At 40.5% G+C, this 72089-nt stretch overlaps 1 protein-coding gene across 1 annotated transcript; it reads right to left on the bottom strand.

Moving 5' to 3' along the window:
• Nucleotides 1-31855: 31855 nt before the first annotated feature.
• Nucleotides 31856-42946, bottom strand: LOC307124238 (polymeric immunoglobulin receptor-like; the record flags this gene model as incomplete). The annotated part of the gene is made up of 8 exons (XM_079813286.1): nt 31856-32502; nt 33391-33477; nt 40878-41153; nt 41231-41548; nt 41635-41937; nt 42016-42330; nt 42436-42750; nt 42847-42946. The coding sequence occupies 7 exons, from the start codon at nt 42944-42946 to the stop codon at nt 33392-33394; spliced, it is 1713 nt and encodes a 570-aa protein (XP_079669412.1). The 3' UTR covers nt 31856-32502; nt 33391.
• Nucleotides 42947-72089: the final 29143 nt, after the last annotated feature.

The raw sequence follows: 72089 nt of genomic DNA, 5'->3' as shown, positions 1-72089 counted from the left end.
AGCCCCTTTTCCCAGTTTCCCCTAGCCATTTTTTTTATTTTTGGTTAATGCATTTTTCCAAAAGAGCCACAGAAAAAATAATATTAAATTATTATTAAAAAACAAGCTTTTTTTCCCCAATAAAATTTCAACAATAGTAATTATTAGGTCCATAACTAAAAACAAACACATATGCAGCAAACAATAAATAAGTTGCAATATGCACAGTAAAATCCCCAGAGTTAAATTAACACTGCTCAGAGAACATTTGGTCCCACTCTACAGAGTGTTAAAGTAACACTGAATCAGTGTTAAAGTTAATGAGATAATTAAGAGATTAATTAAGGGATAATTGACCATTAGTGGTGAACACCTGATGATAATGAGTAGAATCACTGAAGGAAAGAGAAAAAGAAAAACACAAGAACTACGACTGACTATTAAAAAGACATTCAATCTCTGAAGATCTCAGCAGAGGAGGATTAAACAACTCCACAAACAGCATTACCAGCTTCACACATTACTAACCAGACAGACTTTATTTCTATCAGACGACTACAGAAGCTCTTATTGAGGTTTAGATGTTGATGTTTTATTGAAAATTAAAGTTGTTTGAAGTTACCATTATTGTGATTAGTGTTTGCTTTAATTGGGCTCTTGACCCTTGACTTGCTAACATAAGATTTTCTCTGGCTGCTGTAACTGTTCGTTACGGTGAAAATGGCAAGAAAATCTTGACGCTTGTTGTTTATGATACAGTTGTTATCATCATATAGTGCCTTATTTGCTGATCCCCTGAAAGTCATTGATTATAGGAGACTTGTGATTCGTCGTAAGAAATTCGCAGAAGATCCAGCAATGTTATCATCAGAGAAACTAAACAATTATCAAAACATTTTTACATAAGATTTGTACTGCGGTTTACTAACACATCACACAATAAGCACTTCTAACTCCTGCGAGTTTTACTCACACATAGACATCAAGAATCAGCCTATGAATCTTAACAATGGTGACATGCCACAATGCATTCTGGGTGCATCACGCAAAACTCATCTATGGCTCCCAGAATGCATTGTGGCATGAAGCATGTCACCATTGTTGAGATTCATAGGCAGATTCTTGATGTCTGTGTGTGAGTTCATCTCGCAGGAGGTAGAAGTGATTAGTGTACAATCGATTTCAAATCTTATTCAGCATTTCTGAGTAAAACAGTGTTGGATCTTCTCTAAAATCACAATAAAAAAAGTTAATAGGATATTGCTCATACTCAGTCGTAAAATCAATGAATTAAATCATTATACAATGATCATTCTCGACATCGAGCAGCCGACAGCATCTGATTGTGTTTACTCTTGCTTTTCTTGCCATAACAAACTCAGTTACAGCAGCCAGAGAAACACTAACGTTAAAACGTCATCAAACTGCCCAACTAAAGAAAACACTGATCACCATGATGGTCACATTAAAAACTAACAATTTTCACAACAGAATCAAACAAAAAATCTGTTAATTCTCAATAAGAGACGTCTGACAGAAATAAAGTCAGTCTGGTTAGTAATGTGTGAAGCTGGTAATGCTGTTTGTGGAGTTGTTTAATCCTCCTCTGCTGAGATCTTCAGAGATTGAATGTCTTTTTTATAGTCAGTCGTAGTTCTTGTGTTTTTCTTTTTCTCTTTCCTTCAGTGATTCTACTCATTATCATCAGGTGTTCACCACTAATGGTCAATTATCCCTTAATTAATCTCTTAATTATCTCATTAACTTTAACACTGATTCAGTGTTACTTTAACACTCTGTAGAGTGGGACCAAATGTTCTCTGAGCAGTGTTAATTTAACTCTGGGGATTTTACTGTGTGGAATTAATTGTGCAGGGCTTTGTGAGGTTGAGTTATAAATCCTCTTCGTGTTTGTGAACGCACACAGTGCTTACATCTACTGTGTTAACGTGAATACTCGACATATCATTTTGATATATTTCTGTAGCCTATTAATTTGACATGCAGCCGAGGACAAAGCTGTGCTTGTCCGTGTTGCGCTCGGAGCGCGTGCACAGCATCCTGTCAGTAATTCAGTAGTCTTTCGTGACTTATCACGCTTTTATCATTTGTTTTCGTCAACTGAAATCTGCGTGGATTATCATAAATACACATTTATTTATCACAAGGGTCTCTGCGGCAAAAGCGAAAGTACCCGCGGGTGATGTTTCGAAATGTCTCTTCCACAGCAGAGCCAGGGCCGGATTAACCATTAGGGCAACTGGTCACTTGCCCCCGGGGCACAGGACATCTACACTCTAAAAAGAGATGTGTTAAAAATGACACATGTTGTGTTATTTTTAACACATGTAGTGAGTGTGCTCAGGGACAACACATGTTGTGTCAAATTTAACACGATAAATGTGTAAGTCATTTTAACACACTAATTGTGTCAGGTAATCACATACTCAGATGTAATTTTAAAAATAAAGTGAAACTAAATTATTAAGCATTTAATCAATAGTCGAGTACAGAATGCATGTGCACACAAAGTACAATGTTTCAAACTCTATGACTCTATAAACTCAATTATTCACACTTCAACACCACATCGATGCCGCTTTTGAGAAAAGATCATGAAGAGATAACAGTTGACAGAGTTTGCGCTTTGAATTAAATTAAAATGTAGCAACTGATAAAACATTCTATATAAATAACTTTTATTTACTCAGGCCTGTTAGTTTGAGAACATAAACACTGCATACAATGCACAATGATGGTGTGTGTCGGTGCTTTATAATATGATGTGTTGAGAACAACACAACCAGATGTGTTAAAAATTGACACATGTTGTGTCAGTTTTAACACATGTAGTGTGTGTGCTCAGGGACAACACATTTCGTGTAGATTTTAACACATGTAGTGTGTGTGCTCAGGGACAACACAAGTTGTGTAGATTTTAACACATATTGTGTGTGTGTGTTCTCAGGGACAACACATGTTGAGTAGATTTTAACACATGTAGTGTGTGTGCTCAGGGACAACACATGTTGTGTAGATGTTAACACATGTAGTGTGTGTGCTCAGGGACAACACATGTTGCGTAAAATTTAACACACAACCTGTGTCGTTTTCTTTAACACATCTCTGTGTTAGCTGTAACTCAACTAATGTGTTATTCCTCTTACACAGAAGTGTGTTGAAACCTTTTACACAATAATGTGTTATAGTTACACAACGTGTGTCAGATGTGTGTTACATGTTACTTCGTGTTTGGATGAACACTGACACGTATTGTTAACTTGTGTTTAGTCCATTGACGTTTAATAAAGAGTGTTTGACTGTTTATTGTATTACCTGGATGTTTTAGACATCATGAATCTACACACACCAGCTCTTATTGAGATGAACAGAGGTTTAGATGTTGATGGTTCATTGAATGTTTCATCTGAAGTCACCAGAATCGTGATCAGTGGCTCCTTTATTTGAGCTCTTGACACTTTACTTGTCTTTTAATTCTCCTCTTTCTGCTGTAACTGCCTTTTAATCAAATATGTTTGTTATGGCATGAAAGAAAACACGATCAGAAGTTTCTTGATCAAGTCATAATCTCAAGATCTGATCCAGTTTATGATTAAATGGATTGTATACATTTACTTTATTTATGTGCTGTTAGCTATAACAGTTTTGTGAAGTTAGTCCATGATGTCCGGCAGTGCAGAATGAATTCTTAAAAAAATACAAATTCAATGTTTTCAGAGAGTTTAGAGCTGCAGCAGATACTCGTTAAACACACACATCAAGAATCAGATCATGAATCGCAACAATGGTGACAAACGCTTCATCCTGCAGTGCATGCTGGGAGTCATGGATGAGTTTTGGACTATGGTGACTCCCAGAATGCATTGCGGGATGAAGCTTTTGGTTTGTTACCATTATTGAGATTCATGAGCTGATTCTTGATATGTGTGTGTGCCTGTGTGACACCATTGACTAGAACATCCTATGTGCACTGTGTATCTAAAAAAATGTGCAGATAATGACAACAATATTATAAAATAATTATTAACAGCGCAAAATATTTTTTACCGTAAAGTTTCAGATATCAAACACTTGCCTGAGCTCAGCAAATGTATGCAATGAAAACATTATCATCTGATCATCGTTTTCTCATGGTTAGTTCCGCTGCTTCAAGTGTGCATAATAAACACACAGTCACAGCAAACAGAGAAAAACTGATGTGAAAGAGTCAAGGGTCAAGAGCTCAAATAAAGGAGCCACTAATCACGATTCTGGTGACTTCAGATGAAACATTCACTGAATCATCAACACAAATCCTGTTCATCTCAATAAGAGCTTCTGTCTGACAGAAATAAAGTCAGTCTGGTCAGTGATAACAAGTGAAAAGCGGAGAAAGCATTTGAAAAAGACATTGAAAAAGGGCATGATGTGATTGGCTGCCAAAACACCCGCTGCTGTTCATCCAGAGTAACATTTAACACACATTGTGTGTTATATCTACACAACATGTGTCAAAATACCATCAACACACTCAGTGTGTTGTTTTTTAACACATCTCTTTTTAGAGTGTAAGGGGCCCTGGGCAGTGGGCACTGTCAAATATTATGTTAGATCACGTTAAAAACGCAATCCTTACTTTCCTAATTATATTTTTGCAACCCGTTCGATCAACATATGTTAAATCACGTAAAAAACAGTGTCTGTAGCTTCTTGCGCTGCTGTGCAGCGAGCGAGGACGAGCTGTCAAGTCGAATCACGTGACTTGACGCTCTGAAATCAGTGTTGCCAGATTGGGCGGTTTTGAATTTGATTGTGCGGTTAAAAACGGGTTTGGGCAGGTGGACAAAATTTGGGTTGGTTTGGGGTCAGTTTGGTGGTTTTCAAACATCTAAATTGTACAGTCTAATTGGTTAATAACAAACTCAAGTGTGCATGACACACACCGGCCCAGCGTTCAGCGTAGAGTCAGCTGGCGTTGGTGTTGACGTCGCTGACGAGCACGCACTTTCAGCCAATCAGCGATCAGCAGGGAGTCGCGACTCGCGTTCATTCATGACAGGTTTTCAGCGCGAAATTGTATCTGGATATCAAATGATCGCTATGCCAAAGTGGCATAAATATACAGTAAGTTATCTACAGTAATGAGTGGGAGAGGGATCCAACTCTCAAAACGTGGATTACACCTGTGACTCAAAGACTCTTTATACATATAACTAACTCCAAGAGGTTGAATGACTTGAATTGAAATCGAATAGGCTAGTAACTTATATGACTCCTGAGCATCATCGTGTGCACACTAGCCTGATCAGGACATCTGCACCTTTTAAAGCGTCTAGACTGCACAGCAAAATCCCCAGTGTTAAATTAACACTCCTCAGTGTACATATGTGTCCACACTACAGGGTGTTAAAAGTAACACTTAAGAAGTGTTAAAGTTAATGAGATAATTAAGTGATTAATTAAGTCATGATTGACCATTAGTGATGAGAAACACAAGAACTACAACTGACTTCAGCCACAGCTTTAGATGAAATCAACTGAAGATAAAAGAAGACATTAAATCTCTGAAGATCTCAGCAGAGGAGGATTAAACAACTCCACAAACAGCATTACCAGCTTCACACATTACTAACCAGACTGACTTTATTTCTGTCAGACGTCTACAGAAGCTCTTACTGAAGTTTAGATGTTGATGATTTATTGAAAATAATAGTTTTGTTTGACGCCACCATTATGGTGATCAGTGTTGCTTTAGTTGGGCTCTTGACCCTTGACTTGTCAGTATTTTTTCTCTTTGGTTGCTGTAACTGTTTGTTACAGTGAAAACAGCAAGAGAAAATTGATGATGACAAGTTGATGACAGATGATGTTGGCTTGTTGTTGGTGATGCAGTTGTTATCATCATATGGTGCCTTATTTGCTGATCTCCTGAGAGTCATGGACTATAGTAGCCTTGTGACTCTACAGCAGGAGATCCAGCAGCGTTTTCATCAGATAAACTGATCAATGTTTAAAACATGTACATAAGTCTTGTTTTCCGGTTTAATAACACATCACACAATAAGCACTTCTAACTCCTGCGAGTTTATCTCACACACAGACATCAAGAATCAGCCTATGAATCTCAACAATGGTGACATGCTTCATGCCGCAATGCATTCTGGGTGCATCATGCAAAACTCATCCATGGCTCCCAGAATGCATTGCGGCATAAAGCATGTCACCATTGTTGAGATTCATAGGCTGATTCTTGATGTCTGTGTGTGAGTTACTCTCGCAGGAGTTAGAAGTGATTAGTGTACAATCTGCTTTTAAACCTATTCAGGTTTATTGATTAAAACCGATCTGGATCTTTCCTGGAATCACAGTAAAAACAAAGTTAATCAGTGATTTAAATCACTATATAATGATCATATTCTTATCACTGAGCAGCCAACGCATCTGATTGTGTTTACTCTTGCTTTTCTTGCCATTGCAAACTCAGTTACAGCAGCCAGAGAAACACTAACATTAAAATGTCATCAAACTGCCCAACTAAAGAAAACACTGATCACCATGATGGTGACATTAAAACAGTTTCAACACAAAATAAACAAGAAAGTAATTCTCAATAAGAGCTTCTGTAGTCGTCTGACAGAAATAAAGTCAGTCTGGTTAATAATGTGTGAAGCTGGTAATGCTGTTTGTGGAGTTGTTTAATCCTCCTCTGCTGAGATCTTCAGAGATTTAATGTCTTCTTTTATCTTCAGTGGATTGCATCTAAAGCTGTGGCTGAAGTCAGTTGTAGTTCTTGTGTTTCTCATCACTAATGGTCAATCATGACTTAATTAATCACTTAACTATCTCATTAACTTTAACACTTCTTAAGTGTTACTTTTAACACCCTGTAGTGTGGACACATATGTACACTGAGTAGTGTTAATTTAACACTGGGGATTTTGCTGTGTGCGCTCTACTCGTCCCAACAGCTGCTGAAAGAGGTTTGAATCAACGATTAATTAAGTTCTGCGTTATGTTCTATAAATATGTACTTCACGAAAGACATAACGTTACTAGTTCTATCTGAAGTTAAAGCACAGCACAAAAGTAAACGCATTCTTGTTGTTAATTTTTTGTTGTAGGACTATTGTACAGCATCAGTGAATGACACATTTTGGCTGTGGTGTGTGCAGTAATGTGTGCGTAATGCCTGCTAATTACATTGTTTATTCTGATTATATTGGGCACTTTTTGCACTTAAATTAGTTTATTCTTACTGTTGACATTTGAAAATGATGCATGTGTTTTTCCATGTCATGCATGACTGTTTTTGAATGCCCTGTTTGATCCATTTTCCTGGGAATTTTTTTTTATTTTTACATCATTATTTTGTTTTAAGGAGATAAAATGGTGCTAATCAGCCTTGATTGACATGGCAATAAAATTATATCAAATTATTTTGGCAGTTCAAATTTTGGGTGTTTTTTTCTTGAATTGGGTGGGTTTTAGTGAGCTTTTGGGCTTGGAATCGTCGACCCAATCAGTCAACACTGTCTGAAATTTAAGCAGGAGCGCTAAAAGAAAATGTTAAAGAGAAAAGGAATTGAAATTAGTCGACATTATGAAACATATTCCAAAAATAGCCACAATTTCACATTGTAGCATTTTAGGAATAAAAAATCTCTGGTTTTAGGTTAAGGCTTCCCTAGCTGTCTGCTTTATTTCACTGTTGCAGTCAAAATATAGGTTGATTGGCTATATTGAAACATTTAATAATTACTCTGTAGCAGCCACTAAGTTCTGTGAAAGATTCATTGTAAAAAGTTATGTTAAACATTAGTGCATCATTAGTGTTCTGTCTCTTGAATGCACTTTATGCTGAGGCTATTACATCTCCACTGAGCATTGCAGAAGCCTGATTTGTTAGTATAGAAGTATAGGCTCTATGCTCTTGGTGATAGCGACTTTGCGATTGTTGCTTTGGGGCAGGGGCAGGGGGGCCCTTTAGTCTTGTTGCCCAGGGCACAGGAAATTGTTAATCCGGCCCTGAGCAGAGCACCAGTTTCAATAAAAGGATATATTAACGTTTATATAGCCTACTTTTACATTTTCGCTTCTGTTCTAAAAATGGTTTTCAGTTACCTTTAACAAGCAACAGCTGCTTGAATCCCAGTGCAGAAGCTGTTACCACAGAAACGCAAGTGGTTATTGATTGCTGTCGCGACTCGTGACACTCGTGAACAGCACTGAACGCGCACGGCCGGTACAACTTGAATATTAGCTATTATCATATGTTTCATTAACTTCGGTAGGCTGTACAAGGGAATTGTAACTGGCTGTTTTTTCTGCAGAGAGCGGATCTCAGTTTGATGCGTCTAATTTTTTTTATCGATAATTTGTTGGTAAAGGGTGAGAGACCTGAGCCACATTATTTTTGTCAAAGAGCCAGGTGTGGCTCGCGAGCCATAGGTTCCCGACCACTGCCATAGACTGTGGTTGTCACACACCTACAGCCCATTCAACGACGCTCGGTTCAGTGTTGCCAAGTCTGGAATTGGGAGGCATTACTGTTGATGTGGTTTGTTTTGTTTGTAGCCTATAGTCCACAGGTGTAAGTTGTCTTTACTTTAGAAAGACAAAAACGTTTTGGCGTATGCTGGCCCATTTTGGCCGTGATTCCGCTACTTTTGATTAGCAATTGGAGGGGTTTTGTTGTGCAGACCTGGCAACCCTGTCCCTCGGTTCGCCCTTCATGCACTTCATGCACTTCTAAGGCGTGGCCTGGTCTGGCCTTCGAAGTGCACGGCCTTCGAAGTGCGCACCCTTCACTTTGGGACACAGCTCACAAGTCTCCTCTGATGCATCCTCGATAAAAGGGGCGGATCGAGGACACATCCGGGGATTTGAACTGGACTTGGCTAGATGTGAACTTTGAATTGGAACAGTACTTGGACAGCAACTGATGACGTTCACAATTGACGATTGATGACGATTCCTGCCGTCCTCTGGAGTTCGTTCTCCCCAGTCGAACTTGCAAGTCTGAACTACCAAGGACGCAAGTCAGAAGTTCACGTACTTGGTATTGAGAAAAAAGTCTTCCTCTCTGATCTTCCTGATCACATGATAATTCACCTGCAAAGTCAGCGCCAAATAAGGAGAAAAGGGAGGAGTCAAAACTGTGCTTAAACCTCATTGGCTCTCGTGTGTAGAGAAGGTTTGATGTCACCATGGATGAAATACAGTCAAACATGCAAAAAAGACTGTTTATTCACATTCTCTTTATTTCTGTGTTTTACTGTCTACACTCACAGAAATATTTCACCCAAAATTTAAGATTTATGTAATTTTATTAAATGACAAATTCCCATTTATATTTTTTTCATAATTTTAACACAAATCTACCAAATAAACTTTACACAATTTATTTTCATTAGGATAATAAAACCTATTTATTTAAAATACATAAAGTTTATTGTATAAATTGCATAATGATTAAGAGAACTAAATCAGGATAATTAAAAAAGTTAAATAACATTTATTTGAATCATGTTAAATGTATATTCATGGCAGAGTTAGTTTTTATGCATTTACATCTATTTGATTTTATTTAAAAACTCATATTTTTAAAATCTATATATTAAAAGTAAATAAACTCTAAAAGATTTAATCAATTTTACAATTTATTTAATGCAATTAGTTAATAAATACTAACATTGTTTGAATAATAAGAGTTAGAAAACAAACAAGATTCTGTTATTTAAAGTTTATGTGATTGGTTTTCATCAAAGTTATGAAAAAAATCCATTTGGGAAACAGGAAACAACGTCACTTTCGCTGGACACAAGCCCTCGAGATATTGTGGGAATCCGTCACACACATCCCACTGAGCAAATGCGTACGTTGAAAAGACGTCCACTGAGGAGCCAGAATGAAAGTTTTTATGACGTCTGTTTTTGACGTGTTCTGCACGTCCGATATAGACGTTCATGGAACCTCAAGGTTAAAAACTAGTTCAAATTATGGACATATTTTCCATTTGTAATTGCAAAGCAACTCACAGACAGTGTGTGTTTGTCCAGAAATCATGAAAATAAAAGAAACTTAGCTCAAACCTTTAGACACTTTAGACAACTTAGCATCTGTAATTCACACATCTTTGGATCGTGAGAGAATCGTGGGATTCAATCCAGGATCTTCTTGCTGTGAGGAGACAGTGTTTCCCACTGAGACACTGGTGCTGCCCTTAATCACAGACATAAGACACACTTTGACTATTTCTGTCAGACGTCTACAGAAGCTCTTACTGAGAATAAACAGAGCTTTAGATGTTGATGTTTATGTTTCATTTGAAGTCACCATTGTGGTGGGAAGCGTTTGCTTTAGTTGGGCTCTTGGTCCCCATATTTGTGTGAGCTTTTCTTTGGCTGCTGTAACTGTGTGTGTGAAACACAATAGTTATGGCTGAGAAAGCAAAGATAAAGTGACTTCAGGTGTTGTCAGCTCCTTGTTGATGACTAAATCATCAGAAGTCTAGAATCTGATGTTGTGCTTTTGAGTTTTATGTTCTTGTTTGGCAAATAATAATTTGTTTATATACTATAACCTTGTGAATCTGCTGTATTGACACCAATAGCAATAAACAAATCACTCATATTGAAAGATGATAAAACAGCAGGTGCACATTGTTTTGAGAAAATATTTCTCATAGTCACACACAGACATCAAGATTTTGCATATGATTCACAACAACGGTGACAATCAAGCATGAGTTTTGAGTTTTGTACTTTGAAGCTACCCATCATATATTGCAGCATGAAGTTTTTTTTTATGATTGTCACCGTTGTTGTGAATCATATGCAAAATCTTGATGTCTGTGTGTGACTATGAGAAATATTTTCTCAAAACAATGTGCACATTTTGTTTTATCATCTTTCAGGATAAGTGATTATTTTATTGCTATTAGTCCCGAAACAGTGGATTCACAAGGTTATAGTATATAAACAAATGATTTGCCAAACAAGAACATAAAACTCGAAAGCACAACATCAGATTCTAGACTTCTGATGATTTAGTCATCAACAAGGAGCTGACAACACCTGAAGTCACTTTATCTTTGCTTTCTCAGCCATAACTATTGTGTTTCACACACACAGTTACAGCAGCCAAAGAAAAGCTCAGACAAATACGGGGACCAAGAGCCCAACTAAAGCAAACGCTTCCCACCACAATGGTGACTTCAAATGAAACATAAACATCAACATCTAAAGCTCTGTTAATTCTCAGTAAGAGCTTCTGTAGACGTCTGACAGAAATAGTCAAAGTGTGTCTTATGTCTGTGATTAAGGGCAGCTCCAGTGTCTCAGTGGGAAACACTGTCTCCTCACAGCAAGAAGATCCTGGATTGAATCCCACGATTCTCTCACGATCCAAAGATGTGTGAATTACAGATGCTAAATTGTCTAAAGTGTCCAAAGGTGTGAGCTAAGTTTCTTTTATTTTCATGATTTCTGGACAAACACACACTGTCTGTGAGTTGCTTTGCAATTACAAATGGAAAATATGTCCATAATTTGAACTAGTGTTTAACCTTGAGGTTCCATGAGCGTTTATATCAGACGTGCAGAACACGTCAAAAACAGACGTCATAAAAACTTTCATTCTGGCTCCTCAGTGGACGTCTTTTCAACGTACGCCTTTGCTCAGTGGGATGTGTGTGACGGATTCCCACAATATCTCGAGGGCTTGTGTCCAGCGAAAGTGACGTCGTTTCCTGTTTCCCAAATGGATTTTTTTTCATAACTTTGATGAAAACCAATCACATAAACTTTAAATAACAGAATCTTGTTTGTTTTATAACTCTTATTATTCAAACAATGTTAGTATTTATTAACTAATTGCATTAAATAAATTGTAAAATTGATTAAATCTTTTAGAGTTTATTTACTTTTAATGTATAGATTTTAAAAATATGAGTTTTTAAATAAAATCAAATAGATGTAAATGCATAAAAACTAACTCTGCCATGAATATACATTTAACATGATTCAAATAAATGTTATTTAACTTTTTTAATTATCCTGATTTAGTTCTCTTAATTATTATGCAATTTATACAATAAACTTTATGTATTTTAAATAAATAGGTTTTATTATCCTAATGAAAATAAATTGTGTAAAGTTTATTTGGTAGATTTGTGTTAAAATTATGAAAAAAATATAAATGGGAATTTGTCATTTAATAAAATTACATAAATCTTAAATTTTGGGTGAAATATTTCTGTGAGTGTAATCACAGAATAAAGTTGCCAATATGAAACTATGTAAAACGCATCAGGGCTACATAAATAAAAGGGGGCTGAACAGTTGGATTTTTAATATTTAATAAGCAAGCAGATCTTTTATAATGCACACTTATTTATGACTGCAATTAGTTATATAATTTTGAGATTGCACTTCCCTCTAGCGAATATTCTACCAAAACCATTTAGAGCAGAATATCTGGGATACCTTATAAATAACATTATTTTTCATAAACTAAACAAATTCACAGCATTATTTATGTCCATCGTTACCAAGATAAACATTTCCATTTTTCAGTCACACCTGCAGGCGGCTGAACGGAATATACAGCAAATATAGAAAACCACAAGCTGAAGAGCATCTTTATCATCACACTGACCACAGTCTCAAACAACCCTGCAAACACAAAGAGACTTCACAAAGAAAGTGTCTTTAACTTAGCCAAGAAAAAAATACTGTGTTAAAAAGCATTTTGGCTGAATTCAGAAAGGCAAACTAGCACACGACTCTCACTACTGCCATACAGAGATTTGCAATGATTTTCTGAATTTAACCATTATCATGAAAAATCTTAAATAAAACAGTTCAATTTAACTATAGTATATCTTGGATATGTTGCTTAAAGTGTATTGAAATAAATGTACTAAACCTTTATAGGATTATTTCAGACATGCTCTGTCATCGTCAAAGCACACATGGGTAATTATTTTTTAATAAGAAAAGTTCATCACTTTTAGTAAATGTTAATAATAAAATATAATAATAATAAAATAATAAAAAAGTGAGTTATTATTACTGTTCAGACTTTAAATGAAAGTTAGTTTACATGTGAATATTTTAATCAGTTCTGACGGTGATACAAAATACAATTCATAAAATGATTCAGATTTCAGACTACAAAGTACAAAGTGTTCTCACTGTCTTTTATAATAATAGTCAGATCATTATAATTTTGTGCTGTGTTTCTGCTCATGTTGATTTCATCAGTATAAAAACTACATTTAGTTAATGCTGTGCCATGACAATGTTTGTCTGTCATTTAAATAATAATCTCTCTGATTGTACAACTTTGAATAACGGCTTTGGGCAATAAAAAAGAAATAACCTAATAGCAAAAAAATATACATTTTCAATGAATAAAATGTATGATTATAAAATAAACCTCTTACATCAGATAAAATGACCTCGGTACCAACAGAGCAAGAATGAACTAAAAAAAAATAACAATAGCAAATGTGCATGTGCATGTACAAATCGAAAACAGGTCAAAGAGAATCAATATTCAGAGAGTGTCACATGCCTGTCCTGTCTCGTGTGCACTTGTGGTGTTTTGTTATTTTTGGGCATGTGCTCGGTCTTTGTCTTGATCCCACCCCCTTGTTATCTCGTTATTGGTTTCATTTGTCCCACCTGTGTTCCCTCGTTCCCTGCTTGATTTGTCCCCTTTAAATAGTTCCTTTGTGTGTTCAGTCTTTGTCGTATCGTTGTCATGTCTACGTCTCCCGTCTCCGGTATGTTTTGAGTTTGTTTCTGTTTTATGAGTTTGATTATGTTTCGCCCATTTGTGGGTTTTTGTTTTGTGTTTTATTTCTTTGTAAATAAACATCACTTTCTCCTGCTAATGAGTCCTCACCTCAGTTTTCATTTATTATACGTGACATAACGATACGACCTACTATGAGGACTCAGCGGAGAAGGAGGTCACTGCAATCACCTCCCTCTATTGTCTCCTGTCCCCTCTGGGACTGCATAGTCCAGTTTAGGTCTCTGAGCTCCATGCGGCAAGAGGGGACTGATATGAGGGAGTTTTCGCTGGAGTTTAAAAGGGTGGAAGAGGGACTTGGATACAGAGATGAGGCTCTTAAGGAACTCTTCAATTATGCCCTCGATGAACTGTTCGATTGGGTCGTAATGAGTGCACTGGAGGGAAGAACATTCGAGGCGGCGGTGGATTATTTCACTGGCCAGAGGAAGAGTCCGGTGACTCCACTTCCGGTGGTCCCGAGTCCGGTGGACCCAAGTTCGGTGGTGTCTAAGCGGAGGAAGAGGAGAAAGACTCCCTCTGCGACCGTTCCAGTGGTCCCAGTTCTGGTGGTCCCTGCTCCGGTGGACCCAGTTCCGGTGGTCCGTGTTCGGGTGGTCCGTGTTCCGGTGGACCCAGTTCCGGTGGTCCCAGTTCCAGGGGATCATGTTCTGGTGGTCCCAGTTCTGGTGGTCCCTGGTCCGGTGATCCCTGTTCTGGTGGATCGTGTTCCGATGGACCCAGTTCCAGTGGATCGTGTTCCGGTGGTCCCAGTTCCGATGGATCGTGTTCCGGTGGACCCAGTTCTGGTGGGCCCTGCTCTGACTGCGCCACCCAGACGCCCTGCTCTGACTGCGCCACCCAGACGCCCTGCTCTGACTCCGCCGCCCAGACGCCCTGCTCTGACTCCGCCGCCCAGACGCCCTGCACTGACTCCGCCGCCCAGATGCCCTGCTCTGACTGCGCCACCCAGACGCCCTGCACTGACTCCGCCGCCCAGACGCCCTGCTCTGACTGCGCCACCCAGACGCCCTGCTCTGACTGCGCCGCCCAGACGCCCTGCTCTGACTGCGCCACCCAGACGCCCTGCTCTGACTGCGCCGCCCAGACGCCCTGCTCTGACTCCGCCGCCCAGACGCCCTGCTCTGACTGCGCCACCCAGACGCCCTGCTCTGACTGCGCCACCCAGACGCCCTGCTCTGACTGCGCCGCCCAGACCCCCTGCTCTGACTGCGCCGCCCAGACCCCTGCTCTGACTGCGCCGCCCAGACCCCATGCTCTGACTGCGCCGCCCAGACGCCCTGCTCTGACTGCGCCGCCCAGACGCCCTGCTCTGACTGCGCCGCCCAGACGCCCTGCTCTGACTGCGCCACCCAGACGCCCTGCTCTGACTGCGCCGCCCAGACGCCCTGCTCTGACTGCGCCGCCCAGACGCCCTGCTCTGATTGCGCCGCCCAGACGCCCTGCTCTGACTGCGCCGCCCAGACCCCCTGCTCTGACTGCGCCGCCCAGACGCCCTGCTCTGACTGCGCCGCCCAGACGCCCTGCTCTGACTGCGCCGCCCAGACGCCCTGCTCTGACTGCGCCGCCCTGGCGTCCTGCTCTGACTGCGCCACCCAGACGCCCTGCTCTGACTGCGCCACCCAGACGCCCTGCTCTGACTCCGCCGCCCAGACGCCCTGCTCTGACTCCGCCGCCCAGACGCCCTGCTCTGACTCCGCCGCCCAGACGCCCTGCTCTGACTGCGCCGCCCAGACGCCCTGCTCTGACTCCGCCGCCCAGACGCCCTGCTCTGACTCCGCCGCCCAGACGCCCTGCTCTGACTGCGCCACCCAGACGCCCTGCTCTGACTGCGCCACCCAGACGCCCTGCTCTGAATGCGCCGCCCAGACGCCCTGCTCTGACTGCGCCGCCCAGACGCCCTGCTCTGACTGCGCCGCCCAGACCCCCTGCTCTGCTCTGACTGCGCCGCCCAGACCCCCTGCTCTGACTGCGCCGCCCAGACGCCCTGCTCTGACTGCACCACCCAGACGCCCTGCTCTGACTGCACCACCCAGACGCCCTGCTCTGACAGCGCCGCCCTGGCGTCTTGCTCTTCCCACGCCACCCTGGTCTGTCCCTCCCGCCCCACCCTGGTCTGTCCTTCCTGTATCGTCCTGGTCTGTCCCTCCTGTCCCACCCTGGTCTGTCCTTCCTGTATCGTCCTGGTTTGTCCCTCCCGTCCTGCCCTGGTCTGTCCCTCCTGTCCCTAGTGGAGCATCTGGAAGCGGCTCCTTAACGAGAGGGTAATGTCACATGCCTGTCCTGTTTCGTGTGCACTTGTGGTGTTTTGTTATTATGGGCATGTGCTCTGTCTTTATCTTGATCCCACCCCCCTTGCTATCTCGTTATTGGTTTCATTTGTCCCACCTGTGTTCCCTCGTTCCCTGCTTGATTTGTCCCCTTTAAATAGTTTCATTGTGCTTTCAGTCTTTGTCGTATCGTTGTCATGTCTACGTCTCCCGTTTCCCTGTGTTCGGTATGTTTTGAGTTTGTTTCTGTTTTATGAGTTTGATTATGTTTCGCCCCATTGTGGGTTTGTTTTGTGTTTTATTTCTTTGTAAATAACATCACTTTCTCCTGCTAATGAGTCCTCACCTCAGTTTTCATTTATTATATGTGACAGAGAGATGAGAACGAGATTTAAGCAGCTGCTTTTAAAGTGCTTTTATTAAAGGGTTAGTTCACCCAAAAATGAAAATTCTGTCATTAATTGCTCTCCCTCATGTCGTTCGACACCCATAAGACCTCCGTTCATCTTTGGAACACAAATTAAGATATTTTTTGGAAAGCTGATGGCTGAGAAAAGCTTCAGATAGGCCTCCATTGGCATTCAGTACATTTACAGTCCCAAGACCCATAAAAGGCACTTAAAACGTCGTTACAAAGTCCATCTCACCACAGTGGCTCTACAATAATTTTACGAAGCGACGACAATAATAATAATATTTTGTGCGCAAAAAAAAATCAAAATAACGACTTTATTCAACCTCTTCTTGTCTTCAGCGTGTGCCTCCACGACGCATGTGCGAGAATATGACGTAGCGCCGGGGTTCGGGAATCCATGAAATGCACACTTAAGCCCCATTTTGAGCACTACGAGGAGACCTAAAGCACGATCAATGTAGAATTCAACAGCTTAGATACGCGCGTTTTCCTCTGCTTGTAAACAAATCGCTTCTGGGTCATGTGTCCGAACGCCGGATCTGCATAATATTCTCGCGCATGCGTCATGGAGGCACACACGGAAGACAAGAACAAGTTGGATAAAGGTGTTATTTTGATTTTTTTTTTTGCGCACAAAAACTATTGTCGTCGCATCGTAAAATTATTGTAGAGTCACTGTGGTGAGATGGACTTTGTAACGACGTTTTAAGTGCCTTTTATGGGTCTTGGGAGTGTAAATTTACTGAATGCCAATGGAGGCCTATCTGAAGCCTTTCTCAGCCATCAGCTTTACACAAAAATATCTTCATTTGTGTTCCGAAGATGAACGGAGGTCTTACGGGTGTAGAACAACATGAGGGTGAGTAATTAATGACATAATTTTCATTTTTGGGTGAACTAACCCTTTAACTATAACTGTCTCTGCATCTGGAGTGGAAACTTTACAGTTTATTCTAGAAGTGTCACTCAGGGGTTTTATTTCCTGTTTTTATCACACCTTCAGATAAACTGAGATGACAAACTCTTTACACACACCAACAAACCACTGACACAACTGCTATTTTAAACATGTGAAAGAAGCAACATGAGCTGCAGCGGAAACTTTAACTAGTCTCATGATTAAACACACTGACCTGAATGACCCTGATCAATAAAACATCTCTAAACACTCATTTATGGATTAAAGGGATTTTTATCAACTATCTGTAATCTCAAGCAAACTCTGGTGTAATGTGTGCTGATCTGTGATCAGTGAGTTAGTTGAGTCTCATGCGTTGACTGACCGTGGTGTAATCAGAGTGAATCTGGTCTTGACTGAAGGAGACCGTAGCATCACTGAGAGACTCTTCATGCTTCTGGAAACTGACAGACGTGTACAGGAGCCCATCAGAGGGGTTTGTGGGTAACTCTGAAGACCGGACTGACCTGTGTGTGTGGGCGTCACCTCGTCTCTTGTGTCTTAATTTGCACACAGTCAGAGTGAATCCACCGATCAGCAGCAGAATCACACACACACCAATAATGATGATCAAGGAGAAATCTGAAACTAAAACACAAACATGTGTTAATTAACCTCCATACATTAGGAAATAAAAAACATGACGAGTTGGGGATCTCGATTATGAGGTGGTTAGAACGGACAGGTATGGGGCAAGTCAAATTTATCGCCTCAATCTCCTAAAAAAAATGGTGGGAGGTTGAGTCAGTGATGTTGGCCACGGCGGTGAGCGGGGAGGAGGATCTCGGGCCAGAAGTGAATACCAAAGTGCCCGGTCGAACAAACCTCATCCAGCACCATATTGAGACCATATCATTGCCTGAACATAAAAAGAAAATAGTTCCGAAAGAATTAGAGGCAATGCTGGACATGGGGGTAATAGAAGAATCCCACAGCGATTGTGCGAGCCCGATAGTTTTAGTTTCTAAAACGGACGGCTCTATTCGATTCTGTGTGGATAACCGCAAGGTGAATGCTGTGTCAAAATTTGACGCATATCCAATGCCTCGAGTTGACGAGCTTCTTGATCAACTAGGCACGGTTTGCTTTTATTCGACATTGGATTTAATGAAAAGTTATTGGCAAATCCCCTTGACGCCATTAACCAAAGAAAAACAGCCTTCACAATGCCGTTTGGATTACACTTATTCGTTACACTTCCTTTCGGGTTGTTCAGGGCACCGGCCACCTTTCAGCATCTCATGGACAGAATTCTGAGACCGCATGCTGCATCTATAGCTTGCTTGGATGACATTGACATCTATAGTAATGACTGGCAGCGGCATATGCAGCATTTGCGAGCTGCCCTGGGATCGCTGAGACCCCTTTTCCACCAAGGCAGTGCTAGAGCTAGTTCAGAGCCAGAGCTAGTCTCAGTTCATAGTTGGTTCGACTGAGGAGCCTTCTAAGAACCGTTTGCTTTTCCACATGCTGAGAGCCACAACAGAGCCATGTCTTACGTCACTGTATACGTCTCATCTTTCTCAGCAACGCTAGCGAGGCAGCGGCAGTGTTGGGTCTACTTCATCACTGTTGCTGCGGGCTGTTTTTCATGTCTGCGGGTTGAAGCGACCCCAATCATGTGATATTTAGCCCTGGGAATGCACATTTTAGTAGGCAACCATGCCAAAAAAACATATTTTACCCCCAAATGTGATTTTTACCGGGGAAGCCCCCCTGAAACGCGATTGGGCTTGTTTTGAGTAGCAATTTGGCAGGGTTTTGTTGTGAAAACCTGGCAACCCTGGGCAGCGGGAAACACAAACACACCAGGCTTGTTCGAGATGCATCGGCGCTGCGCAGACGATCAGCATATGATATAAAAAACCGCATGAGTGAATCAAAAGCATAAGGAGTCATATCTCGCTGGACTCGTTTTCATACGGTGATCTGTCTCTGCACAGCACCGCTGCGAACAAGCCTTCCATCAACATTGCAAACGCTTTACGAGCTGCAACCTGTCCGAGACCCAAGACCAAAAAGGAGGCGAGGCAGTTCCTGGGCCTAGCGGGATACTATAGAAGGTTTGTACCTAATTATTCGGACCTCACTAGCCCGCTGACTGACCTCACTAAAAAAGAAGCACCAGCTACCATCCAGTGGACAGAGCCGTGCCAGCAGGCTTTTATCCAGGTGAAGGCTGCTTTATGTGGTGGACCGTTATTGCGTTATTGTCGGACAGGGGGCTGGGGGCGGTCCTGTCCCAGGAGGTGGGGGGTGAGGAGCGGCCGGTGCTGTAAGTTAGTCGTAAGCTCTCTAAGAGAGAGACTAAGTACAGCACCATGGAAAAAGAGTGTTTGGCTATCAGATGGGCCGTCCTTACCCTCAGATATTATCTCTTGGGGTGGGAGTTCACTCTCTGTTCGGACCACGCACCCCTGCAGTGGCTCCACCGCATGAAGGATGCCAACACGCGGATCACCCGCTTTACAGCCTTTTAAGTTCAAGGTGGTCTACAGGATGAGGGCGCAGATGGTTGTAGCTGACTTCCTTTCCAGAAATGGGGGGGTATGTGGCAGAGGGGGGCGTGGTTTAGCGAGGTCTGCACGAAGAGAGAGAGTTGTGGGAATGGCGGTGAGTAAGTAGGTCAAGTGCAAATGATAAACACCTGTGTCTGATTGCAGTGATTGGCGCGGAGAGATGGTATAAAGCCAGAGGAAACCAAGCACAAGGGAGAAAGAGAGACTGTCTGGGCACTCGGGCGGACTGTGAGAGCTGGAAAGCTGGAGAAAGATTGCTGTGAACAAGTTATATTGAACTTGAGTTATTGAGAGCACTGTGAGCGCAACTCTATTTTGTTTGTACCACAAGAGATCTAAATAAAGCTCGAGTCCCAGTTACGGCGACCCTTGTCTTCTTCCTCTTTGTCATACGAGCATTGTTACAGTCACCAAGAATGACTTTAGAACAACCCTCTCAATGGCCCTCATTTATCAAAAGTGCGTACACCAAATTTCCAGCGTACACCTGGCGTACACCCAAAACCACGGTGACTTTGAGATTTATCAATATGGACGTTGGCGTACGGCACGCTCAAATCCTACGCCAGCTCAGGAGGTGGTGTACGCACGTTTTGAGTTCGTGAGAAAATGCGCAGAAAAAAAATTCCTAACACCACAAAACGCACTGACAAATATATGCTATATTATGACCCACTGTAAAAAAAAACAACAACAACAACAACTAAAGCCCTATTCGCACGGGATAAGTACGCTATTATCTGGGGACCTCGTGTGATTTAGAAATTACTCCCCCAACATCTGAATTTTGTGTGGCGCATTAGATAAGCTGTGATTTTACTCGAATTTACTGACTTATCTCCCGGATATGATGTAAAGACTTGAAAATGTTTTTTCGTTATAGATCTAGCTGTATGTTATTTATCATGTTGCTTAAAATCATTAACACTGATATGTAGTGTTTTATTCAGTGTGAAACCACAGGCTTCAGTTCTGGGAACTCAAACTAACAGCTCGCGATTCTGTTTACTAAGTGTGTGTGTGTGTGTGTCAGCAAACATGAATTCTGGGTAGTGAATTTGTGAAAGACATCAGTAACAAGCATCTATACCATGAGAAAAGTGATGTCAGGTTCTGTGTGTGAAAAAAGTATAATTTAACAATTTTATTTTTAAAACATTTTTTTTATATACAAAATTCACAGAAACTACATCACCACCATCCTCATCATTAACATCACCACCATCGTCATCCTCCTCATCAGTTGAATCTCCACATCAGAGAATGTGTATAGAATGATTGATTAAAGGGACAGACAGATGTGCAGTAAACAGAGCACAAGATGAACATTGAGCACCAAATGAGACCCATACCGTCTAAACAGATGTTCTTTATACATTTACATTTCATTTTTATTTTTATTTTAGTTTTTTCTGCTTGTTGCTCACTTGTGGTTTGAAGGCTTAACACATTAGCACATGATTTTCTGTAAAGCTGCTTTGAAACAATATTTAATGTGGAACAAGATATAAAAAATAAAATGATCTAACTCTTAACAATTCTTATATTGTTTTCTCTGTGTTCAGACTCTAGATTCAATCTGAGGTAAAACTTCCATTTTCTGAATTAACGGTGAAGTGTTTATTTTATGGGTCACTGGCGTAATGAAACACGATCACAAAATACTGTTTTCTTTTTTTTTTTTACTTTCTCTTTATTCACTTATAGGGTTCAATTATTGATGTCTTATTAAAATAATTATTAAAGGGTTTCCATACTGCCTACAAATTGTCAGTCTTCTTTTTTAAAGAAAATTTAATCTTTTCGAGTTGAAGGTGGTGCATAACAGCTCTACAAAATACTGTTTCAAGTATCAAACACTGACTATCATTTTATTGGTCAGACAAAACGATAGTCCCGTCCCAAAATCACGCCATTGGTTATGTGGAGGACAGTCAGACTGAACAAAAAATCAATTTATACTCTCAAGTTCCTGTTTTAATTTATTTATATTTTTTACTGATTTTTTTTTACCTTCATTCATTCAATGAAAATGAACACAAATGTATCTCCAGCCCAAATTAAACACACCTGAAGCAGCGACCTGAAGCAGGGTCAATGAAAGCTTCCAGACAGGTGTGTTGAGCTAAACTCTGCATGAAGAGGAATGAACACCTCTGAGCAATGACCATTACTATACAATATCTCTCAGTTCACTTTCCATGAAACTTCATAGCATTCAACTGACAAGTTTATCTTGTAGATTAATCGGTAACACTTTAGAATAATGGTCCATCATTAGTAGATAACTATGCAGTAAGTAATGCAGGACTAATGAGTAGTAGTACATTAACACTTCAGCTACTTCTACTAACTAATATAGAAACAAGCTTAACCCTTGTATGGTGTTCGGGTCTGTGGGACCTGTTTTCGTTTTTTATCATAAGAAAAATTATACGATTCATTATTTTTTCAAACTCAGACTCATTGGCCTTGGCTCATTTTATGTGAAGTACGCATATATCAGAACACATTTTCAATGACCACACACTGTACACACCCCCCTACACATTTATATTACACACAGGATGTTCGGGTCCACTGGACCCTGGACTAATACAAGTGTGGAAATTGTAGGTCCTGTGTACTTTCACTCTGTCCTGTACCTTCACATAATATGGGCCTGCTGTTAGTGTGTGTGTGTGTGTGTGTGTGTGTGTGTGTGTGTGTGTGTGTGTCTTCATGTTTTTCTATCCCGGTGGGAACTTCAACCTGAATGCACATTTACATTTACATTTAGTCATTTAGCAGACGCTTTTATCCAAAGCGACTTACAAATGAGAGCAATAGAAGCAACTAGAACAGTCAAGGGCAACAATATACAAGTGCTGTAACAAGTCTCAATTAATCTAGCACAGAACCGATTATTATTATTATTATTACATTTTTTTTTTTTTTAATAAATTAGACAGACAGAAAATGAATAGAATGATAAGTGCTATTCTTGATTGGTCAGGTGCTGCTGAAAGAGATGTGTCTTTATATGTTTTTTGAAAATGGCTACAGACTCGGCCACTCGAATTGAGTCAGGCAGGTCATTCCACCAGGTGGGAACGGTCTAGGAAAAGGTCCGTGAGAGCAATTTCATGCCTCTCTGGTATGGCACCACAAGGCGTCGTTCACTGGCAGAACTTAAGTAAATGCACACTGACTCATGGGGATTCGTGTCAATATGGGGACATAAATTGAGGTCCCCATGAGGAAACAAGCTTATAAATCATACAGAATTAGTTAGAATTAGGCAAATCTTAATAATTTAATAAAATGGTTTATTCTTTTGCAAAAGAAGAGTCAACAGTCGTACAGCCATCTGAATTTCTGCAGAGCATTGCCTGCAAGTCATAACAAAGGTGCAGCTCTTATAGTTGTTTTCAAACAAGGTCACACACAGCCCTCCCGCTGTAAATTAACACACGCACTCATATGTCTTTCATCCCACATTTAGGTGGACAGTAACCCCTAAGGTCACTTTGCTGGTCCCACCGACCCGCAATAGCAAAAAAATATCTTATGTATATAATATTCTTTGATTTATGAATATAATTATTAATATCCTTTGTTGATTACATTTTCCATAACAGCTTACTCAAGATATTTGAAATTGACTCAACCCCCGCCCCCCATAAAAAATGGGGGGCGGGACACAATAAATATAGCTTTGCCAGTGTGGTTCCTTATCTCAACTGATCAAGATGGCCAAAAGATTTGCTGCTCAGAGGGCCTTGCAATTGATTTTGGAAGAGAGTGAAGCTTTTTATGATGTAGAGCAGGGGTGGCGGACATTGGACATTGATTTCTGAAAATTCAGAGTCTGACAGTGACTTTGAAGAAGAGGATGAGACTGAGCATCAGCTACAGGGCCTGAAATTAACACCCGACCACGCACCAAAAGCGGGTGGATTTTGCAATTGGCGGGTAACACTATCAATCTGGCCACACTGGCAGGTAGCCAATGAGAATCGAGTGATTCAGTGGGCAGTTTGAGAGGATGCGACTACGTTCATGCGATCGGAAAGAAGACGAGGCCCTTCTCTGACTACGTTTGGATGTGCGAGTACAACCCCAAATCAGAAAAAGTTGGGACAGTATGGAAAACGAAAAAAAAAAGAAAGAAGTGATTTCTAAATTTACTTTGACTTGTATTTCATTGCAGACAATATGAACACAAAATATGTCATGTTTTGTCTAGTCAACTTCATGTCATTTGTAAATATGCATCCTTTCCTGTCAATCAGACCTGCAACACATTTAAAAAAAAGTTGGGACAGTAAAGCATTTACCACTTTGTAATGTTGCCATTCCTTTTCACAACACTTAAAAGACGTTAAGGGACTGAAGACACCAAGTGATGAAGTGTTTCAGGTGTAATTTTGTCCCATTCTTCCTGCAAACAAGTCTTAAGGTGGGCAACAGTACGGGGTCTTCATTGTCGCATTTTGCGCTTCAAAATGCGCCACACATTCTCTATTGGAGACAGGTCGGGACTGCAGGCAGGCCAGTCAAGTACCCGGACCCTCTTCCTCCGCAGCCAGGACTTTGTAATGTGTGCAGAATGTGGTTTTGCATTGTCTTGTTGAAATATGCATGGACGTCCCTGGAAAAGATGTCTTCTTGAAGGCAGCATATTATGCTCCAAAATCTCTATGTACTTTTCAGCATTAATGGTGCCTTCACAGAAGTGCAAGTTACCTTTGCCAAGGGCACTGACACAACCCCATACCATGACATACCCTGGCTTTTGGACTTGTTGCTGGTAACAGTCTGGATGATCCTTTTCTTCTTTGGACCGGAGCACACGGCGTCCATTCCTCCCAAAAAATACCTCAAATACTGATTCATCTGACCACAGTACACGTTTCCACTGTGTGATGGTCCATCCCAGATGCCTCCGAGCCCAGAGAAGTCGACGGCGCTTCTGGACACTGTTAACATAGGGCTTCCTTTTGGCACAGTACAGTTTTAACTGGCATTTGTGGATGTAACTACGTATTGTGGTACTTGACAAAGGTTTGCCAAAGTAGTCCTGAGCCCATGTGGTGATATCGCTTATAGATGAATGACGATTCTTGATGCAGTGCCGCCTGAGGGATAGGAGATCACGGTTGTTCAGCTTAGGCTTGCGCCCTTGTCCTTTACGCACTGAAATTCCTCCAGATTCCTTGAATCTTTTAATTATGTTATGCACTGTTGAATGTGAAATATCCAAATCTCTTCCTATCTTTCTTTGAGGAACATTGTTTTTAAACATTTCAATAATTTTCTCACGTATTTGTTGGCAAACTGGCGATCCTCGGCCCATCTTTGCTCCTAAAGGATTAGACCTTTCTTGGATGCTGCTTTTGTATCAAATCATAATCACAATCACCTGTTGACATCACCTGTTTCAAATCACATCATTATTTAACCATTTTACCTCATTACTAGCCCTAAATTGCTCCTGTCCCAACTTTTTTTTAAATGTGTTGCAGGTCTGAATAACAGAAAAGGATGCATATTTACAAATGACATGAAGTTGACCAGACAAAACATGAAATATTTTGTGTTCATATTGTCTGCAATGAAATACAAGTCAAAGTAAATTTAGAAATCCCTTTTTTTTTTTTTTTTGCGTTTTCCATACTGTCCCAACTTTTTCTGATTTGGGGTTGTATTAAACTGTTGTTGAGATGGGACTAGATAATAATGCAACACTGACGTAGGCTACAGTACAATGACAGTTGCACAGATGTGTGTGCGTCGCGTGCGTGTGCATGTTGGGAGTTGGGAAGCGGTGAGAAAATGTCCGGCACGCGGTAACTTTACCAGTAATAATAATATTAATTTAGTTCTGTTTAACCGTCCCTGAACTAAATCAGCCATCAACACAGCCACGTGTGATGTGTTCACATATGAGCTGCGGTAGGACTATATCTCTGGACTCAGATTAGCGGTCTGTGACACAGGACATCAATGAATAAAAATATATATTTTTTGATTATATTTTAAGAGTTATTATTTCTTATATTGATTTCGTTAATAACTTGACAGCACTTAAATATGGATTCTTACAAGTTAAAGAACAATGTTTGTGGGACAAGTGGATTTTTGAAGGGGCAAGTGAAAGAGAATTTTACTAGACAGATTAAAACATCAATAACAAAAAACTAGGGAATCAACAAAATGCAAGAATGATTCTGCATTAATTTAGTGTAAGTAGTGAACGATAGTGGATAATAATATATACCCTAATGTATAATGAACTGACGGTAAAAATGTTGCGCTGTTGACGCTCGCGCAGTCTCTCGAGGAGAAATCAATGTTAATGAATGATTCAGCGCTTTGAATGAATCATTTGTATCAAAGATTCAATGACCTATTCATAAATGACTGCCTCATTCTTGAATGAATTAGCCATCAGAACAAATCGACTCAATGACTCACTCATCAGGAAATCAACCATCTTTCACCAGAGAGAAGTAGGCTAAATTCTGCCCGGAGCTACTACTTTTATATAATAATTACTTGATTGCCTAAGAACTTCTACCAAAACTTAGAGAAAGAGAACAAAAGACTCGGTGTGATCACAAGACAAAGAAACAAACCAGATCTCTGTCTTCTCAAAGACCGGTAAATTAACTCCGGGTGACACAGCTAAAACCCTACTAGAAACTCACAGAAACTGTGTTGCATATGAACTGCATCATATCATTGATTATTGGACTTGCATTCAAATAGCCTTCGACATAGCTTGTTAGTGTGTCTACAACTGATACACGTGACTATTTTGCATGTATATCACTCCCAATTCATGCAATTATGTAACTATTGAATGAGTGGATGAAAAGGCACCGTGTTTGATATCGTTTTGTTCGTATGAGTATAATCCAACATATGAGCTGAATGAAATCATTGTAGAATGGATCATGTCCTTATAGTAAGAAATTAGGTCTAAAATTACTCTCTGCTTAAGAGCAGAAAACTAAATTAGCATAGATAACCTAATTTTATAGGAGGGGTGGAAACACAGTCACCCCTGAACCCTGATTGGCCAGAAATCATCCAGGGGATGGGCAAATATTTGAGTTTTAATCTCAGAACACGAACAAAGAGTTCCAGCAGCTGAGTAGAGAACGAAGAGTTCTGAACAGTAGAGAGCTGTTTGCAGTGCAGTTCCAGGAGCCGCCAAAGGAGACGATCAGACGATCGTGGCAGACCAAGATCAGAGAAAATGGGTTGAACAAGGATTTCATTCGGGCCATCTGAATACTCTCCTCTCACTTTCCTTTCTCTTACTCAAAGTTTATTTTATTTCCGCTAAGTCTCGTGTTCTGTTAAGTTTCGCCGCAAAGTTTCTCAACGAAGCTCCAACAGCGCGCTTCAACTTCAAACAACGCCCAGGAGGCTTCCATCCAGCCGCCAACATGCCACGTGATTGGCTTCCCAAGACATCGATCAAAAGACACGACCAGTCCTTCAGCGAATCAAAGACCCGGGAAAACCCCTCTCTAGCCAGGAAAAGGGAATCCCCACTCAAAGACGACACGAGACACAAATGCAAATAATATCTCCAGATTCTAACTGAACTGGTGCATTGCAATCAAATTTAATAACCCCGCCTAAGAAACGATAGGAGGTTAAATTAATGATCGATGGTCATGTGTCATAAATGCATATATTGCTTGGGATTTCATCATTTCTCTCTCTTAAAACTCATTATTTCCTCACTTTCTTCCTTTCTGCAACGCGTGTGAATTTGCGAGTGTGTGTGTTTATGTTAGATATTAGTTTTATGTGTTAAGAGTAATCAATAAAGTTCTGTATGTATTCAAAGATAACTGTTCTTGTGTTATGTGCTTACGAATTTAATGTCTTGAACTGCCGATCTATGTTACCTGGCTGTTAAATAGTGTTTAACTATTGTTTGGATATTAATATCCGCTGCAGAGTTGATAGTTACGGCCTGTTCAAATGAAAGCTGGATGAGTCATTTGCTCGGCCGTAAAATAGACTCTCTCAAAATTCCCTATGAATTCATTAATTCATTAATTTGAGCTAAATAGACCTGTTTCCCTTTAACAGAGACCCTTTTAAGTTCTTACATATCGGTATACGAATACATTAAGGTGGTAAACATTAACTCTGAATTATTTATATGTAATAAGTCTCTTTCATTGTAATTCAATTCCCCGTTGAGTTATTATTTGATCTGATTCAAACCTTTACAAAGTAAATTGATCAGCATTACTCAAATCTTCCACTAGAGGGTGAAGGTACAATTTAAATGTAAGGAGTTTAGGGAAAACATTAGGGCTGTAACGATTTGACCAAAAATAAAAACCTTGATTTATTGAACATTTGACCTCGATTATGATTAAAGAACGATTATTTTGCTTTTTTTTTTTTGCCCTCATAAGGTCGAGTAAGTTCACTGATAAGGTTTGTACTGTAAATATTTTCTACTATTAAAGGTGGATTTTTTTTTCTAATGAAAAAGTGCATTTCTTTGTGATTTTAAAGGTCCCCTTCTTCGTGATCCCATTGTTCAAACTTTAGTTAGTGTGTAATGTTGCTGTTAGAGCATAAATAATACCTGTAAAATTATAAAGCTCAAAGTTCAATGCCAAGCTAGATATTTTATTTAACAGAAGTTCCCTTTCAAAGCCTACAGCGAACGGCCGGCTTGGACTACATCCTGGTACTTCCTTCTTTAATTACGTCAGTAGAGCAGTAGAACAGACTAACCTCCGCCCACAAGACTACGCGCAAAAAGGGGGCGTGGTCTTGTTGCTGTCCCACGTGGAGAAGAGGACGTGTCGCGTGGAGAAAAGGAAGTGTTGCGTTTGACTGTGTTTGTCGCCATGTCGTCGAGACGCTGTTATTTTCATCCCGGAGTCAAATCACCTTTGTTTGGCTTCCCCAGGGACGCTGTAGAGATCATTAAGCGCGCATATATCTCCCGTTAAGAGGCGTGACCTTTCCACGTTCGCTAAGCTGCTGTCAAATCACAACACGGGAAGCGCTGGCACAATCAGAACTCGTTACGTATTTCTGAAGGAGGGACTTCATAGAATAAAGGAAGTCATCAGCCGTTTTTAGGACAGTGAAAACAGCGGTATACAGATAAGTAAATTGTGTTAAAAATACTGTTTTTTTTTACACACGAAACATGAACACATGTTATATTGCACACTGTAAACACAATCAAAGCTTCAAAAAGACACGAAGAACGGGACCTTTAAAGTACTTGAAGGAAACGGTTCACTTTCAGCAGTTATTGTCTATGGGGCAGATTTCTGCTTGTTGTACATCAGATACAGATACATTAGCACATAGGCCTACATTACATTTATCTGAATGCATTAATGAGAGAGTGATTGTGTGTGTGAATTACTCTTACTGTCTCTATTCATTATGAAGCTGTGGTTTGTACTTACTGCAAAGGTATTAAAATGTATGCCTATAACGGTTGAGTTCCTAAGCTCCTTTACTTTAGTCACAGGACAGCGTTGACACTGCGTTTCTGCGCTGCTCTCTGCGCGAGCTTCTGTCTGAGTGTTCGTTTGTCACAATATATCAGGCATTAGTTCAACATAATACACATCTGATGGTCGAAACTCGCTTTAATGTTCAAACTGGCAGGGCTTAAACCACCGACAAATGACAAACTTTGTGAGGACGCACTTGATAGAGGTCTGCCTTCAGGGCGTGCGCGTTTTCAGAGACGCGACACAGCTCGGCTCTGTGTCACAGAAAAATGCTGAGCACTGAACGGAGAAGTTTTCCGTATTGTTGTTTTTGAATAGTGCACAATCGTGTTAAATGTTGAAACTAGCAAGCCTTTAAACGCATTTACTTGACAAACTTTATGAGCACGAAAGTCAAAGCGATCTGGCTTCGGGGCTTGCGCCAGGGTCTGTGCCGTCTCTCTCTCTCTGTGTGTGTGTGTGTGTGTGTGTGTGTGTGTGTCAGCGCATAGGCTATAAGAACAGAAATTAACTGATCTGTATAAACGGTGTAAAACATGCAGTTACTATAGTGAGTCTGGGCATCTATAAACACAGATAACTGCTCCTGCATCTCTGTGTGCCTGCAAACTGCACTTGATGTGACTGACGGGGCGGAGTCACGTGAAAACCGAAATAACCGACATGGGAAAAAATACGTCGGTTAGAGGTTCTGATTGTCGGTTTCGGTTATTTTTCGATTAATCGTACAGCCTTAGTAAACATACAAGACAGCTAAATATAAAACGAAAGGTTGAATTAATGCAACATAATGAAAAGGCTTAAATAGAATAAAGTGTGAAAACAGATCATCAGAGGCTCTTCGGCTGAAGTCTGATTGGTGCTTCTGTCTCTTTAACAGGCCGTCGTGGATTCAGTACCATGGACAGCAGCTGTCAATCAAACTTCAGCATCACTGATGACAGTTTAACAACACTTTGAGGACTTTGAGGCCTGAGATGGAGCTGGGGGCTTGGAAGACCAAGGTGGAGCCGGTGGGAGTGAGGACACAGGTGGAGCCACTGGGCTGGAGAATCAGGGTGACGCCACTGGACCAGAGGCCCAAGGTTGAGCCGGGGGATTTGAGGACCGAGGTATAGCAGGTGGGAGTGAGGACACAGGTGGAGCCAGCTGGCTGGAGAGTCAGGGTGATGCCAATGGAGCAGAGGGCCATGGTTAATCCGGATGATTTGAGGACAGAGGTGGAGCTGGTGGGATTGAGGGCACAGGTGGAGCCAGTGGGCTGGAGAGTCAGGGTGATGCCACTGGACCAGAGGGCCAAGGTTGAGCCGGAGGATTTGAGGACCGAGGTGGAGCCGGTTGGAGTGAGGACACAGGTGGAGACAGAGGGCTGTAGAGTCAGGGTGATGCCACTGAACCAGAGGGCCAAGGTTGAACCGGAGGATTTGAGGACTGAGGTGGAGCCGGTGGGAGTGAGGACATGGGTGAAGCTGAAGAGTCAGGGTGATGCCACTGGACCAGAGGGCCAAGGTTGAGCCGGAGGATTTGAGGACCGAGGTGGAGCCGGTTGGAGTGAGGACACAGGTGGAGACAGAGGGCTGTAGAGTCAGGGTGATGCCACTGAACCAGAGGGCCAAGGTTGAGCCGGAGGATTTGAGGACCGAGGTGGAGCCGGTGGGAGTGAGGACACAGGTGGAGCCAGAGGGCTGGAGAGTCAGGGTGATGCCACTGAACCAGAGGGCCAAGGTTGAGCCGGAGGATTTGAGGACCGAGGTGGTGCCAACCTACACTTTCAACTAGCATACAACTACACAAAGCTCATTGCAATAAAATCAAGAAATCAGACATTAACTCAGATTTGCCACTAGATGGAGCCAAATGTTTCATGGCGGTGTCTGCCAGTGTTTACTGACTCATAACCAGAGAAAAGTGTCCAAACATTCGTGATGACAGAACTTCATCAGCAAGCAGACATTTACAAACGGATTTATGACTGGAGCTAGAAGTAAAAAAATTTTTTTTACTTTTAAACATTGGAAAGAAAAATTGCATTATACTATAAATAACATTTTTATAATATTATAAATAATATTATCTCTTTATGAATATAAATATAATATTATCTCTTCACGAAGTGTGTGAACATTGTTGCTGAAGAAACCATTTTCTGTTTTTATCAGACCTGCAGGTGGTTGAAAAGCTTCTTGGTTTGACCAACACAATACGAAGAAGAGCAAGAACAAAAGAAAACCACAAGTGCAATAGTTTCTCATTAACTCACTGACCACTTAGTAAAAACCTGGAAAACACCCAAGCACTGTGGGCACGAGTTCTGCACAAACATGTACTACTCGCATCACCTTAAGATCATGAAAATCTTATTTGATAAACTGTTTGACAAGAGTCATTTTGGTATTTCAGTAAGGTTTAATGTTTAATGTTCAGCATGAAGGATAAACATCAACTATTTACAGTAAACTTCCCTTCTGCTCTGACTATAAAAATTACCATTCAACCGTGAACTTTGTTTCCATTTAATCAGTCCATACATTATACCATTCATTTACAAACCATTGGAGTGAATCCACCAATCGAGAGCAGAAGTGCACAAACAATATAAGATACATTTACAGAATAATTACAAAATATGAAATATATTTCCAGTGATAAACCTGCAGTTGCATAAAATAATTTTTTTATAAAATTTTTGTAAAATAAAATGAACAGAAATACACAAGGTTCAACAATGCAAACATGATGATATTTATAGTATTTTTACAGACATTGAAAATTATTTGCTTTTCATCTAATTTCTTGATTTTATTTTATTTGAAGTAAAAAAAAAAAGTCCAATCAGCCTTTTCTTATTCAGTACTTAAAATTAATTACTGAATTTGTATTTTTGAAACTTCTTCAGTAATAATAAGCGGATCTTAGTCTTTGTCTTCTGCTCACAATGGATGTTGATCTTCTGTGTCTCTCTGTGGGTTTCCTGAGGACGTGTTTCATTAAACTGAACTGAGACCCTGAACCTTCACCAGTTTTCTGTGGCTTTGAGCTGGACGGAAAAAACAGCCTGTTCATCAGAAAACCACAAAACACCTCCAGCGCTCATGAGAAACTTTGAGACAAAAAAAATATTCTCAAAAACTTAAAAATATGTTTGTTTCAAATGAATGATGACTAAAGAAAATATGTGATTTGAAGAAAACTGAGAAGGGTCAAGCTCAACTGACGGTAATGTAGGGCGGGGCGATATATCGCATGACATTGTTAGGCGCATCTCGTCAGTAAAGCCGGTTCCTTGATTAGTAATAAATCGCCATCACCTGCTTTCAGATGGAGCGGCATTTACTACACAGAGCCGTAGTTCACTGACAAGCTGAGCCATATTGCATTAATTATCGCAGGCGATACGTCCGTGATAATTAATGCGATATGGCTCAGCTTGTCAGTGAACTACGGCTCTGTGTAGTAAATGCCGCTCTATCTGAAAGATTTACTGGCGATTTACTACTAATCAAGGAACCGGCTTTACTGACGAGATGCGCCTAACAATGTCATGCGATATATCGCCCAGCCCTACGGTAATGTTTGACTATCAGAGGGGATTATGGGTAAGTGTGCAGTAGATTTATGTGGGTGGTGTACATCTGAATGGTTTGTGGGAAGTTGAATCGAAGAGTAAAGTTAAATCTGCTTCACATGCAAGATCTCAACACAGCATCATAAATGAACACAAGTGACAAAACATCCAAGACATCATAGATATTTGATTTTTGGTTAGTTTTTATAATCAGCTTCATAATAAATGTCTATGTTCTGATTTAGGTTTGTTTGTGTGTGTGTGTGTGTGTGTGTGTGTGTGTGTGTGTGTGTGCGTGTGTGTGTGTGTGTGTGTGTGTGTGTGTGTGTGTGTGTGTGTGTGTGTGAAGGACAGCATCACCTCATCGTAATAAACACTCAGTCACAGTGAATCCTCCAATCAGCAGCAGAGTCGAACATATTGAAATAATGTTGAACAAAGAGAAATCTGAAAATACAAAACAACACATACAGTGATGATTATACTTTTTTTATAAAACCATCACTTCTAATGTTATTTTAGGAATTTATAATTTGACAATAGACAACACATTTTTTTTGAGGAAATAAACCCTTCAAATCTGCCTATTCAGTTTGTGTTGTGTAAATGCCCATTTTCTCCATATTAGAATTTTTCTGCCTAAAGTTTTCAGCTCTGTGATTGGTGGTCCAGAGGTCCAAATTACAGAGGGCCAAATCATGGAACCCAGCAGGCAAAGTACGTCAGTGCGACGTCAGGAAGACGTTGGACTCCAACTAATCCAACATCAGTCAGACGTCATATTTTGGTTGAAAATTAAAGTGGAGTTGACGTCTAAACAGGACCGTCTGAGTCAGTTCAGCTTAGGACGTCTAGTCCACGTTGGTTTATTTCGCAGACTGATGGGTCGTATGGCAGCAGCATCCCCTGTGGTTAAACTGGGCCTGCCCCACATGAGACCATTCCAATGATGGATCTAAAGCCAAGGGATCTCGCCAAGCAATCAGGCCCAGGGTATGATTTGGCACCCCCGTCTGGACCTATGGAAGTTGTGGGTGTGGCCCTTGAGCGGGGCACGTTAATGTATTCTGGTCTCTCTGCTGAGATTACAGCTACTATTGTTAACTCTAGGGCCCCTTCCACGAGGCACCTGTATACTTTTAAGTGGAAGCTGTTTGCCTCTTGGTGCAGGCAGCGTGGCTTGCACTGCATAAAAAGTGGGATTTTCGTCAGTATGTGGCACTGTAGATTGCCGTGAAACTTCAGGTTTACGACTGTGCACGGCAATTTGCAGGCAACACCGAAAACTGCCGTAAATTGTCGGAAATTGACGTGGGCCTTGCTTGGCAGTTGTCCCCCCATGACCCCCCCTCCCCTTAATTCTAGGGGAGGCTTTATCATGTAAATGAACATGCTGTGAGCTACACAAATGCAAACCAGAGTAGCAGCAGGGGGAGTTTTATCTAGGTTCTGAATTTTTTTAACTAAAACATTTTAAGTTAAATGTACTCGTTTTAGTTCACATTACTAAATTTTCAGGGCAACCAGTTTGCTCCAATTTTTTAAGCAGATTCAACTTGTCCGGGCAAACAGAGTAGATTAATTACTCTGTATGTCATTAGCAATAACCATGTAAAAAAAAAAATACACACAAAATAAAAAGTTACGGTGTTATGCCTATATGTAATTGAAGCACTTTTGCCACACCCATTAACTTAAATAAAGTGAAAATAAATATAATAGGTTTTTCTGGAGCTGGTGGTCTGAAACCTCAATGAGGCTGAAGAATATAGGGATAAATTAAGCCCCTCTGTGGACTGATTTCCGGACTCTTGTGATTCTCTATCTCTCTCTCTCTCTCACACACACACACACACACACACAATCACACGCACTCACACACACACACACAATCACACACACACACTCACACACACACACACACACACACACACGTTTGTTTTTGTGAAATGTGAGGACATTCCATAGGCGTAATGGTTTTTATACTGTACAAACCGTATTTTCTATCCCCTTACACTGCCCCTGCCCCTAAACCTAACCCTCACAGGAGACTGTGCAGTTCACTTTCTGTGAAAAAAAACTTGTTCTGTGTGATTTATAAGCATTTTGAAAAGTGAGGACATGGGGAACGTCCTCATATTTCACCCTCTTTTTGTAATACCTATGTCATACCCATGTCATTATACACATTTGTGTCCTGATATTTCACGAAAACATGCCCACACACACACACACACACACACACACACACACACACACACACACACACACACACACACACACACACACACACACACACACACACACACACATACACATCTGTGCAGGCAGACACACACACACACACACACAGCCAAAATACATCAACTTTTTTTTTTTTTTATTCACCTCTTAACATTCTTTTGTTTCATTTTCTTGTTAATTTAATAAAAAAAAAATTAAATCAGTTTGTTGTTAGACTCCCTTCTTTGTAAACTGTCATAAACTGACTATATCAAGACAATCAATTCTAATCCCATCAAATTTGTGAGCGAGAACTGTAGTCTGTACATGCATGTGGTACTAAATACATTTTCCATTCTGTCCAGGAAAATGTATTAGTACAGAGTTTTTTCATTAATTCTGGAAAACATCCTTATAACAATGACCTCGCATGTGATTGGAGGAGCCCGACGAGCTTCTCGCCCTCGTCCAATCACGTGCGAGGTCATGGCCATGACGCGTACAAAACTTTAAGACAAGCTTTAAATAGACGTGTTTTTTTTTTAAATACATTTCCTGTGTTTTTGCTGCTTTGCTTTTTCGTGATCAACAATGACAGGACGCCGTCTCGCCTTCAGCTCCCCTTCAACTCCTCTGCATGGACGCGGCCAACTTTTTCGACTAATTTTCAGCTGTCTGGCGTCTTCACAACTCTGAGGCAAACTGCAGGCGCTATGAACCAGAGCATGGGTAATGTAACGTTACGATTTAAAGAATATGCTTTTATTCAGCTGTATAAGGAAATGGATGCATTAATAGATCCGAGCTTAAAACTGCACATTTTGTTTACACAGACTATCCTCGCCTCATAACGAAGCCGTGAGCTCTTATCTGCTTGGAGCGATTTCCGCGAGTCCAGATTTAACCGCTGATCACGACGAAATTGTGTGTAAGTATAACTTCTAATGTTTTTCTCATTCCTTGTTTAATTTTACCGTGGCTGTTTTTACCAATCTCATGTAATTGTTTTCCAGCTGCCTGTAAGACGTATTATGAATCGACGAGCCGGAGCTTCAGATACAAACAACCTGAACTTACATTGTCGATCAAGAAGAAAAAGGGTAAGATTTATTACATTAGATCCGTTTTTTGTCAATGTGAGTATTTTTCAGGTTGCTTATTGTCTTCAAGGATGTATTACAGTTGCTGGAAGCGAGAGTGTGCTGGCTGAGGATGAGATGGACATTTGGAAGTGCGCGACCATTGAACTCATATCTGATGAGGAAGACGGCTTTGTTCACGGGGTGTCTGGATGGATTGTTCGACCACCGCCCTCTCGCAGCCTGGAGCTCTCCGAACTCTGTGCCACTTTGCAACCCAGATTAGAGGCGATACCGAAATACAGGGCAACTCACCATATACGCCTGTGTTTCCCGAATGTGTTTGGAACACTTCTTTTTGACGTTTTTGGAGGACAACATAAGAGACATTACAGCTGCACTGTACATAGTTGTGTGTTTAACAATAAAGCTCTTTCTTTGAATAAACAGCTGTGTGTTTATAAATGAAGCTCTTTCTTTGAATAAACGGCACGGTCCGTATAATTTTCCCATATATTCCTTGATGGTATGAATACTTCATAGCACAATAACATTTAATATAAAACATAAATCATTACAACATAAATTATATATTTATTATTATTATTATTGGGATTTATATTTGAGCCAGGGTGACCAATAATGATTGGTTTGCAGTGATCTGCCAACCAATCACGAGGGATTTTTCTTGTTTAAAAGTAGTGGCTTCAGCCAATACTGAGTGAGTAACTTCAAGTCTGGCCGTTGACTCTCTGGTTTCGCTGCTATTCATATGCTAATTAGAGGCGTCGCACCTCCGCGGTCTCTCAGCGGGGGGGCTCTCCACCTACGTCATGGTTCGTTTACGACAATTTGTGGCACAGACGAACGCGATGTTCGCTGCCTCTAAATTGTCGAAAACTGCCGAAAATTAGGGAGATTTCCGGGAGTCTACAGGCGTTTACGGGGTCGAAAATCCCACTTTTCATGCAGTGTTGGATCCAGTTCATTGGATGGCTTAGGCTTTGCCCCCTGTATGTATTCGCTCATGGGATCTTTCTATCGTCCTGTAAGGTTTAGCAGGTAACCCCTTTGAGCCATTGGAGTCGGTGTCATAAAAGTTCTTGACCCTTAAAACGTTTTTTTCTGGTGGCTCTATCCTCCCTTAAGAGAATAGGGGATCTACAGGCTCTTTCAATCAGCCCTTCTTGTATGGATTTTGCCCCGAGGTTTGGTTAAAGTCTTGTTGCAACCTAGGCCACGTTATGTTCCTAAGGTTGCTTCAACCCCTTTTTGTTCCTAGCAAGTGGTCTTGGAGGCTTTTTCTCCTCCTGACTCAGAGACTGGGAGTGATATGTGGCCTCTTGGCCTTTGGCCAGCGAGGGCGTTTAAGATCTATGTCGACCGTACATCCCAGTGGTGTAAATCGGAGCAATTTTTTGTGTTTTGGCTGTAAAAATAAAGGAGCTGCCATCACCAAACAGAGAATGTATCATTGGTTGATCAAGGCTATCTCTGCAGCCTCTAGGTGTGCATGCACATTCCACCAGAGGAATCTTCTTCTCTAGCTCTTTTTAAAGGCTCTTCTCTGGAGGATATTTGTGTCTCAGTTACTTATGTAACCTTGGTTCCAGGGAACGGGACACTGTGACACCAGCCATTCCCTTACCTTCGATAATTTGTTTTCGTCGTTTTGAAAATCTGATATGAAGCATACGTGACATATTTTTGGGGCAGTGCTAAGTGCTACTAGCCAATAAAATGGCGTGATGGTAGAAGGGCTTCAGACATTCGTCACACCGAAGGTGTTCCATTGCGACAGCTCCGCAGATTCTCATTCCCTACTCAAGGAACCAAGGTTACATATGTAACCGAGATGTTTTACTACGTATAAAACCATGGTTTTGCTACACTAACCATAGTTTAACCATGGACTTTGTAGCAAAACTATGGTTATACAAATCGTAATCAATCCACCAAAAAAAAAACATGGTTTTCTTAGTGGCCTCATTGACACATCTGTAGATCCACCCCAATTGTTCATGAGACCTGAACATTTCACAAGTTCAAACTTACATATAATTTATGGAGTTAAAATTTGCTTAAATGCGTATTTGGCGTGCTGTCCGGGGGGAGGGCTTCGAGCTCGGAATTTGGCACGAACCCAGAGTACCCCCGTGTATGTAAGTGGTTAGAACTAAAAGTGTGGAGAAAGGATGGTGGAGGGATGCTGATAAACTGTCAACAGATGGAGGTAGGACTGCTGCGTATATATACCTCTTATTGTTAATTGGCTGAGTGCTCTCCACTGAAGTTCCAAACGTAATTTAGGGAGGACCGAGCCCATCTAATCTTCCAATCAACAGCCAACAGCCAGAGTATATAAACAGCTGCTTACCTCTCCTCAGTCTCAGATGTTCCAGCATACGTTCGATCGGATATACATCACATTAAACAACCACACCAAACACTAGTATCTTGCTTATGACTGGACTGCTTCTCCCTACTATTTTTGCATATTTCTGCTGGCCAAGCTCTGCAGGGTTTGTTTTCATCTGGATGCAGTGAGAGCTCTCCCTTTTCCCTTTTCCTGGAATGGGCTCTTTCATTCGAATTGCAGTGTGGGCTCCCGCGTCCAGATACTGTGCAGGCTCTCCCGTTTGACTTCCAGTGTGGGCTCTTCCGTTTGACTTACAAAGTGAGTATCCTGTTCATGCATATCAGGGCTCTCTCCTTTGAAACACAGCAAGAGCTCTCCCATTTGGATTGCAGTGTGGACACTCCTATCTGAACAAGTAGACTGGAGGTACCAAGGATCGTAAGTCCCTCGGACGAAGTGGGCCCTTATGTCCTTACGTTAACTAAACCCCTCTATCAGAAAGATGGTAGCTCTGTGTTTATCTATATATCGTATGCTGCTCCTTTCTGTGGTACGGAGTTTCACTCTGTATATCAGTGGTCCATTTTCCAGTGTTCATTTTGACAGCAAATTTTGATTTAGTTTTAGTCATAGTCTTTTGACTAAAATGCAATTTAGTTTTAGTCATATTTTAGTCACCTGAATTGTTTTTAGTTTTAGTCTAGTTTTAGTCGACTAAATATCATAAGATTTTAGTCGACTAAATATCATAAGATTTTAGTCGACTAAATCTACAGTAGATTTAGTCTCCTAAAATCTAATGAGTTTAGTTAAATTGTAATACATTAAGCTTTTAAGCCTTACATAACCGACTGACATTTTGACATCATTTTGTTTTTGGCATTAAACATATATGAAAGAGAGCTCAATTCACTTTTTTGTTTGTTTTTTAAAAACATCTATATAGTTGTATTTATATAGTAGCCATATCAGGTTAAGCTTCAAATAAGTTTGTTTATTTATTTATTTATTTTTATTTCAGTTAACATTTATTTAATTTCAAGTAATGAAGATTTTTTTTAATGGTTTTAGTTAACCCTGATACTTTATTGAATATGTGTCAAATACTGGTCTTTCCTCCTGACTATATATTAAATGAGAATTAAATTAAATACAGTTTATTTTGTAACCAAAAACGAATAAATAATGCATGACATACACATTAACTCTTATTTTGAAATGTCTGCACCTTACTATTGCAGATGCAGGATGCTCATTCAAGTTCAGGAGATAAAATATGCATCGTTACAACCGTCTAAAACTATTTATAGTATATTACTATATAAACATCGTAAAGTAAACGTTGTCATTATTGATCAGCATTAGTTCATAAACAATTGCCTGGCATATGTGCGCTATTAAATGATTGTGAACAGCTCTGGAGCGCTGGATTGGGGATTTGTGAGCCTGTAGAAGTGCAACAGCGCCGTGTATTCCAGTGTTTAGATCAGCACGCGTTCAAATCAAATGTGCGCATCTGTTACACAGGACATCATTTCTGACCCGATCTCTTCCCTAATCGACCCTCCCTAACATTTTTGTCTCGTTTGTATTTGTTGACAAAAATGACAGTAAGTTTTTGTCATAGTTTTTGTCATCCAACACTAGTTTTTATTTAGTTATCATCTCGTTTTCGTCAGTGAAAAAAGGTCGTTGACGAAAACCCGCTCATAGCGCTACATGGTGGACATAGTAGGGAGAAGCGTTCCAGCCCAGCTCCTGAAGGGGGCACGTTAAACATCACTGCCGCAGCAGTGTTCATTCATGACTCCAGGTCGATAAACAGCTTCCTCATGTTCCAGTGGAAAATCACCAGAGCCACTCGACATCTCTAACCTCTATTTCATGCCGCTTCTATTTTTCACTTCTTTTGCGGGGTATCATGCTTACGCATTTGTGTATCCTGAAAACTTTAAATCCTTAAGCATTTATCGTGCTAAAGCCAACTTGCTGTCTCAAATTTATTCTGCACTTTTTTGGGGGTATATCAGAGCTCAAGTTGAAACCGCTTCATCAAGCCCCTCATCAGTAGACAGCAAGCCAAATAAGCTTAACCTAAAAATCTTAAGATTATATGGGCAAACAAATTCGTTAAACATAATTTAAATCTGCAACAAAGACAATTGAGAAATAATAATATATCTTACCCTTTTTAACAGTGAGGGTGACTTTAGTGAGGATGTGAGATCCACACCAGTATATCCCAGAATCCTCTTCTCTCAGATCAGTGATGTTTACAGTAAAGACTCCAGTAGATGCTTCATCACTGAAAGACAATCGATCATCTCTGATCGTCTCCAGTGAAACTCCATCCTTCACACACATGGAGGGTTCATGTGCTTTGCAGAAGCATTTCTGATGTTCCTCCTGATGTTTGCACTGGATTGACATGTCCTCTCCTTCACACTTAGTCAAGTTCAGCTCTGGAAATGATGAGAAATATAAGAACATCAATTCACAGCCATAGTTTGACATATTCAGATGAACAAACCTTCCTCACCCTCGTTCATGATGACGATCAGATGAGTGTAAAGATAATTCACGTCTCTCTCTAATGTCACTGCACACCAGTATTTCCCAGCATCCACTGCTGTCAGTCCAGTGATGGTCCCAGTGAAGACACTTGCAGTGACATCATCATTCAGAGTCAATCTGTCAGTCTTGGTCTCTTTCTCTTCTCTCACAGTCTCATTGAGAGTATTTCTATCTCTAGTGGAGCACTTCCCCTTACAGAGAGACTTTGACTTTGATTTATAGATTGAATCATAAGGGCAGATGATCTCAGCAGATTCTCCTTCACGTCTCACTACTGGAGACACTGCAAACACACAAACACACACATTTAACACACATGATTCTGAATAGACTGCATTTACTACAATGAAATCCTCTGAATTCACTCACTGGTGAGGTTGAGCTGAATTTTGGTGGTCAGGGAGATGAAAGTCAAATATGTGTCTCTGGTTTCTGCTCCACACCAGTAAACTCCAGCATCTCTCACGCTCACATTACTGATGCTCACTGTAAAAACTCTCTCTTCATTTCTCTCAGATGAACCACTCATTTGTGTCACTGTAGATGTGCTGATGGTTTGGCAGATGTGATTATCATCCTCTTTGCAGAAATGAACTTTATGTTCCTCTGGGATCTGACAGGTGATGTTGACTTCTTCACCAAGATGAGCAGATTCAGTCAGAAATGTTGCATCTGTAAACCAAGAGAAATTACGTAAAAATCTGAATTGATATTTCATACATGCCAGCTTAAGTATTTGTGGTTCCTCACCGTGTGTGACGCGCAGCTGAAGTTCAGTGAAGCTCTCAGTATAGTAAGACACATTCACTCCACACCTGTATGTTCCTGCATCTGCAGCTTTCAGCTCTCTAAAAAACACCATCAAGACTCCTGCTCTGGTGTCGTTATATAAAGAAACATCTCCATTCTCCATCCATTCATCCTGAACTCCTGGATTCTTCCTCTCTGAACATCCATCTGACTCTTTACAGATGTATTTTGGCTTGGTTTTGTATTGAGGATGTTCATACTTGATCATCATACGACCTCCTGAGTGGCCAGTCACTCTAGACACGCCCACTTTAGCTGTCAATCACAAATATCATACAAAGTGTTTTCATCTATAGCAAATGCTGAAGAACACTGACAATGTGAACTTATTCAATTACATTGATAGTTTGTCCTACTCACTCATGATGTGCAGATGAACAGTATTAATAATGGAGTAACTGTACGATTGTCCTTTGATCCAAACTCCACATAAATAAACTCCTCCATCATCTGGTGTCACAGCTGTAATTCTCACAGTCATGAGTTTATGTTTGTCATCAGAAACACTTAATCTTTCTTTATTATTCCATATGCTGTAAATCATCTCAATGGAGTCTCTTCCTTCTTTATATATGATCTTGGGATCATTAAAATGATTCTGTGAATATTCACAGCTGAAGGCGGCAGTTTCTCCACTATTCACCATCACTGTCTTTGACACGTTACAACAGGAATCTGTGATGCACAAATTAAGGTACATTTTACTTACATAAAAGCTTTGACATGATAAGTAACTCCGTTACACAAACATGCTGATCTTAAATGACTGACCTTCTTCCACATTCAGAATCATATCGATGGACCAGTAGTCTTCAACCCCAATCCGGTAAGTTCCAGCATCTTGTGTGTTCAGTTCTCTGATGTAGATCATGAGATTTTCAAAATCATTGCAAAATAAAGTGAATCTTCCTTCATTAATCCATTGATCGTGTTTTCTATAATGTATTATTGTTGTACTCTGTTGCTTTCTTATGTATTTAGCATTGTCTTTATGCCAAATCTTCCATGAACTAACAAGAAGACTTGCTCCAGAATATCCAGTGACGCTAAAGCATCTCACTGCACCTGTCAATCAGATTGATACTGTGATCAGAAACTTCATGAACAGAAAACAGCATCATTACTGCAGTGATGAAAGAGAAAAGCTCTGACCTGAGATCAGGTAGAAAGTGAAGAAGATGAGGAGGATCTTCATTGTGAGTTGAGTTCAGTCTTCTTTCTGCTGAATCTCTCTGTCTCTACATCTGTCTGCTTTAGTTCCTTCCTCTTTCTTCAGCTCTTTATCAGTAATGAGCAGCTTTACTGGCCCCTCCCACCATCAGCACTGACTGAATATTACATTAATCACACTGAAAGAGCGCCACCTAGAGGAGGTTACAGTGTGTGCTACTGAGAGCTCACACAGGCTTCATCTTCTCTATATAAGTATGACTAGACGACAGTTTAATTTACACGTGAGTTGTCTATTAATTTAAAGTCTTATTAATTACCTTTAAATAACTTAAAATAAAAGGTTAAAACAACAAAGCATAATGAAAATGCTGAAAACACAAGATATAGTACAACTTATACCACATACAGCTGATATAATTCACACATCAGGAAATGTGCATTATAAAAGCTGATTCACTCTTATATAAAGAGAACATCATGAGGCATTATTTAATAATTTCATCTTTCTGTTTCTCTGAGAAATCTCTGCACCGGTTACCTATTAATTTTTTTTATTTTATTTTTTTATCAATTATAAAGTATTGCTACTGACCTACAATAAGGCTCTAAATGGTTTAGCTCCATTTTACTGATCTTCTATCACCCTACAATCCATCATGGTCTTTAAGATCACAAAACTCTGGGCACTTTATATTAGGTGTCCTTAACTACTATGTACTAACGTTTTAATTAATAATTTGATACAATGCACTTATTGTGTACATACATGTTTTTACATTGTACTTACATTTTAAAAAATACCTGCAAGTAATTAAGTCTGTAATTAATTTCTGTAGTTACATTTGTAATTACACAGTTGACACTTCCCTTACACCTAACCCTACCCTTAAACTTGCCGATACCACCACACCTGTCCCTAACTCTACCCGTATCCCACCTCAATTTCAGCAAAGGTGTTTTGCAATACAATTTGAACACAGTAAGTACATTGTACTTATTTTTGTTGTAAGTACATAGTAGTTAAGGGCACCTAATATAAAGTGGGGCCCTCTGGGCTTCTGGAAGTACCTAGGATATATAAGTCCACTAATGGAGGGAGAGCGTTTTCATATTTGGCTTCTAAACTCTGGAATAGCCTTCCTGATAATGTTCAGGGCTCAGACTCATTCTCCCAGTTTAAGTCTAGATTAAAGACGAATCTCCTTACCCAAGCATTCGCATAATGCATCTCATAATCTTGTACTCCAGTTATATCAGTTCACATCATTTTCTTTGTCTAATGCTTTGAACCGCACCTACGCTCATTATTTTCCTGTTCTGTTTTATCTCAGGACGCCCATCCAGAGTTGGCTAGAGAGTCCGTCAGCTCCAGTCTGGATCCAGCTTCTCGTAAAGATTCAGATGACCAACACCTGTGAAGAGATGACTCCAACTCCTGCGAGGACTTCAGATGACCATCACCTGTGAAGAGATGACTCCAACTCCTGCGAGGACTTCAGATGACCATCACCTGTGAAGAGACGACTCCAACTCCTGTGAGGACATCAGATGACCAACACCTGTGAAGAGACGACTCCAACTCCTGCGAGGACTTCAGATGACCATCACCTGTGAAGAGACGACTCCAACTCCTGTGAGGACATCAGATGACCATCACCTGTGAAGAGATGACTCCAACTCCTGCGAGGACTTCAGATGACCATCACCTGTGAAGAGATGACTCCAACTCCTGCGAGGACTTCAGATGACCATCACCTGTGAAGAGATGACTCCAACTCCTGCGAGGACTTCAGATGACCATCACCTGTGAAGAGATGACTCCAACTCCTGCGAGGACTTCAGATGACCATCAACTGTGAAGAGACGACTCCAACTCCTGTGAGGACTTCAGATGACCATCACCTGTGAAGAGACGACTCCAACTCCTGCGAGGACTTCAGATGACCAACACCTGTGAAGAGATGACTCCAACTCCTGCGAGGACTTCAGATGACCAACACCTGTGAAGAGACGACTCCAACTCCTGCGAGGACTTCAGATGACCATCAACTGTGAAGAGACGACTCCAACTCCTGCGAGGACTTCAGATGACCAACACCTGTGAAGAGACAACTCCAACTCCTGCAAGGACTTCAGATGACCAACACCTGTGAAGAGACAACTCCAACTCCTGCAAGGACTTCAGATGACCAACACCTGTGAAGAGACGACTCCAACTCCTGCAAGGACTTCAGATGACCATCACCTGTGAAGAGACGACTCAACTCCTGCGAGGACTTCAGATGACCATCACCTGTGAAGAGACGACTCCAACTCCTGTGAGGAGTTCAGATGACCATCAACTGTGAAGAGACGACTCAACTCCTGCAAGGACTTCAGATGACCATAACCTGTGAAGAGACGACTCCAACTCCTGTGAGGAGTTCAGATGACCATCAACTGTGAAGAGACGACTCAACTCCTGCAAGGACTTCAGATGACCATCACCTGTGAAGAGACGACTCCAACTCCTGCAAGGACTTCAGATGACCATCACCTGTGAAGAGACGACGCCAACTCCTGCAAGGACTTCAGATGACCATCACCTGTGAAGAGACGACTCCAACTCCTGCAAGGACTTCAGATGACCATCACCTGTGAAGAGACGACGCCAACTCCTGGAGAACTTCAGATGACCATCAACTGTGAAGAGACGACTCAACTCCTGCAAGGACTTCAGATGACCATCACCTGTGAAGAGACGACTCAACTCCTGCAAGGACTTCAGATGACCATAACCTGTGAAGAGACGACTCCAACTCCTGTGAGGAGTTCAGATGACCATCAACTGTGAAGAGACGACTCAACTCCTGCAGGACTTCAGATGACCATCACCTGTGAAGAGACGACTCAACTCCTGCGAGGACTTCAGATGACCATCAACTGTGAAGAGACGACGCCAACTCCTGGAGAACTTCAGATGAACATAACCTGTGAAGAGACGACGCCAACTCCTGCAGGACTTCAGATGACCAACACCTGTGAAGAGACGACTCCAACTTCTGCGAGGACTTCAGATGACCAACACCTGTGAAGAGACGATTTAACTCCTGCGAGGACTTCAGATGACCAACACCTGTGAAGAGACGATTTAACTCCTGCAAGGACTTCAGATGACCAACACCTGTGAAGAGACAACTCAACTCCTGTGAGGACTTCAGATCACCATCACCCTTTAAGAGACGACTCCAACTCCTGTGAGGACTTCAGATGACCAACACCTGTGAAGAGACGACTCAACTCCTGGAGGACTTCAAATGACATCACCTGTGAAGAGACAACTCCAACTCCTGCAGGACTTCAGATGACCAACATCTGTGAAGAGATGAGTCCAACTCCTTCTATAATAATAATATCATACGTTTATCATACATTGTCATATAAACTTCCATAACTTTTGTAACTTGTTGTCAGGGCCGTTTCAAGCCATTTTGACGCCCTAGGCGAAATCCTTATTGACAGCCAAATCTTAACCCAGCGCGACCGGCTCTCTTTTTTTCTTATCAGTGCCAAAGAGACTCAAATAACTCTGTCATTTTTTTATCATTCATGCAAGTGTTATACATCATTATATTCTGTTAAGTTTCTATTTTTTTTGTGTACAGTCACAATAAAAACAAATTGTACTTTTTGCAAAATAAGGGAAACAAACATGATTCGCGATCTTCAGCCTCTCTCTCAATGATGTCTAATCTGATTCTCTTAAGAAAACGACCTGTAGCTTTGTTAAACCTTCACACAGAAACATGAGACATATGTCTAAAGAAACGTTGAAATGTCAGGTTTTAAATCATGTAAATCAAATCGAAAAACAAATATTCTGTGTTTATGTAATCTCTGTGAAAAGTGGGAGATATCAGTCAACTCATTACTGCCTCATTACCGGCTAATGCGGCCACGCCCACAGAACGTGCGCTCTTTCAGATTCAAATACAGGCGATCCATGAGTCGACGCCCACACACACCTCAACTCATGCAACACAACTAGTGAAGCTATTGGTCAGATACATCGCTTTGAGTAATAATCCTGGAATAATTCTCCTCAGGGAAAGCTGATTCTGTATGGTAGGCTAAGTTTAAAAGGCTCAGTTAGCATCTGTGAATATTAAACGCAAAAAGACTGTTTAATTATAAATCCTGATGCAACATGATGCAAGACTGTTTAGACAAGATTTATGTGGCCTGTTTTCGTTTTGTATAAATTGTATCTTAATTTGAATCAATGTTTTTAATATAGTTGCTTCTTATTTTATAAGAAGTCAATATAACAGACAATAGCCTTAGCGCTGCATTGCACGCCTCTCATAAATTAACTTAAGATGGAAATGATATTTGAGTATTAATTGCCTTTTTTACAGTGAATTTCGTTTTGTATAAATTGTATCTTAATACTAATCAATGTTTTTAAAACGAATATTGCTTCATATTGATGTTTAAATATTATACCCTATGTTGTTGTTTTTTTGTTTGTTTTTTTAGAAAGTTAATTGCTTTCTTTAAACTGAATTTCGTTTTGTATAAATTGTATCTTAATTTGAATCAATGTTTTTAATATATTTGATATAATATAACAGACTGGTATAATACATATGTTAGTATATTTGATACCAATATAGCAGACAATAGTCTCAGCGCTGGCTCATGCATTTCACATGTTTCTGACTGAAGCTCAAAATTATATTTGAGTATTTTGTGTATTTGATCGTTTACAAATGATTCAGAAAATATTTGTCATTGAAATGACTGGGAAAAAGTGTCCCAATCAACCTAAAGTCACCAAATACTATTTGAAATCATAATTTCATTGCATTATGTTTTTTTAAATCCCACATTTTTTTTAGCTCTTCTTTCAAAAACATTTCTGTTTGAAATCTTGTTTCTTTTTTGGCAGATAATTTAGCTTGCTTTAAGTAAAAACTTTAAGTAAAAAACATTAAGATTTTCCCCCCATAAACATTTTTTTTTTTTTTTACTGTTACTGTACTTATCTAGTAAACCTAAAATCTAGTAGGCCTACCTAAAGCTCATTTATTATGCAGCTCATTATTATGCAGGTCTTTGTTTCTCAGGAGTGATCATATTATTATTCATGGGACGTTCATGCCTACTCGCACACGGCCTGAGTAAAGAAAAAGTGTTTTACAAATTGTAAATGAATACATTGTTTTATGTGAATGAGTAGGCTCAATGATTCTCACATCAGTTTAAAGCAAAAACTCTAAACAAAAACACCCAATAATAAAAAAAGGGCTTGTGAACACATATCTATTGTGTGTTTGGAAGCCTGAATTATTATTTTTTTATTTTATTTTATTTTTTCAAAAATTATGCATAAACATTATTCTCTCAAAAATACAAGCATGTACATACATGTTGCTCACATATTATGGTAGCCCAGTTTGTGCTGAATACAGTGTAATTACACTTTTGCCATTAATTTGTTTACAAGCAATTGAAAAATGCACAAATGTCAGAGCATGTCAAAACTGCTAAAGGGCCCCAAAACAGCTCAGACTCATAGGGGTTAAAAAGCAACATGGTATTCCTGGTATTAATTTTAATCCTTATTCAGTCCTTCCAGAAAAATGCGGCTTTTTTTTGTGATTGTTGCGGGCAAAAATCCTTGATTATGCGGCACGTTTTCTTAAAAAATGCGATGAAAAATGCGGGATATTTATGCAATTTTTTTGCAAAACTTGCAAAAACTGCGGTTTGATGAGAAAGAGAAAAAAAGCACTACATCACAGAAAGTGCTGGAATATTTAAGTTCTCATCTTGTTTTATTGAAGACCTTAATAATGGCTCAAATTTACAAAACATTTAGTCAATCAAGTTCTGTAGCTTTACAAAAGGAATATGCCACAACTTCTGAAAAAATTTATAAATAACTTCCTGTTTTACAGATGTCGCTATACAAAACAGACATTTGAGTGCTTCCAATGCACAAAGTGCAATCTCTTAAAGGGTTAGTTCACCTAAAAAGGAAAATTCTGTCATTAATGACTTCCCTTTATGTTGTTGGACACAAATTAAGATATTTTAGTTGAATTCCGATGGCTCAGAAAGGCCTCCATTGGCACAATGTACACTCTCAAGACCCATAAAAGGTAGCCTACTAAAGACGTCGTTACAAAGTCCATCTCACTACAGTGGTTCTACAATAACTTTATGAAGCGACGATAATAGTATTGTGTGCAAAAAAAACTAAATAACGACTTATATAGTGATGACTGATTTCAAAACACAGCATCATGATGCTATGAATCATCGAGTCGATTCATGATTCGGATCGCGTGTCAAACTGCTGAAATAGGCTACGTGACTTTGGCGATCCAACCCGCTGAATCGACTCATTGATTCATAACGCTTCAAACCGCTGAATCAACTCATTGATTCATAACGCTTCAAACCGCTGAATCGACTCATTGATTCATAACGCTTCAAAGCTTCATGATGCTGTGTTTTGAAATCAGTCAGCACACAGGGAAACTGCTTTGCTCTTTTGCTGTTATTTTTGTTGGCCAATAGGAGTTTGTGCTTCATCATGGTTTCACCAGCATCTATGGTTTCTCCACGGGGTTTGAAGCTTTTCGATGACGTTCGCGTCAGGTAATCACGTCACTTCAAAACGTTCCCATGGCAATAGGCGGAAATGGCGGCTCTTGTGTGAAGTAAACGAAAATGTTTCAACTTTCTGCTAATATATATGACTTTTTTTGCAACGAAAATGCGGGGATTATGAAATCATGATAGCCCCGCATATTTTGCACGCGGAAATAGGCAATTTATGCGGCGAAAGTGCGGCGTATTTGAAAAAATGCGGCCCCCGCATGAATATGCGGACTTTGGCTGATTATGCGTTAAATCACGCGATCGCATAATCGCGTTTTTCTGGAGGGACTGCTTATTAACAAATACATACATACATACATACCCTTTTGGAACTGTAATCCTTATTAACAAATATATACAAATACAATTTGGAAACTACGTATAAAAGCTGTTCCAGTCACATGAAAGTAACAAGAATAAATATTGATTCAGATCTTGCGTCTATAATACACACAGAGCAATATTACACTATCTGCCCATTTCACTGCGGGATTTCTCAACTGCCACAAATACGGCCCTAACAAAATACAGTTTTGTGCACTTTTTACTGTACCTGTTTTTTTAATTGGCCTTTGAATTTAGCTTTATTGTGTGGTTAAAAAAGCGTTACCTTGCCAAAGCTTTGACCGAGCACTTTGATCTAATGGTGTTGAGCGCTCCAAATGCAAACTTTACATGCAACATTCAGACAGTAATTGACAGTACTCTGATCCAATAGTGTTAGGGGAACCAGTGGGGGCGGCAATCATATATCAGGGTGGCCTTGACACCCTTTACACACACCCCTGATATGTGTTCATTGGCGCCCCTTCAGCTGATTGCGCCCTAGGCGACTGCCTAGTTCGCCTATGCCTAAAAACGGCCCTGTAAGAAGGCAAATGTCTTCAGATCCGAACCTCTCATTCTGTCTGCAGTGTTTCTGCTCTTTCACTGATCATCAGAGGCTCATCAGCTGAAGTCTAAGTCTGATTGGTGCTTCTGTCACTTTAACAGGCCATTGTGAATTCAGCAGCACCGACAGCAGCTGTCAATCAAACTTCAGCATTACTGATGACAGTTTAACAACACAAACTGGACAAAGACTTGAGTTCATCTGCTTCCTTTCCTTCATCTCTTTTTGTTCATGAAAACGTACAGGAACAATGAGTCCAAGTATATATATATATATATATATATATATATATATATATATATATATATATATATATATATATATATATATATATATGTATATATATATATATATATATATATATATATATATATATATATATATATATATATATATATATATATAAAAAAATAAATAAAAAAAACACTCAAAAGAAACATGTAATCAATTCCATTTATAATTAATAAAAAACAGAAGAATAAGAAACATGCACCTACTCTATCAAATAACATACACAAAGATAATTTCACTAAAACCAATACATTTAACAGTCATTAATACATATTTACCATTAGATGGACCCAGATGATTCAATAAGACATTTGTGTTTACAGTCTCAGTCAAGTTGATGCTCTCAATGAATCGTTTCGGACAATGTTCAATGCCTTTGTTGTCTCTACTTAAAGGTGTCATGAACTGGCTTTTTAATTTTTTTTATACTGTTGTCTGAGGTCAACTTATGACGTTTGTGTGGTTTTTACATTCAAAAACATCATAATGAATAAGTATTAGGCTATTTTCTGCCTTGGTTTTGAGCCTCTCTGAAAAACACTCGGATTTAATGGGCGTGCCGCACTGAACACTTGGAAGTAAATGTCCACGGCTAGGATTGGATAAGATTTGCATATTTAATGAGCTTCAGCTACCGTCAGTCCCAGGAATCGTCTGGGGAAAATGCTCAGAGGACTCGCAAAATATCAAACAAACACAATGATTAAATCACACACACCCACTCTCGCGGACACACACACAAACACACACAGGGTTTTTTTTGTGAAATGTGGGGACATTCCATAGGTGTAATGGTTTTTATACTGTACAAACCGTATTTTCTATCCCCTTACACTGCCCCTGCCCCTAAACCTACCCATCACAGGAAACTGTACACTTTACTTTCTGTGAAAAAAACCTCATTGTGTGATTTATAAGCATTTTGAAAAGTGAGGACATGGGTAATGTCCTCATATTTCACCCTCTTTTTGTAATACCTATGTCATACCCATGTCATTATACACATTTGTGTCCTGATATTTCACAAAAACATGCCCACCCACTCACGTGGGCGGATACACACTCACTCACTCACTCGCTCACTCGCAATCCCTAAAGAAATCAGACCTTTCAGAAAATGTTCATATAGTTACAAACTTAGAGAAGGGCTACTATTGGAGTCATTTTGATATTACAGCAATTTTTGGAGTCAAATATTTGGTACTATTTTATATAATGAAGCATTTCATAATGCATAGTAATGTTGTTTGAATTTGTAAAGATATTATGAGATTCACAAGCCTCAGCGCGACCACTGCTGTCAAGATCAAATAGAAGCATAGGAACAGGCCCACACACTACGTATATGAATAGGCCCACACAGTTATTACAGAAATATTTTACTTATTAAAAGTATAATATTTAATTATTATTTAATTGCGTTTAATATAATTACAAACATGACTGTTATCTCAATTCTTAAAATAAATAACGTAGTTCTGGATGATGCTTGATGAATTTGATTGACTTCTGTGTTAGGGTATTAGCGGCGTTATCTTGCCTGAGCCATTTCGTGTCTGTGAGTTTGTTTTCATGCCTCCCATTGTACTTTGCAGTTATGTTGTAGCTAGCAGCGATGTGTCTAAACAAAACTCTATTCAAAATTATTTAAAAAAACCTTGCACTGACCCGAGAAAGAACTCATCTACCAGCACCCAGTTAAGGACAACAGATGATGGTAACATTACCTCAGGAACTAGTTCAGACGAGACTCACGCAACAACCACAACGGATCTAGATTCCGAGGCCGAGCCAGTAGTTAGAAAGCAATCTTCAGCCGACAACAATTCGTCATTTGCTGGTCCTTTACTGGAGCGCCACCAATCAACTCAGCAGCCCATTTCACCACAGGATTATGACCCAGTGGATGTAGGATTTGACTGTGGAATTGACCGTGCAAGTGGGTCCCTGTCGCAAGGCCAGCCTTCAGATCTGTCAGAAATACACAAAAGGCCAACCCAACCACATCTAAAAAATTCCCGGACAGAGTGATATCTGGCAAGGCACGGAGCTTCTCAAGCAGATGGTATGATGCATTTAAGTGGATAGAATAAAGCCGGACTAGGGACGCAATATTTTGCAAGGCGTGCCGACACTTTCCTGGCAGCCAAACGGAATACTCCTTTGTGCGACATGGTCTGAAGTCTGACAAGAAGTCTGAATACATAAAACAGCTTTGTATGAGAAACGGGTTTATACATTTAATTGTTTACTCACATTAAATTCTTCCACTATTCACTGTGAACTTTTTTTCCTTCAAATGGACACAACGCTCAGCGCCATATAAGGATAAAGGGGAGGGGTCGGAACTGCGCTAAAACCTCATTGGCTCTCGCGTGTATGTTGTATTTGAATATTCAGAATCTAAATAAGAACTTTTCAATGTGTCACTGAGCATGAGATTCAGAGTCAAAGTTGAAAATGGCTTATTATCAATTTACACTGATTTGTACTGAGGAGATTTGTGTCTTTACATCACAGAATAAAGATTAACATTAGTGCAAAGCAATGAATACTATAACAGTGTTTCAAAAATCAATATTAGTTGAACAGCTGGACTTTATCGTTTGAAAAGCAAACAGATCTTTTATAATGCACACTTATTTATGACTGCAGTTGGTTGGACTGCTGGTTTGAGATTCACTTCCCTCTAGCAGATATCTCAGATTACCTTACTAAAACCTTTTGGAGGAAGACCAGGGATATGTTATAAATAATATTTTTTATTTTTCGTACATTATGACAAATTCACAGCCTCTTTTATGGAGTGGAAAGTCTGTGTCCATTGTTAAGATAAACATCTTAACGGCTGAAGAGCTTCTTGGTTTGACTCAAAGATAAATAGAGCAAAAGAAAACCACAAGCCGAAGAGTTTACAAGCAATGCTCTTTAACCTAGTTAAAACTACTGGGTTTATCATTTCACAGAACAGATAATCATCTGTATGATGATCTCGTCCATAACATCACAACACAATTATAAACTGCCACTTTACATTCAGTAATTCTGTTAAATCTCTGTCTAGATTGACAATTGTGTTTTCTTTTGTATATAGAATACTACTCTTACCATTACTACCATATGAAGATACACTTTGTGGAATTTAGCTAGAGAGATAACGATACAAATGTTGAGAACTCTGGAAATAAAGTCAAATTTACAGTAAAATGGACAGTGTTTTTGTCTAAAATGGTACTGACAAATGAACATACACTTAAACAGTACAAATGTATGTCAATTAAAGGTTTTTTAATCATTCTCTGTCACTGATTTTTTTTGGGGGGCTTATTATTTTGATTTAGTTTGATTTGCTTTTATGAAATGAAAAATGTTTATACTGATCATAAACACTTTTGAGGTGAATTACTGAACGATCAGCTCTTAGTCTTTATTGTCTTCTGTTCATCTTCTGTCTCTCTGTTCAGTCTCGTGTGTCTCTCTGTGGGTTTTCTGAGTAAGTCTGTTTAATCTTCACAATCAAACTGAACTGAGAACCTGAACCTTCACCAGTTTTCTGTAGGTTTGAGCTGGACGGAAAAAAAAAAAACGCCTGTTCTTCACAAAAACACAAAAATCAATCTTGCATTTAAAAGCCTTTTAATATAGCAACAAAACATTTTTTTAACAATAATATAAAAATATATTATTATGGGTACAATTCATGGCAAAGATATTCAAAGACTGCTGCTTTTAAGATTAATATGAAGATTCAAAAGTAGGAGCTTCTCATCCAATTATTGATAACGAAATAAAAAAAGTGTGGTTTGAAGAACAATACTTTGTTTGACAAGGGTCAAGGTGAACTGGTGGTCATGTATGATGATCTGTGATCTCTGCTGTCTGTGAGTGAATTCAGTCTGCAGTAACTGACAGCGCTGGAGTCCATGTTTCTGGAGGTGTCTGTAGGATCTTCATGCTTCTGGAAATGGTACGTATGATGCCATCAGAGGGGATTATGGGTAAGTGTGCAGTAAAGTGGCTGGTTTAGATCAGAGGGGATTATGGGTAGAGTAAAGTGGCTGGTGTAGATCAGAGGGGATTATGGGTAAGTGTGCAGTAAAGTGGCTGGTGTAGATCAGAGGGGATTATGGGTAGAGTAAAGTGGCTGGTGTAGATCAGAGGGGATTACGGGTAGAGTAAAGTGGCTGGTGTAGATCAGAGGGGATTACGGGTAGAGTAAAGTGGCTGGTGTAGATCAGAGGGGATTACGGGTAGAGTAAAGTGGCTGGTGTAGATCAGAGGGGATTATGGGTAGAGTAAAGTGGCTGGTGTAGATCAGAGGGGATTACGGGTAAGTGTGCAGTAAAGTGGCTGGTGTAGATCAGAGGGGATTATGGGTAAGTGTGCAGTAGAGTAAAGTGGCTGGTGTAGATCAGAGGGGATTATGGGTAAGTGTGCAGTAGAGTAAAGTGGCTGGTGTAGATCAGAGGGGATTATGGGTAAGTGTGCAGTAAAGAATGTGTGATCTGAGATGAAACAAGAGAAAAAACATGATGTAGAGGTGCAGAATTAAACTGACAAACAGACAAAACCACACTTCAGTGCATGAAGGTGCAGACTCACTGCTTCACTGTGTCTCATCTGATCTGAATCAACTTTACTGGCCAAGTATACAAAACATACAAGGAAAGGCATCTCACACATATATGCAATGTTTTATAATAGTTGCTGATACAGTGCTTAGCCGACAAAAACAACTAAAAATATAAAATATAGTGCCCTTAATTACGGTAATACGGAGAGAAAAATAAACAGAGAATGAGAGTAGAAGTCAGAGGTATTTATTCTTTTTTGGTTCTGGCCAGTCACCTAGTTTTCCTCAGTTATTTTCACCTATCGTCTTGTTAATTATCTTATCAGTTCCCTTTGTTTGTCTGATGCCTAAATATCCTGAGTTCTCCCTTTTCTTCGTCCTTGTTTGAAATATTGTTTGGTAGTGCTTTTCTGTGTTCAGCTCTAAACCTAACCGCTACAGCATGGGCCCACCTGCTGTAATGCTGCTTTGCCTGGAGCAGGAACAGTAGATTTCTTTATCTGGTGCCTTACAGAATTTCCTGATGATGCCCTGCGCCCTTTTTTGGCCTCTCTTAACAAGTGCACAAAGGCTCACCTGCCTGGTGTGGGTATTTAGGGGATATTTCACAGAATTCGTCAAGTGGGTGTTGGTGAACTGTGGTTCAGCCTACACCTTCGACCCTGTCGAGGATGACATCATCACCAGCACCACTCCGAACACGCCGCCAGGGACCAGCCATCCACCACCGACCATAGCCGGCATGATGGAGTTGCCTGTGTGCACGGCAGACGGCATGAGCCCAAACCAGAGAAGAGGTCGGAAGGATTCATCGCTCAGGAGCCCATACCACTGCTTGAGTCTGACCAGGTGCGTGAGCCGGCAATCACTGAGGGAGTGCTTGTAGAGCACGAAGGCTGGGAGGAAATCCTCACCCACAACCCAACCACTGTGGGGGTCAGCATGAAGAGCCCTTAAAGAGCACCAATGCTACAATGCAACATCAGAAGTTAACGCAAGTAGCTGCATTTGAAAAACGTCCCTTTGAAAGCATTTAAAAATGTCCGATTTGAAAAACATTCTCCCCTCATTATCTCTGCTCTCAGAGGCAGAAGTCTCCAAACTAATCCTTTCCAATCACCCTACTACTTGTCCGCTTGATCCTATCCCTACTCATCTACTTCAAACCATTTATTCTTCAGTTGTACCGGCTCTCACTCATATCATCAACACTCTTCAAACTGGTACCTTTCCCACAGTATTTAAGCAGGCACGGGTAACTCCACTGCATAAGTCACTACCTTTCTTGCACAGAACAACCTCCTGGACGACAACCAGTCCGGTTTCGGAAGCAGACACTCATCAGAGACTGCCCTTTGCTCAGTTACTGAAGCTCTGAGACTGGCAAGAGCAGCTTCCAAATCCACAGTACTCATCTTGCTGGATCTGTCTGCTGCTTTCGACACAGTTAACCACCAGATCCTCTAGTCAATCCTCAAGATGAAGGGCATCTCAGGAACCGCACTACGCTTACCTCTTAGGTAGGTCCTTCAGGATGTCGTGGAGGGGTGAAGTGTCTAAGCCGTAACATCTAGCTACTGGAGTCCCTCAGGGCTCAGTGCTAGGACCACTTATTTTCTCCATCTACATGGCATCACTAGATTCTGTGATGTCACTCTACCTCTCGTTTCAACCAGAGGATCCAACGGTATCTGCTCGCATCTTAGCCTGCCTGCCAGACATTTCTTGCTGGAGGCACTGATGCTTGCCTACAGAACAACCACTGGCTCTGCACCCATATACCTAAACTCTCTACTCCAGACCAATGTACCCTCCAGAAACTTGCGTTCTGCAAGTGAACGACGCCTTGTGGTGCGAGGCACAAAATCACTTTCACGGACCTTTACCTGTTACCATAAACAGTTTTTAGGGTTAGTCTGTTGTTAAAATCAGCATCATATTAAACAACAGAGATCGTATGCATATACTGCCAATACTAGTCTTAAAAGTTGGTCATAAAAAAATATATATATTTTTGTTCATACCTGTTTTTTTAAAATCGGTTACATAAAAATGTAGATTGGTCAAATTTGATAGAAAAAAGTAAAACATAACTAACTGTTGAATGGTCATACTAGTTCTTAAAACATAATCCTAACATAAGGGGTTCTTGTGTGTGTGTGTGTGTGTGTGTGTGTGTGTGTGTGTGTGTGTGTGTGTGTGTGTGTGTGTGTGTGTGTGTGTGTGTGTGTGTGTGTGTGTGTGTGTGTGTGTGTGTGTCTGTGTGTGTGTGTGCGGTGTGTGTATGAAGGATAGTATCACCTCATCTTAATAAACACTCAGTCACAGTGAATCCTCCAATCAGCACCAGAGTCAAACATATAGACATAATGTTGAACAAAGAGAAATCTGAAAAAACAAACACATACAGTGATGATTAGAGGGAAATGGGGGCATACAGATTCATATTTAAACATATCGTAAACAAACATACAGAATTCATGACAAATATACAGCCACAACAACTTATTGATAAAATCATTAATATTAATCAATGATAAAAAAAAAAAATGCTGTCACATCCTCTGATGTGTGCAAGAAACATTTTATACCCAGTGCATATCTAATCTTTCTGCAACCAGTAAAATTATCTTAATTTTCAATATAAAATAATACAAACATGTTTCTTACCCTTTTTAACAGTGAGGGTGACTTTAGTGGTGATGTGAGCTCCACACCAGTATATCCCAGAATCCTCTTCTCTCAGATCAGTGATGTTTACAGTAAAGACTCCAGTAGATGCTTCATCACTGAAAGACAATCGATCATCTCTGATCGTCTCCAGTGAAACTCCATCCTTCACACACATGGAGGGTTCATGTGCTTTGCAGAAGCATTTCTGATGTTCCTCCTGATGTTTGCACTGGATTGACATGTCGTCTCCTTCATACTTAGTCAAGTTCAGCTCTGGAAATGATGAGAAATATAAGAACATCAATTCACAGCCATAGTTTGACATATTCAGATGAATAAACCTTCCTCACCCTCGTTCATGATGACAATCAGATGAGTGTAAAGATAATTCACGTCTCTCTCTAATGTCATTGCACACCAGTATTTCCCAGCATCCTCTGCTGTCAGTCCAGTGATGGTACCAGTGAAGACACTTGCAGTGACATCATCATTCAGAGTCAATCTGTCAGTCTTGGTCTCTTTCTCTTCTCTCACAGTCTCCTTGAGAGTATTTCTATCTCTAGTGGAGCACTTCCCCTTACAGAGAGACTTTGACTTTGATTTATAGATTGAATCATAAGGGCAGATGATCTCAGCAGATTCTCCTTCACGTCTCACTACTGGAGACACTGCAAACACACAAACACAGACGTTTAACACACATGATTCTGAATAGACTGCATTTACTACAATGAAAATCCTTCTTTGAATATGATCTTGGGATCATTAATATGATTCTGTGAATATTCACAGCTGAAGGCGGCAGTTTCTCCAATATTCACCATCACTCTCTTACAACATAAATCTCTGATTCACCAAATAAAGAAATATATTTCACGAATATAAAAGCTTTGAAATGATCAGTAGTTTTATTACAGTGAGACTTTGACTGACCTTCTTTCACATTCAGAGTCATATCGATGTACCGCTGGCCAATAATTCTAATCTGGTATCTTCCAGCATCTTGTTGAATTAAATCTCTGATGTAGATCATGAGGCTGTTCTTATTATTTCTAAACAGTGTGAATCGTCCTTCATTGATACATTGATCATGTTTCTTATAATTTATTATTGTTCTCCAGTCAGGTAATTTGGCCATATGTTTAGCAGAGTGACTGTACCAAACCTCTCCAGAATCAACAAGAAGACTTGCTCCAGAATATCCAGTGACACTAAAGCATCTCACTGCACCTGTCAATCAGATTGATACTGTGATCAGAAACCTCATGAACAGAAAACAGCATCATTACTGCAGTGATGAAAGAGAAAAGCTCTGACCTGAGATCAGGTAGAAAGTGAAGAAGATGAGGAGGATCTTCATTGTGAGTTGAGTTCAGTCTTCTTTCTGCTGAATCTCTCTGTCTCTACATCTGTCTGCTTTAGTTCCTTCCTCTTTCTTCAGCTCTTTATCAGTAATGAGCAGCTTTACTGGCCCCTCCCACCATCAGCACTGACTGAATATTACATTAATCACACTGAAAGAGCGCCACCTAGAGGAGGTTACAGTGTGTGCTACTGAGGGCTCACACAGGCTTCATCTTCTCTACATAAGGACACATGACACTGATCTGCATTATATTAATATTCCTCTAGAGGGCGACAGTAAAATGTACATGTAAATTCACTGAGGTCCCCTAGAGCTTATACAAGGTACTCTTAAAAATGAAAAAAGTGCATCTGATACGTTTTTGACATTTCATCAGTTTTTTAGGAGCAGATGGAACAGATCTGACTGGCACTTGATTTTGGATACTTTATGCATATAAATAATATCATAGATTGATGTGGTCTCAGCACCATGTACAGCAGCCGTCACAGCCACACTCACAACTTAATTACATTGTGTTCAATCCACCTAATATATTAAAACCCATGTGTACTCAATCAATTTGAGTTGAAACTACATGAATAATTTCTGTTGACAACTAAATGGGCAGTGGATCTGCAGTTCCCAGCATGCTTTGCAAGGGACTGCATTAGGTGAGTACATTTAGGGATCCTGTTTAATTTCACGTGTTTTTTCCAGTGACGGGAAAGACGTGTTGGTGTTTGATGTTCAGTTATGTTGAGCATTTGAAGGACTTTCTGTAATGTTTTTGAAAACCACCTCTTTATTCTAATCAGTGCTAAGGAGACTCAAATTACACTTTCAATTTTAGTCATACAGATACAGACATCTTTCAAAACTGTTCAGTCTCTACTTTTATTTGCGTACACTCATAATAAAACTAAATGTTCTGCTTTTCTCAAAATAAAGAAAACAAACATGATGCACGTACTGCCGCCTGTCTCTCAGAAAATGAACTGTAACTCAGTGAATACTTGTCACACAGACATGAGAGATGTGTCTTTAGAAAGCTTGAAGTATATACTTTTGCAAAAACACATATTCTCTGTTTATATAATCCACATGAAACCAACAAGAGGAACAGTTTCTCACGTCTCTGCAGCCAGTGGTGGAAAGAGTACTAAAACATGTACTTATGTAAAAGTATTGCTACTTAATAAATAATTTAATAATAATTTGAGTACTAGTAGAAGTACTGAACTGTACTCAAGTAACAGTAAATAAGTTGTTTGCATAAAAACTACTCAAGTTACTACTGAAGCGATGTGAGCAATATGGAGCGATAAATACTCTCGCTTAATTTCTGTTTCATTCACACTGGAAGCCAGAGGGAACCCTTGCGCAGAAGGTCCATGAGTGAGAGACTCACATCATGCGTCTCAGTTTGAAGGCTGCGTCCTCCGGAGGTCACATTTGAAGGCTGCACAACTCATTGAGACGGGCTCATTTAAGAAAAGTAACCATTAGATTGCAAAGAAAGAAAGAAATGACAGTATTTGAAGAGGTTTTAGTGAGGCCAGCAGAAGCGCTCTCCCTGTGGTCTGTGTGGGTCCTATCGCCCCAGCACAGGAACATAAAGACGGATGAAGAGCTGCTGTACGACTACATAGTCAACAGGAAGTCTTTGGCTGGAGAAGGTCTGGATTCTTCTGTGGATCTAAAGCTGCTGTTTTGCTTTGTATTTATCTTGTGTAGGTAGGTTCATCTGGAATGAAGTGTTTAATTGTTTTCATCCATAAAGAAGGTGAATTTTCATTTAATGTCTATGTATTTTCTAAATGCATGTTATAGATACTGTATGTTAAAATGGTTCCATACATGTATGTTTTATTAAAAAAGGGGTGTGTTTTCAATGCAAGTAAATTGATCAGCATTACTCAAATCTTCCACTAGAGGGTGAAGGTATAATTTATATTTAAGGGGTTTAGAGTAAACATACAAGACATCTAAATATAAAACAAAAGGTTGAATTAACCTCTTAACCCACTGAGCAAAGTTATGTTCAAAAGACGTCTTTTCAATGTCTTTGCCCCAAAAGACGTCCACTGAGGAGCCAGAATGAAAGTTTTTATGACGTTTGTTTTTGCCGTGTTCTGCACGTCCGATATAGACGTTCATGGAACCTCAAGGTTAAAAACTATCAAATGTGCTCATTGTGGACATATGTTCCATTTGTAATTGCAAAGCAACTCACAGACAGTGTGTGTTTGTCCAGAAATCATGAAAATAAAAGAAACATAGCTCACACCTTTAGACACTTTAGACAACTTAGCATCTGTAATTCACACATCTTTGGATCGTGAGAGAATCGTGGGATTCAATCCAGGATCTTCTTGCTGTGAGGAGACAGTGTTTCCCACTGAGACACTGGTGCTGCCCTTAATCACAGACATAAGACACACTTTGACTATTTCTGTCAGACGTCTACAGAAGCTCTTACTGAGAATTAACAGAGCTTTAGATGTTGATGTTTATGCTCAACCCCAAGCTCTTAAACCCTATGGTCTATAATCATAAATCTGGTCTTATTTTAAACTAGACACTTGAAATGTTTTTTTTTTCACTTAGGGAAAAAAATATGATAATTTAATGTTAAGAGCCTGAAAATAACTTAAATATAAATCAGAATGTCTAATCATGTCATGATTCAAATATGAGGATGATTCTCTCAGTAATGTAGCTTCTGTAAGCTTTTATGTCAAGAAAAGTCTAGGTGTCCTTTCAAAAAGGCCATTTATTTCAGAACATATGCAATTGTAAAGAGTAGTTTTTCATTCAAATAAATCTGCAATAAACTTCAATAAACTGCTAATTATAATGGATAAATAGTTACTGAAAAACTAAAGCAACTATTTACAGAGATTACAAAGAGTAAAAAAACTAATTTATCTGATAAGAAGTGTCAGTCAGAGTCCGCAATTTCTGCCATAACACTGGCAGGCACCATAGACAGCGCGCAGACAGCGTGCCGGTGTTATGAAAGCCTTAGCAGTAAGCACTAGTAGTATTCACCAAAGCCTACTTACATAAACTGCGCAAGATAATGCCTTTTGATTGGTTACTAAGTCCATCAATCAAACCTTTGTTGGAAAGGCATTGGCTAGGTACCGAGTGCCTTTATCCAACGAAAACCATGGGCGCAATGATTGACAGCTCACCAAGCCTGTAAGGCGCTTCCTCTATATGAAGCATCACAGGAGAGACTCTGATTGAAGGAGAGAGACGAGGGAGGATTCATTTTACGTGGAAGAGACTATTCTAGCAGGGGGAGTTTGCCAGAAACGGATTAGAATCGATATTTCATTGAAAATGGACATGATTGATTACGCTAACTCAAAACTCCCTTTTTTCCTATTTTTTCGTTGTTTTGGATTAAAAAGTGGGATGCATTTTGAAGAGTGGACCTTTACACTGACATGCCATTGTGGATTCAGCACCATAGAGAGCAGCTGTCAATCAAACTTCAGCATCATTGATGACAGTTTAACAACACTTTGAGGACTGAGATGGAGCTGGGGGCTTGGAAGACCTAGGTGGAGCAGGTGGGAGTGAGGACACAGGTGGAGCCAGCGGGCTGGAGAGTCAGGGTGATGCCACTGGACCAGAGGGCCAAGGTTGAGCTGGGGGATTGGAGGACCCAGGTGGAGCCGGTGGGAGTGAGGACACAGGTGGAGCTGAAGAGTCAGTGTGATGCCACTGGACCAGAGGGCCAAGATTGAGCCGGAGGATTTGAGGACCGAGGTGGACCCGGTGGGAGTGAGGACACAGGTGGAGCTGGAGAGTCAGTGTGATGCCACTGGATCAGAGGGCCAAGGTTGATCTGGAGGATTTGAGGACCGAAGTGGAGCCGGTGGGAGTGAGGACACAGGTGGAGCTGAAGAGTCAGGGTGATGCCACTGGACCAGAGGGCCAAGGTTTATCTGGTTGAGGTGCAGCCAGTGGGAGTGAGGACACAGGCAGAAACTGACAGGAAGTGTGTAAATCAGTGCCATTTATAATTCATCAAAAGGAATAAGAAAAAACCAACTACACTTTCAACTAGCATACAACTAAACAAAGCTCATTGCAATAAAACCAAGAAATCAGACATTAACTCAGATTTGCCACTAGATGGAGCCAAATGGTTTCATGGTGGTATCTGCTGGTGTTTACTGACTCATAACCAGAGAAAAGTGTCCAAACATTTGTGATGACAGAACTTGTATTATTTAAACAGCAAGCAGACATTTACAAACTGATTTATGACTGGAGTTACAACTAAAAAATTACATTAAAAAATACATTATACTATAAATAACATTTTTATAATATTATAAATAATATTATCTCTTTATGAATATACATATAATATTATCTCTTCATGAAGTGTGTGAACATCGTTGCTGAAGAAACCATTTCCTGTTTTTATCATACCTGCAGGTGGTTGAAAACTTCTTGGTTTGACCAACACAATACGAAGAAGAGCAAGAGCAAAAGAAAACCACAAGTGCAATAGTTTCTCATTAACTCACTGACCACTTAGTAAAAACCTGTTAAACACCTAAGCACTGTGGGCACGAGTTTTTCACAAACATGTACTACTCGCATCACCTTAAGATAATGAAAATCTTATTTGATAAACTGTTTGACAAGAGTCATTTTGGTATTTCATTGTTTCCATTTAATCAGTCCATACATTATACCATTAATTTACAAACCATTGGAGTGAATCCACCAATCGAGAGCAGAAGTGCACAAACAATATAAGATACATTTACAGAATAATTACAAAATATGAAATATATTTCCAGAGATAAACCTGCAGTTGCTGCTTTTATAAAATAAAATGAACAGAAATACACAAGGTTCAACAATGCAAACATGATGCCATTTATAGTATTTGTACAGACATTAAACTTTACACTCATTAAACAGACATTTACTTGCTTTTCATCTCATTTCTTGATTTTGTTTTAATTGAATATTCAAAAACTAAATTAAGAATCGAAGGCCAATGTGGAAAACAAACTACAGATAAAAAAACATGTGTTTGATTTCCCTTTTCAAGCACTGATGTATTATTTCAGATCTTCAGAGATGTTTAAGGTTAATGTGAAACAATGTGAAAGTTCCCAGCGTGACAGAGAGCAAAGGGCATTAAACATTTGAAAAGCAATAATAATGCACATAGGCTGTGTATGACTGCCGTTGATTGGACTTAATAGCGAAAATAATTTGAGTTTTACTACCCAGATGACCACACTAAAACATTTTTAAGATCAAGTTTTTTTTTAAAGTTAGAGTAGAACTAAAGTTTTTTTTCCATATATTACATAAATGTACAGCATCTCTTTATGGAGTGGAAAGTCTGTGGCCATTGGTTATGAAAAACTATTTCATGTTTTTATCACACCTGCAGACGGCTGAAGAAAACCACAAGCTGAAGAGCATCTCATGCTGTAGATCTTTATCACACTGACCACAGTCTCAAACAACCCTGCAAACACAAATAACCTTTACAAACAACTGTCTTTATTTGGTAAAGAAAAAAGGGGCATTTTTCATGCTGAAATGACACAAATGCTAACATTTGAACACATTTGTACAGAATCATCATTTCACTGTTTGTCATCTGTTTTCTGTCTGATGAGGATGATCAGAAACTGACATTTCACATTCGGTAATTCTTACATCTCTGTCTAGACTGACAATTATATTTCCATGATTCTGAATAGACTGCATTTACTACAATGAAATCCTCTGAATTTACTCACTGATGAGGTTGAGCTGAATTTTGGTGGTCAGGGAGATGAAAGTCAAATATGTGTCTCTGGTTTCTGCTCCACACCAGTAAACTCCAGCATCTCTCACGCTCACATTACTAATGCTCACTGTAAAAACTCTCTCTTCATTTCTCTCAGATGAACCACTCATTTGTGTCACTGTAGATGTGCTGATGGTTTGGCAGATGTGATTATCATCCTCTTTGCAGAAATGAACTTTATGTTCCTCTGGGATCGGACAGGTGATGTTGACTTCTTCACCAATATGAGCAGATTCAGTCACACTCTTTGGATATGTTGCACCTGTAAACCAAGATGAAAATTACATTAAACTCAGATCAGATTCATTCATGTGAGCTGGGGGCGGCCACCCAAATAACCGGCCGTCACCCCTAACTAGCACATCACTGTGAGGAGCTGCACCGTACGACACAAATAGTCAAGACAACGAGGGCCAATAATAAAAAGTCTTTATTTAAATTAAAAATGTCTCTTTAAGAAACTTCTGGGGTGTTGTAACCAGCTCTTCACTGGACAGGGGGCAGAGTACGTATACTTCACGGCTTGGGCCGGCTTTCGGTTCGCAGCTTTAGCAGGCTCGTCGCTGGGCTCGGGCAGGGAGATACGTTTACTTCACAGCGGTGGCAGGTTCTTTAAGCTTTAGCGGGCTCTTCACTGGGCTCTTCACTGGACTTGGGCAGAGAGGAGGGACATGGATACTTCACGGCTTTAGCGGTTCTTTTCTCACAGCTTTAACCGGCTCTTCAAGCTTTAGCAGGCTCTTCACTCACAGCTTGTAGTAGGCCCTTCCCTGAGCTCAGACAGAAAGAAGATACGTATACTTCATAGCTTTTAGCAGGCTCTTTACTCACAGCTTGTAGCAGGCCCCTCACTGAACTCCGACAGGAAGGAAGGCACGCACACTTCGCAGCCTTTAGCAGGCTCTTCACTCACAGCTTGTAGCACGCCCTTCGCTGGCCTCAGACAGAAAGAAGATCCGTATATTTCACGGCTCTTAGCATTTCCTGCCACTGAACTCAACAGGGAGAGAGGAGAGCATTTTCAACCACTTCAATGGCTCTCACAGATTTTAGCATGTCCTGCAACTGGGTTCAAACAGAGAGAAGATGAGTATTTTCAACCACATCAGCGGCTTTACACAGCGTTCAGCGTTGCTCCACAGCTGGATTCAAACAGAGAGAAAGGTGAGTATTTCAGCGGCTTACAGCGCTTAACGCTTCCTGCAACTTGATGCAAACAGGGAGGGAAGGGGGTATTTTCGACCACATCAACATGCTTTACACAGCTTTTAACGTTTTTCCTACAGCTGGATTCAACAAAGAGAGAGATGAGTATTTGTAATCACATTCACAGGCTTTCACAGGAGCCACCGATGCCTTCCGTAATTCAATCCCACACTCGTGTTTCACCGCAACCCACACAAAAGTAATCACACGTGCACATGTATACATAAAGCACTACAAATCTCACAACTCACAGAAAAGGCGCAGACATGGGGTCTCGTCTGCCACTCGCTGATACAGAGGTGATATAGACGGCGGCTGTGAAGCGCAAACCACTCGATGCAGTTACAGTCTTCCACAACAGATTCCGATCGTCCTCACTCCAGTTCCTCACTTCCTCCTTCAGTCCGTCCTTTTTCCTTTCCCGGGTCCAAACATCTCTTCTTCTCCTTCTCCTCCACTCCTTTTTGTTCTCCCTCTCCCCCTCCGTCTTCTCCCGACTTCTCCTTCCCTTCAGCCTCTCTCTGTCTGCCTGCCGTCTGCCCGTTTCCCTCTAAACTCAATCACAATGCCCTTTTGTACTCTCTTACTGCAACACACGCCCCAATCACCGCTCTGTTCTTCCTGCTCACACACCTGATCGAAATTCCTGTCATCAATCCCATCATTAATCCATACGCCCGGAACCGGCAGCTTCTTCAGTCAATCACCGGAAGCACTCCCCGTGGAAACACAGACACCGTTTCCAGTTCCACCCTGCCACAATTCGTCACCCTGTGACATCCACACTTGATCATCATATGACCTCCTGAGTGGCCAGTCACTCTAGACATGTCCACTTTAGCTGTCAATCACAAATATCTGACTGAATCAGTATCTTTATCGAATGCGACATCTAGCCAATAGAGGGTATGAGCATGACGTCACCGTCGGCCGGAGTCGCTGCAGTTACGCCCACTGAGTGGCAGCATTGGTTTTCAGCGCGAATGCCGCAAAACAAAATCGCAATGAGATTATTTTCCAAAATCGTTCAATCCTACTTCACAGAGCCGATTGACATTTCACATCTCACATTTTATAGGGTAGAGTGGAGGAAAACTCCCCCCTACTGTTTTTCCCAAAATAACCACTAGATAAAATCAAGATAAGTTTTTCTTGTTGCTATGGACTATGTTGACCAGAGTGATGTAGAAGTTTTGACCGCAAAGCTTACACTTGTGATGTACCTGAGAGAAAACGGATTTCATATTAAGGGATATAATTTTCAACAGTAACATAAAAAGTGTTCTAAAGCTTGTTGTTTTGCAGAACATCATAGTGTTATATTATATGAGAAGAGGCCTGTAGTCAGGGATTACTTGTTATTTAAGGAAAATATAATTATATTTTCAGAATGACATCTTTTTTTTCAAACCTAGTTTGTCTTGTCAAACACATTTTAATTGTAAAACAATTTTTTTTGTTTTTTCAAAATCCGTGCATAAACATTTTTCTCTCAAAAACAAAAGCATGTACATACATGTTGCTCACATATTCTGGTAGCCCAGTTTGTTCTGAATACAGTGTAATTACACTTTTGCCATTAATGTGTTTATAAGCAACTGAAAAAAACACAAATATCAGAGCATGTCAAAACTTCTTAAAGGGCCCCAAAAGAGCTCAGACTCCAGAGGGTTAAATTATCACCATTGTACCGTCTGGAGTCTCTCTCTCATAGGATCAAAGGGATGAGTCGTTTTGAGGAACATCAGAGATGCTCTTCTCTTCCACAGCTCTGCATATAAATTAAATCCCTGCTCCAATGGCTCCAACAAGTCTGAGTTAGATTGCACCACTGACTGGTTAATGACCAGCTAGAGTGTCACCAGAAGATACGATGATGGTCCTGTGAGAGCTTCAATCAGATCCTAATCAGCCAGAACCTCTAACTCACCCCTCAGTTGAGAATGGCCGGAGAATGACCTCTACACGCACATACACAAGCATTCCTCTTTCTTTAGCCTTTAATTAAACTATCCCATAAATTACATATATCATGATTTCTTAAGTATATGCATGCTTCCTATATTGCTTATGTTTGTGTGATGTAAAAGCCATCTTAAATGCTCAAAATGGCTCTGTAAAGAAGATACACTGCTTTTATGTGTTTAAACCAAGGCATGTTTGATGTCTAAAGGTTTCTCTTTCTTTGTCTTAGTCAATGGTGCAAAGTATATGATTATGAGATGTACCGTTAGTATGTTTAGTCCTTTTGGAGTGAAACTTTACTAATTCTGGCCTCCCGCAAGAACATTCCATCGAGTAATAAAGTCAGAACAAAGAAATTCTCTCCCGCCTGAAATTCACACCAATGATTGGTCATCTCAGGGAAGATGGGCGTAGGTTAATGGACTTTAAAGGACAGTAACACAAGCACATCTTCGCGCAGTCAACTTGCAAGGACTCCGACGAGACAAATTTCCTTTTCCTCCCATCACATCAGCCTGCGCGGCCCAGCCAAGCTGGTTGTTTCCTTTGAAGATCGACGTGCTCCGCGACACGGTCGGCGGCGCGCTCCATCAGAGTGCGCTTATCACTGCGCATGAGGAAACTTCTTAGCTTGGACAAGATTATCTTTCCCTTCCAAGACACTCACTTCTAAACACCTTTAAATCTCCCGCGGACCGACTAAGCTCCGGAAGGACCAAACGAAGAGAGAGCTTCAGCGCACGAACACTCTGAGAAACGCCAACACACGCATCTTGCTTTACACAACACAAAACAACCATGCAAGTATCAATTCTATCGAAATTTAGAGGGGGGCGCTAATTGACGACTGCGTTAGGAGTTTAAGGAGATTGAGTCAAAAATACATACAAATAGGAAAATAAAAGAATATGAGTAATTATATAAAAGTAGCATAATTTAATGTAAATGGTTTACTCAGTCCAGTAAAGAGAAGCAAGATCCTAACCAAACTTAAAAAAGAGAAAATTGAGATAGCAGTGCTACAAGAGACACATCTCAATGAAACAGTACATAGTAAGTTAAACCGGATGGGATTTACACACGTTTTCTCAGCATCATTTGGATCTGGACATAGGAGAGGAGTTGCGATCTTAATCTCTGCAAACACAAGGAGATTAAATAGGGAACAAAACAAGAGTAAACTAGACCGAAGTGACAGAACCCTGACAGAAAATGCTGAAAACATAAGATATAGTACAACAAATACCACATACAGCTGATATAATTCACACATCAGGAAATGTGCGTTATAAAGGCTGATTCCCTCGCATAAACAGAGAACATCATGAGGCATTATTTAATAGTTTCATCTTTCTGTTTCTCTGAGAAATCTCTGCACTGGTTACCTATTAAGTTTTTTTTTTTTTTTTTATCAATTATAGAGTATTGCTACTGACCTATAAGGCCCTAAACGGTTTAACTCCATTTTACTGATCTTCTATCACCCAACAATCCATCATGCCTTTTAAGATCACAAAACTCTGGGCTTCTGGAAGTACCTAGGATATCTAAGTCTACTAATGGAGGGAGAGCGTTTTCACATTTGTCTTCTAAACTCTGGAATAGCCTTCCTGATAATGTTCGGGGCTCAGACTCTCCCAGTTTAAGTCTAGATTAAAGACGAATCTCTTTGACCGACACCTGTGAAGAGACGACTTCAACTCCTGCAGGACTTCAGATGACCAACAACTGTGAAGAGACGACTCCAACTCCTGCTAGGACTTCAGATGACCAACACCTGTGAAGAGACGACTCCAACTCCTGGAGGACTTCAGATGACCATCACCTGTGAAGAGACAACTCCAACTCCTGCAGGACTTCAGATGACCAACAACTGTGAAGAGACGACTCCAACTCCTGCTAGGCCTTCAGATGACCAACACCTGTGAAGAGACGACTCAACTCCTGTGAAGACTTCAGATGACCATCACCTGTGAAGAGACGACTCCAACTCCTGCAGGACTTCAGATGACCATCACCTGTGAAGAGACAACTCCAAATCTTGCTAGGACTTCAGATGACCAACACCTGTGAAGAGACGACTCAACTCCTGTGAGGACTTCAGATGACCATAACCTGTGAAGAGACGACTCAACTCCTGTGAGGACATCAGATGACCATCACCTGTGAAGAGACGACTCAACTCCTGTGAGGACTTCAGATGACCATCACCTGTGAATAGACGACTCCAACTCCTGGAGGACTTCAGATGACCAACACCTGTGAAGAGACGACTCAACTCCTGTGAAGACTTCAGATGACCATCACCTGTGAAGAGATGACTCCAACTCCTGGAGGACTTCAGATGACCATCACCAGTGAAGAGACGACTCCAACTCCTGTAGGACTTCAGATGACCAACACCTGTGAAGAGACGACTCAACTCCTGTGAGGACTTCAGATGACCATCACCTGTGAAGAGACGACTCAACTCCTGTGAGGACATCAGATGACCAACACCAGTGAAGAGACGACTCAACTCCTGCAGGACTTCAGATGACCATCACCTGTGAAGAGACGACTCAACTCCTGTGAGGACTTCAGATGACCAACACCTGTGAAGAGACCACTAAACTCCTGCGAGGACTTCAGATGACCAACACCTGTGAAGAGACGACTCAACTCCTGTGAGGACTTCAGATGACCAACACCTGTGAAGAGACGATTCAACTCCTGTGAGGACATCAGATGACCAACACCTGTGAAGAGACGACCCAACTCTTGCGAGGACTTCAGATGACCAACACCTGTGAAGAGACGACTCAACTCCTGTGAGGACATCAGATGACCAACACCTGTGAAGAGACGACTCAACTCTTGCGAGGACTTCAGATGACCAACACCTGTGAAGAGACGACTCAACTCCTGCGAGGACTTCAGATGACCAACACCTGTGAAGAGATGACTCAACTCCTGCGAGGACTTCAGATGACCAACACCTGTGAAGAGACGACTCAACTCCTGTGAGGACATCAGATGACCATCACCTGTGAAGAGACGACTCCAACTCCTGTAGGCTAAAACATGTTTTTCTATATGTGTTCGTTTTTCATAACATTACAGATCGTTTGAAGTCTATTGAATACATACCTTAGCACGCTGTCACAGGGTGGAGAAGGTGTTATTGAATTCGTTCACTCGTGATCGGACTTGTAACATTATGGACCAGGCGCGTGTGTGTGTCTCCGCGTCCGCGTGTGCGAGTGTGTGTGTCCGCGCGAGTGAGTAAGCAATTGAGTGTGTGTCCGCCCACGCGAGTGTGTGTGTGTCCACGCGTGTGTGTGTGTGTGCGCGTGCGTGTGTGTGTGTCCGCCGGTCCGCGTGAGTGTGTCTGTGCGAGTGAGTGAGTGAGATGAGCACG

The sequence above is a fragment of the Gobio gobio genome (assembly GCF_949357685.1).
Source record: "Gobio gobio genome assembly, chromosome: 3".
Lineage (NCBI taxonomy): Eukaryota > Metazoa > Chordata > Actinopteri > Cypriniformes > Gobionidae > Gobio > Gobio gobio.
This window is presented reverse-complemented; position numbering and strand designations above follow the sequence as displayed.